The sequence below is a fragment of the Salvia miltiorrhiza genome, chromosome 7, assembly GCF_028751815.1.
Source record: "Salvia miltiorrhiza cultivar Shanhuang (shh) chromosome 7, IMPLAD_Smil_shh, whole genome shotgun sequence".
In the NCBI taxonomy this organism is placed as follows: domain Eukaryota; kingdom Viridiplantae; phylum Streptophyta; class Magnoliopsida; order Lamiales; family Lamiaceae; genus Salvia; species Salvia miltiorrhiza.
The window spans coordinates 18,290,000-18,353,101 of record NC_080393.1 but is presented as its reverse complement, the minus strand read 5'-3'; the positions used below and the strand labels follow the sequence as shown (position 1 = coordinate 18,353,101).

Here is a 63,102-nt window from a genome sequence, read left to right as displayed (position 1 = left end):
CGAGAATCCTTGCCTGGAAGCATTTGATTCGCCGGGGGATGGATTTTGAGGGTGTTCACGCCAATAGTTGCTCCAATCGCCTTCCATTGCTATTTGTTGAAATAATATAAGTAGAAGATGAAGAAGAAAATGAGGAGAATGATGAATGTTTGAGGATGAAGAAGAAAATGAGGTATTTGTTGATATATATATATAGAGGTGCTAAAGAATTAAAAAAAAAAAAAAGAAAAAAAAGCCAACGAAAAAAAAAAAACGGATAGAAAAAATGGCTACTGCCGATTTTTTTTTTTTGAATTTTCCTTTTTTTTTTTGGGTTTGAAAAGGGGCGCGTGTAAACACGCCCCCTCCTTCGCTCCCACAGCAGCCGAGTGCGATCCATCGCCCCCCTTCCTTCGCTCCCGGGTGCAGCAACGGCGCTGGGTGCGATAGGCCGGGTTCGATCCGGCCTTCGCACCCAGCGTTGGCGATGCTCTAAGGGCTCACACTTAAGGGGCCTATCTGCACCTTAACCCTATAACTTATTTATCTTATATAGAGTTGGAGGATTTTTTAGGACAATAACTTATGTTGATTTGGAAATTAGGACAAAAACTTTCGGACTTTTAAAAATAGGACACTAATTTTTTTAGAGTAAAATAGGACACTAATTAATAAGCGTCGTAAAAATAGGACATTTCTCAGCCGATAATTGGCCGAAAAATGTCTTGCAGATGCAACACTTATTAATTAGTGTCCTATTTTACTCTAAAAAGAATTAGTGTCCTATTTTTACAAGTCCGAAAGTCATTGTCCTAATTTCCAATTCAATCTAAGTTACTGTCCTAAAAAACCCTTGAACTCTCTTATATACAAGCATGAACAGAGCTTGGAGACTGATCTCCCCCAGGGTGCAAATAATTATAGCACCTTCCTCCGCCTCCACATGCGCTCAGATGGAACTTTTCTGTCACGGAGGGACGAGAGAATAGATGTAAGTGTTTAAGTTTAATAAAATATTAATACATAGTGAAATGTATTTATTTTTCTAACAATTATGCATTGTTATGTATGAATTAGGCGAAAATTCGTCGCATTGCTATTGAGATAGGAAGAGAGGACCGACTCGATGAGGTATACTTCAAGGTCGTACACCCCGACAGGTCACGGCTCTACGGCACTAAAAGTGCCAGTCGGAGCCAGGTTAGTAGGGGGTCTACTCACAACACTGGCGCTTCTGGGATATCTCAGCAGTTGTATGAGACACGGATCTCCACGCTGGAGGAGCGGCTGCAGAAGGCTGAGGAGGACAGGGCTGCAGAACGAGCGGAACGTCAAGCCCTCCTTGAGCGGATGGCTATGATGGAGCAGTATATGAGGCAGACGGGTCAGCTACCTCTATCCCATACTCATGATGATGATGATGATGATTAGGTCTATGGTCCCTGGTCCATCGTCTTGACTTTTATATATTTATATTTTGTTTAACTAGTTATTTCATGCATGTTTTGAAACAACATTATACTTGACACTTTGTTTTATTCATTTATGTTTTATTGAACTATTTATTTCATGTTTAGAAACAACATTGCATTTAATTAACATATGCAAATGAATTCAAAATACATTCCAATTACCAAATTAAAATACTTATGATGTATAAACTAGATTGATAAAAATAAATATATATTAAAAAATAATAAGTAAATATTTTTTTGACATAAAAATAAGGACTTAAACAAATAAATTCAAAATACATTACAATTATCAAATTAAAATACTTATGGTGTATAAACTAGATTGATTAAAAATAATAATAATAAATTAATAAGTAAATATTTTTTCGACATAAAAATAAGGACGGAAACGAGCCCGATCCGTAATTAACAACATCTCTTGGATATCATCTCGACATATTCTAATGTTATGAATGTATATGATATTGTATATTGAAGTAGACTTTAAATGAATTAATAGGTACTAGATATATCAATAATACGAGTGTTCTGTACTGATGACCACTCGAAAAAGCTTCAAGGTTAAGCGTGCTTGACTTAGAGCACAACTAAGATGGGTAACCGACTGGAAAGTTCGTCTAACTTATGCAATACTGTATAAATACAAAAATAAATTGTGGATATACAATAAAATAAATAAATAAATAAAATTCTAAAATATTACAGACGGCAAAACGCAGCCACTAATTAGCGGCGGCGAATGCCGCCGGTAATAACCCGGCATAGATTAGCGAGATCGCCACCGCCGTCCGGTCAACATTACCGACAGCGTTTACCGCTGGTAATTCTCCGCCTTTTAACGGCAGGATTACCGGCGAAGAAGTTACCGGCGGCAAGTCACCGCCGATAATGTATTTACCGGCTGTCGTGTCCCTATTATCGATGGGAAATGCCGCTGGTAATAGGCCTTTTTTTGTAGTGTAAAGCAAAATTCAAAATATTTAATTCGTCATTCAACCTTCCACGCGTCTCCCATGTTAAAAACCTGAAAATGTTAAATGTGGGATGAGCATACAGAGTACACTCAGTGTGGGAATATGTAATCATTGTCCACGTTAATAAAATGGTAACACATATGATCATAACATTCATAACTGAAAGTCGCACGGTGGCATACCAAGGATCTTTACCATCCTGGACCAATTATGTTGGCCCCTGGTGACTATGAGTGTAATCATAACTTTAACATGTACATCGCATTGTGGCATACCAAGGATCTTTACCATCCTGGACCAATTATGTTGGCCCCTAGAGATATTTAATTTAACTCACATATGGTAAACACATAATATTAAAATGGACAATAATTAACCACAACATGTAAATAAATAAATGATTTTGGGCTATGACATGCATATTACCATTTATATTGAATAGAAAACTATTACCAATTATGCAAATTATTATATACATTTTTAACTAATTAACGATACTATTATGGAATAAAATTTATATTGACAGAGAACCCGGCAGATAGCATAGAAAGTCGCCTCAGAAATGCGGAGGAACTAAAATATAAGCTAAGGAACTTTATTGTTGATCATAACAACAATAGTGCTAGTATGCGTGTTATGAATAATATTGCGAACGGACGTCGGATGAAATGGAGCTGGACGACTTTCTCACCAACACGGGATTTTCTTATTGTTAGATTTTTTCGGTGACGTGATGTTGCTCTCATTTGATTTAGGCTTTCCTGCGCGTTTTGTTTGATCGTTTCGTTTTAGTTTAACGAGCTCTTTCCGAGTCTTGGGCCCTTAGTATGCTCTCTTGTGCCTTCAAGGGGTTTTTTTTTTCTTTCTTTTATATTAAACCTCAATTTCATCATCATAAAATTTATATTAGCGTTCATAATTCAATAAATAAAGATCAAATTTGCTAAAAGAATTAGAGAAGAAGAAAAATCTTTTATTTGTTTATCTATCTTTATTAGTACTAAAATATTTGTAATTTTTTTTATCTATTTTAAAATTAATTTAGATATGAGTTATGGTCAATAGATCTAATTATTTTTTATTTGAAGTATTTATAACTATATATGTCACACCCAAATCCAATTTAATTTTCAATGAAAACGCACGCGGAAAATCATGACTATAAATAAATATTTAATGTGAAAATAAAGAAATAAATATCTTATTTTAAAATTCTTTACTAAACATAACATTTTTAAGTAAAACTAAATTCAAAATATTTGATTCGCCATTCGACCTTCCACGTGCCTCCGACCTTTAAAACCTGAAAATGTTAAGTATGGGATGAGCATACAGGGTACACTCAGTGTGGGAATTGAAACCATGGTTGCAACCATAACTTTAACATGTAAATCGCATTGTGGCATACCAAAGACTGTGACGTCCTGGACCCATTCAACGGGCCCCTAGCGATATATAATTTAATGTAACTCACATATGGTAAACACATAATATTAAAATGGACATGCAATCATTGTCCACGTTAATAAAATGGTAACGCATATGATCAAACATTCGTAACTGAAAGTCGCACTGTGGCATACCAAGGACTGTGACGTCCTGGACCGATTCAGCCGGCCCCTGGCGATATTATATAACTCACATATGGTAAACACATAATATTAAAATGGACAACAATTAACCACGGCATGTATTTAAGTACATCCCACACCTGGAACTTGAGCTTTGAAAATTAACTTGAGTAATTCAAATCAATGTCAACATCTTAGTCGTGCCGCACCTAATCCCATAAAATTAAATATAATTTAATAATAACTAAAAATAATTATTACATAATTTAATAATATATGTATATATAATTTAAAATAAAATAAAGAAGGTAAATATACCTTACTGTATCCAAATGAAAACGCACGCGAAAAATCATGACTATAAATAAATATTTAGAGTGAAAATAAAGAAATAAATATTTTATTTAAAATATTTTACTCAAAATAACATCTTTAGTTAAAGCTAAATACAAAATATTTGATTCGCCATTCGACCTTCCACGCGCTTCCGGCCTTTAAAACCTGAAAATGTTGGATATGGGATGAGCATACAGGGTACACTCAGTGTGGGAACATGCAATCATTGTCCACGTTAATAAAATGGTAACGCATATGATCGTAACATTCATAACTATAAGTCGCACGGTGGCATACCAAGGACCTTTCCGTCCTGGACCGATTCAGCCGGCCCCTGGCGACTGGTTGCAACCATAACTTTAACATGTAAATCGCATTGTGGCATACCAAGGACTGTGACGTCCTGGACCCATTCAACGGGCCCCTAGCGATATATAATTTAATGTAACTCACATATGGTAAACACATAATATTAAAATGGACAAAGATTAACTACAGCATGTACTGAAATAAATCTCACACCTGTAATTTGAACTTTGAAAATTAGCTTGAGTAATTCAAATCAAAGTCAACGTCATAGTCGTGCCGCACCTAATCCCATAAAATTAAACATAATTTAACATAACTATTTAAAACCCATCAACTTCCTAGGTTAAGTACAAATGCTTCAATATAAATGCTTCAATATTTATAGTGTCAAAATATAAATATAAAAATGTATAGGTTTGATGAATGAGCTTTATAGGGTAGCTTATAGGCTTGGTTTCATTAGCTTAGAAATAATCCACGTAGCATGCATGCAATATTTATATATATAACTTTTTGAATAACCATGTACATGTATATATATTATTTAATTCGTGTGGATATACATTAATCAAATATATTATTCACTTATTAGTTTTAAACTCATGTGCAGTACTAAATTTAAATATATACATTTAAGTATGTAGATTTCTTATTATAAATAATTATATAGATAAACATTTATCACTATATAAAAAAAATTGTTTATATATATAAATTTATTTTATTTTATTTTTATAAAATTATTTTCTAATTAGGGGCACGACTAGACTAACATTAATTCAATAAATAAAATATTTTTCAAGCACTTTATAACTTAAAAGTTCACTAATTTTCAAATAAAATTTGTAAAGAAAATAAATGGTTTTGGGCTGTGACAATATAGTTCTATGAAATCCATTATATAGCAAATAAAAGAATGCCTATTACACGTGTAATGTTTAATTTTACTCATATGGATAATATTGATACGTTTTATTTGATTACAAAAAAAAAAAAAAAAAATTGATCGTACAAAAATGTTTATTCAATTTATAAGATATAAAAAGTAATATTCATTTATTTCTTTAATCCGTGGACATACCAATCCAGCAATCCTATTCCACACAAACGCCATGAGATGGCAACAAACGATGGGTCAAGCTAATTTGTACTAGCATAAGGAGGTGTGTGACCGAAGTTATAAACTTTTGATCATATAAGTTTCTAAACAATTATTCCCTCCGTCCCACGAATCTTGACATATTTGGTTTCAACACGAGAATTAATAAATTGTAGATTAGTGTTTTAAGTGTGTAGATAATAAAGTATAAAAGTGATAAAGTAGGAGAGAGAATATAATAAAAGTGATAAAGTATGAGAGAAAAGGTAATAATTATTAGGGAAAATTGCATGTAAATACACAAACTTTGCCAAAAATCCATATTTGACGCGAAGTTAGGATTTTACAATTTAATACACCAAATTAATAAGTTGTCCAATTTTAACACAATTTTAATTTCCGGTGACCGGGAAATCTGACTTGTCGATTACATGTCAACTACTTATCCAACGTGGCATTGAAGAAGAAAAAACGGTGTCGTCTCAGCCCACTGTTTAAGCCCCCTTTATCTCTTTTTTCTCTCTCCATCTCAAATCATGTTTTCTCTCTCTCTCAATATCCTTAAAGAGCGGAAAACCCCACTTATCTGACCTCCTCATCCCCCATCGCAGCCGGCGGAGGAGAGACTGAGGGCGGCGGCGGCGACGCGGTGGCTTGAAATTGGGGATCTTGCTCTATGTGTTATTATGTGTGAGTTCAGGGAGATAGAGGGGAAGGGACAGAGACGTCGGTGGTGGCCGAGGGAGGCGATGCCGCCGAGAATCGATGGTGGACTGCGAATCGATAGGAAGAATGCGAGGTTTCCTGGTCGCAAGGATCCCGACCACTAATTTTCGAGGTATGGAGCTCAAATCTGTTGTGGATGGCACGCGGAGGAGGTCCGATTGATTGTGGCGGAATGGATTCAGAGATTTTCACCGTTTTTTTTACAAAGATGGTAATAGATTTAGGAGAGAGAGAGAGAGAGGCGATCGAGAACTTCAAATTACCCAGATTTTTCCAGATTGGTGGAAGATTCTCGTCGATTTGGAGAGAATGGCCGGTGGTGGAGAGAATGGCTCCCTTTTTTTGCGATGAACAATAGTTGGAGAAGAACAAACTTACCGGCGAACGGAGTGGCGCGTGCCGGAGAGACACGTAGGCGCCACGTCAGATTTTAATTTGGGGGGGGGGGGGAATGAAAAATATGTCAAAATTGAACAACTTCTTAAATTGGTGTATTAAAATGTAAAATTCTAACTTCGCGTCAAATATGGATTTTCGATAAAGTTTGTGTATTTTGGTGCAATTTTCCCTAATTATTACTTTATTTAGAAATGTGTCAAAATTCGTGGGACGGCTCAAAAAGAAATACGTGTCAAGATTCGTGGGACGGAGGGAGTAATAAATTTCCAAAATAAATTTTAATAAATATATTATTCAATTCTAATTATTTTTTTCGTTACTTTATTAAAAATAATCATTTTATAGAAATAATTTTATTATAATTTATTATTTACACCATATACTCTATCAATTTTATGTCTATTTAATTTTCTCTCTCTAACTCACAATTCTTTCTCTAATTTATAAGCTTAATTATTCAAATATTTTAAGTCTTAACAATTATAAATTTTTGAAACATTATATCTTATAAACTCTTAAAATATATTATAAGCTTTTGAATAAGCTTAGCCAATTAAACACATTCTAAATTGAGTTAGCTCTTTGAAACAAATTGTGCTACCAATAAAATTCAAAATTGGTAATATACCCTTTACTCACGCCACCACTAATCTATAATACCGAAGTACCTATTGAACAAGAATAAGAGAAGCACATGCCTCAAAATCTTGATACATTAAATCTTCCACAGTTGAATGGGTCAACAATTAGGTGCTTGGTCAAAGTTTGGCTTTTCTTTCGGTCATAGGCAAACATAGCACACAAAAAAGTCAACTGCAAGCAACTTCTCTACACATACAAATACAATAATAATATTATATTCAGCTAGGCCAACTAATTTAATAATAATAGTACAATAATGAAATAGTGGTCGTAGCATTCCACATTATCCACGCGACTAAAATGCGAAACTGCAGCCATCAATTTGACGCAGAAAAAAGCAGCTGACCGCGAAACTGCGACGAAAGAAGGTACTGTATTAAAAAGAAAAAAATATTAAAACCTAATCCAGTACTGAAAACGTGCTTCTTGCCGTTCCAACCACCAAAGATTCCCCATGAAGATAATTCATGTCCTTTTCTGATATAATAACGTAATTAGCATAAATAATTATGTTTTTTCAACATATTATTTCTTCTCCTTCATTTTTTTTGTCCCACTTCCACAGCTATCTTAGTATGGGGACACCGTAATCAGCCTGCAATCAAATTCAAAACCGCGTTAACATTTGACGCACGTGTTTCACTTATTTTTATAATAATTCAGTACGAATTTAGAGTTGCAATTTTGTGGTATTTTCAGTGATATTAATTTTGTCAAGTTTTATGTAGAAAAATAGAAATCCTTATGCATGTGCCAAAGGTGTTTGTTATTCTCAGAAAAATTAATCAAGAAATAAAGAGAATTATCGACCTTAGTTTTTGCACGATTATGTTATTACGTCTTCATTAATGTCAACCCTGAAAAAATTTAGGGGGGTGTATTCGTTGTGGATTTCCACAGACTTTAAAAAGTCCATGGAATTTAAATTCCATGGAATTCACATAGATTCCAGACGACTTTCAAAGAATTCGTGGTTGGATTTCACCCCGATTTTCACTGATTTTCGAAGAATTTAGGGGATAATTCTGGAATTGAAATCCATGATGCCAACGCCCGCTGAGTCCCAGCACCGCTGGAAACCCAGCGACCGCTGGGAATCCAGCGAGCGCTGGAAACCAAAAAGGCATCATGGAAACCCAGTGTTGAGCAATGCATTGGGCACCAAAACGGCACAGCAGCTGAGAGGTGAGGGGTGCGCCGGGGCGGTCCCGGAGGAGTCGGGGAGAGGAGAGATGGTGCGGCGCTCACACTGCGTTGGGGGACTGTGGGCCTGCGGCGGCGGCAGCGGCAACGGCGTGGCGAGAGACACGGAGCGCGTAGAGAGAGAGAGGCAGAGAATTCAGACTCGCTCGAATCCAACATATGCTGGAATCCAGCATATGCTGGACTCTCTCAACGGTGGCTGAGTTCCAGCGCTCACTGGCTTCTTGGCCGCGGGCGCTGGATCTCAGCGCTCGCTTAAAATTTCATGGATTTCAATTCTCGTGGTTCTTGGCCGGATTTCGTCGTGTGTATTTTTTGGATGAAATCCATGAAAGTCATTCCAGATTTTAAGTCAATGGAATAACGAATACACCTAGATTTGTATGGATTTTAAAAAGTCTGAAACGAATACACCCAGCTTTATATGGACTTTTAAAAGTCTTAAACGAATACACCCAGATTTCTGCAGACTTTTAAAAGTCTGGAACGAATACACCCAGACTTTTAAAATCCATAGAAATCTATTAAAATCCACAACGAATACACCCCCCTTAAATTCAAACTTAAATATCGATTAAAGCTGATCCGAAAGAAAAAAAAGGAATAATAGGCTTAAATAATTGCACATTAATCAGCCAGACAGCGGTAAGTCGGCAACATGAGGGGGAAATAATTTGACTGTTTAAAAATATTTTTGGATAATTGAACAAATAATTTTAAAGATGTGCGATGATGGACTTAAATTAAAGATATTTAACTTTAAAAGTTAATTAACAACTATACCACTAACAATATTGCTCATTTTAGGCAGCATCGTAAAATTTAATGCTGAATTAAATCACATGGCTAATTAATTATAAACCCCTCAAAAAAATAGCGCCCCGAAAAAACAGATCGCGCCTCAAAAAATGGGGTGGCATATAGGTACTCCTTCCCGCCCAACCTACAATATTGCACTTTAATTTTTAATTTTTTCATTTATAATAATATTTTCTAAAAATAGCACGTGATCACTATACACGTGTTGATCCTTATACACTTTACACTCTCAACACAATTTTCTTAATTTTTGTGTCTATTTATATTGTGTCAATGTAAGTGAAACAAAGGAAGTAGTTTCGTATCATTTTTATATTGCATTTATTACAGTAGAAAATTTGGAGACAATTTTATCTTAAATCTCATCAATATCTTATCCTGAAAAATTATTGAAAATGAAACTATATAAGTAAACTTCTTAATATGTCATATTTATTATTTAATGATTAGCAAATTAAAAAGTTAAATAAGAATATATTATTTGTATATAAGTGAAAAACAATAGTACTACTTTTTATAGAAATAAGTCTATATATTTGAGACATACACGGAAAATGAAAACAAGCTATATAAATAGAACGAAAAGAATATAAAATGATTATCTAAAAAAGAAACAAATAAAATCAAATGAAATAATTTAAATAATAATACGATTAGAGTCAAATGTGAAGAGAGGCACTATTTAAAAAAGAGTTACTTAACGAAAAAAAATAATCATCCAATACGAACCTTTCCTTTCGCTTCTCCAGAAACCTTTGCAGAGAATTTTTCCTTGATATGGGTAAATCTACATATATGTATATATCCGAAAATTATTTATTATAACTGAAAAAAAAAAACCTCTAAAAATAAATTGAGTAAAACGAAATATTAAAGCAACCTCCATTGAGAGATTCAAGCAAATTTCTTTCAGTGTGAGAGTTGGATTCCAAGTTTTCGGCCGATTTTGGAGGTAGTATTTCATCAGCAACTTTGAGAATATCTTGTGCCTGTTGAAATATTATTAAATGAATCGATAAATATATATAACTAAAATAAATTTGCAGATTGATTTGCGTGAAGAAGGAAACACGAACCTTGCGTGCAGAGACGTCAAATACAGAAACCACTCCGTTGTAGAAAATGGTCATTGGAGCTGTATTTTCAGCATTCTCATAATCACCCCCACACCGCAGGCTACGTACCAATACACAGTAAATAAAAACCCAAATTAGTTGAGCCAAATTAATGCAAACAAAGTAGGAAGAAAAACGATGAGTACCTAAGTTTCGGATCGCAAAGTGGCGATTGGGGAGAAGGAACTGCAACAGCTGATGATCTCTTCGATCCCAAACCGCCATTCCCAATCACGCTCTTCACCACCTCCGGATTCATCTTCGTTATAACACCTTGCATATCTGCATATACATATAATTAATTTATATACAACACTAGAGAGAGAGATATATATATATATATACACGAACCGCGAAAACTGCGTCTGCGCTGAAAAACGGGGGCCGCAGTCGGAGGAGGGAGGACAGTAGATCCTTTCTCCATGCCGAAAAAATCAAGCTCGAGAGATGAAGATTTGGCCATGGCTTCAATTTTGGGTGTGAGTCACGTTTGATTTAGATGCGATAGAGAGAGGAGATGAGGACAAGGAGAGGTGATGAGATAGTGATTCATTCATATAATGGTGTATGCTTTAGATGTTCATATCCATATTTATATATATAAAGATGTATTGATATTTGAGACGGTCGGCCAGAATATTGAATACTCTCTCTCTACACTATTAAATGAAGGGCACGAGGAAAATGAGATTTCAAACTAAGTACTTTTTGAAGTATTGATAGGACTACTTTTATTTAATTTTATTCTACTCTAGTTGATGGCTTCGTCTCCACCCTTTAATTCTGGGCAACTCCCCTCTTCTTTTTTCCCACTACAATACCAACAACAAAAACCACATGACTTCTTTATTTTTATTGTTATTTGGGGAAAACTGATTCATGTGTTTTATTACGAAATTCGCCCACCGCCGATTTTCCCAACTTGAAATAATAAAACAAAATAATTCTCTTTTCTTTTATGAAAATTGTGGTGTGCTGCACGACCTTGAGAAAATACTTAAAAGATGTATTTTGAGTTGATAAAAAATTTCACCTACAACGTTATATATTAGCTAGGTAACTAAGGATTGAATTTTTTGTAAATACTGCATTTGAATATTTACTACTCTCTCGTCTACAAAGTGTGGCATAATTGCCTTATTGGGCATTTATGATAAGTATATCATTTTTTTTGCGACATAGTATTACTTTAAACTCTATCTTTATAATTAAACCTTACAAGCACTATTTATTTAACAAAAAATACCCATAATTTATATTCAATCACCTATTTATTTATTTATTATTGTATAATATGATGTGACTTTTTCTTTACTAAAAAATATGTATTACTACTTTATAGTATCAATTTTTTTGTGCCCCAGTTATCGTGAATTTTATAGTATAAAGAAGTTGAAAGAAGCATAGTGATTTTGTGGGGTGAGGACTTGACAGTTGTTTGTCGTGTGCCACACTTTGAAGCAATTTCCGATTTTGAAGGAGTCGTCCAAACTCCAAAAACATCTTTTTAATTATTTTCCACATTTTACTTCTTTTTTTAGCTTTAAATATATAGTTCTGTTTCAAAATATCCGCTCTCTCTTCGTACTACTTCCAGCACATCGTGAATTGGGTTATATAGTTCTGTGTCACATACTCCCTCCGTCCTATGAAATATGACACACTTTTTTTCGACATGAAAATTAAGAAATTGGTATTTTGTGTGTTAAGTGTGGTAGGTGAAAAAGTGAAAATGTGAATAAAGAATAAATTTTTTGCCATTTTTAGAAACGTGTCATGCTTCGTGGGACAGACCAAAAAGGAAATTATGTCATGTTTCGTGGGACGGAGGGAGTATATTTTTATTACAAATACTCATGTGCAACCGGTTGCACGTGCAACTGGTTTCCAGAATAACACTACTTTATTCGAGAAATAACACTTAGAGCATCCATATTGGTGTTACATGATAGCTTACTTTATGAGGGGGGACCACATGGTGTAAAGAGGCTGCATTGGGGTTACATGATAGCTTATATGATTTTTTTAGTTTTGATTTTTATGCTTTTCACGTAAATTTAATGGCTCAAATTTAAATAACACATTTTACTAATAATTAAAATTCCATTAAAATAAAAACCTAAAAATTACATAAAAAAATTAAAAACATAATTAAAATTACATAAATTAAAATCCTAGTCTAGATAAGCCTACGACGCTTGAGCATTTCTTGGACCATGTGCTCGTGGGCCATCCTTTGTGCATCGCTCATATGCGATGCATCCAGACTGAGGAGTTGCATATCGAACTCCCTCTTTTTGAGCTCGTTCTTTTTGGCATACTCGGTGGTGATTTTTTAAAGTTCTGGTCGGACCGCTCCTATGCCTCTTTGTACTCCGATGATTGCTCGGAGCTTGACGCCTTCCCCTTCCCCTTCGCTTTCGCTGCCCTCGCCGCCGCCTTTGCCGCCTTGCTCCCAATCGGTCGGGCGGACGAGATCTTCTCGCCGACACTGAGGTGGTGAAGGCGCCTTCCTCTGTAGTCTTTGTCCTCTTGGAGGAATGCACGTCTCCCTCGAGGTACATCGACTTGAACTTGTGATTGTGCCGGAGAATTTTCCACGCGTTCCAGTAGTTGAAGGAGGCCTTATTTGCTGTCCGACTTTTAAAGAGGATTTGGGCCTTGTCCCGGAGCATATCGTCAGAATGGCCGGATGGCCACCGGGTGCGCGTCTCCACCAAAATACTCTCCAAGAACCGCACATCTTGGGCCACTCGCGTCCAGTGCCCTTGAATCTGGCGGTGGTTGAGGTTGGCGTCGATGAGGGGGTAGACACGAGCGACAATCCTCTTCCAATATTTGTGCCCTTTCTGATTTGCCCCACGGATGGCGTCGTTTGTCTCTTCCGTCCAAATTTGGATGATGAGGTCCGTCTCCTCCGGGGTGTAGGTGTGACGGACAGTCTTTCCTCCGTCATCCTCGTCCTCCTCCTTCTCCGCCACCGGCGCCTGCCTGTCATGCTGGATCTTGTGGGCGATTTCCTTCCTTCAGCTATCTTTCTTCGGTTTGGCGGCACTATGGGCTGCCAAAGGCATCTCCTTGCCGGATGGAGGAGCATCCCCCAAGTTACATCCCGACAAATCGGGATGATAGTCGTCGGATAGATCGGGGCGCCAATTTAGGTCATAGTAATTTGGGTTGTGTGCATCCATGGAGGGTGTAGAGAGAGGAAGAAAAGAATAAGTGAGGAAGATGAAGAAGGTGAAGGAAGAAAGTGAGGAAGAAGAAGAAGAAGAAGAAGAAGAAGAGAAAAAAAAAAGAAGAAAAAAAAATAAAATTGAACGGTAAAAAAAAAGCACGAGAATCGAGGCAATCAAATTCAAAATTCAATTTTTTTTAATCGCGCGTGTAGCCCTCGTGTAACTTAGGGCTGCATCGCCTTACACGATGCGAGCCTTACATGACTAGGCCGCTATCGTGTAGGCGATGCAGATACTCTTAAACATTTCCGAATAACACTATTTCAACATACAAATGACACTTGAAGATCTTCAAGTGTCATTTGTATGTTCAAGTAGTGTCATTCAGAAATCAGTTGCACGGGAGAGTGCCTCTATTTTTATTCATTCTTCTATTTTTATAGAGTAACATAAATTCTTTATATACATACATATATCAAAACATCACGTATTGATTTAATTTTTAATTATTGACATACAAATACACCAACTTTGGACCAATTCTGTTTTTTAATATTAATTTTAAAAAGTGTCAAAAAATACATCAACTTATTGATTGTATTAATTTTAACAAGAATTCTATTTTCGGTCAATTTGAAGCTTACTTAACATATTGAAGTGCTAATGTAGATAAATCGGATTGTAGTAATTTTAACATGAATTCGAATTGCCGAATTATATAAGACATTTATTTTGGTTCTTCTCGAATTGTATTTTGGTTCTTCTCGAATCGTGTTCAAATTATTGCAATCAATAAGTTGGTGTATTTTTTTTGACAATTTTTAAAATTCATGTTAAAAATTTGAATTGGTCCAAAGTTAGTATTTATTCGCCAATAATCTTTTTTTTTTTAAATGATAAGATAGATAATTGTATGATGACCAAAATGGTATATGATGTAAATAATAAATTATGTTGAAATATTTGTTATATATTCACTATTTTTGGAGGTGAGCTGTTAAAATTTGAGTGAGTATTAATTAATTACTTTTCCATATTATTGAGACTTTAGATTGCGTGCAATTTGAGCGACATTCTTAAATGAGGGTTCACGACTACTTTAATTGCTGCTCTTTATAGGCACTGTTGCCAATAGAGCTAGAGGGCGTCTCAGGTTCATTATGTCAATTTTCTACATTTATAAAATTTTTCTCTAGCAAAATAACTATTCCTCCAATCCACGATAAATTATGCTAATACGATATGAGAAATTAAAGTAATTAAAACAAGGAAACTAAAAAAATTAAACATATGCTGGCAAGTTTTTTGTTTTCTTCAAGGGTCTCCTTAAGTTTTGAGAATGATGTATAGGTTATTAGGTTATATCTAATTGTATATTTTACACTTCTTTCAATAGTTCAACTGATTTTCATTGATGTTTTATTAATGTTTTAAACATATTCTTTTTGGTAATGTACACATTTTTGTTTGACATTGTAATTTACATAGTAAAATAAGAAGTTATACAAGTGTATTATCTTTGAATTCTCCGAATCATTTAGGGTGTGTTTTATTTGGTTGATAAATTTATCATGAAAAATATGAGATAATAAAAAATTCTTCTTTTAAATGTCTTTTTTTTTTTTTCCCCTCATGTCCTACAAAAGATAATTTTACCCTTTTTCATTCTTCATTTTCACTTCAATTAAGGAGAAATAATATTATCACATCATTTTGCTCCTTCCGTCCACAAAATGTTGTCCTAATTTGTCATTTTGGTCCGTTCACAAAAAATTATCCGAATCTATTTTTAGTAATAAATTGTGGATTTCTTTCTCTACTCACTAACATGTGAACATCATTCTCCACTCACTATTTTTTTTCACTTTTCTTCATTTGTGGGCCCCTTATGACACAATTTTTCTTAAAACTCGTGTCTCCCTCCCTTGGGACAATATTTCGTGGACGGAACGAGTATAAATTTTATTTAAGTTTTTTATATTATTTTATTTTCTTTTTTATCTAAATTTTTATTAATTTATTTACATATATTTTTTTAATTATAATAGTTTTTAGTGGAATTAAGGAGAAAGAAATTATTCATTTTTAATTATAATACTCCCTCCGTCCACCAATTAAAGGCCTATATGAAAAAACACGGGTTTTAAGAAAAAGTGTATTTTTATTAGTTGAGTGGAGAAAGGGTCCCACTTTTTAAGAAAAAGTGTATTTTTATTAGTTAAGTGGAGAAATGGTCCCACTTTTTTGTAAAGAATCTTTGACTTTTTTGATTAAATAATGAATAAAAACTTACCAAAAATAGGTAGGCCTTGTTTTTGTGGACGGACCAAAAAGGCAAGTAGGCCTTGAATTGGTGGACGGAGGGAGTAGTTTTTAATGAATAATTTCTTTCTCCTTAATTCCACTAAAAACTATTATAATTAAAAAAATATATGTAAATAAATTAATAAAAATTTAGATAAAAAAGAAAATAAAATAATATAAAAAACTTAAATAAAATTTATACTCGTTCCGTCCACGAAATATTGTCCCAAGGGAGGGAGACACGAGTTTTAAGAAAAATTGTGTCATAAGGGGCCCACAAATGAAGAAAAGTGGAAAAAAATAGTGAGTGGAGAATGATGTTCACATGTTAGTGAGTAGAGAAAGAAATCCACGGTCGATTGATCAGACCAACAATACACTCCGTAAGTGCTTAACTGGTGCACTACAAACCGAACCGTGTGCTTGCCGGGTGCACACAACCGTTCCACTGAAGATTCCACTCTTCAGTACCAACACGTCACTCGCGCTGGATTTCTCACTCCTAGCACGACCTTGCACTTGGATCTCACGGAGTCAGAGTACCTTCTGGAACTCCTTTACCACTCAAACACTTGATTCTATCTCTCGAAAGAAGGTTTGAAAACTTCCCAACTAAACTTCAAAGAACAAGTTCTTTGGAGCAAGTTTGACCTAGGCTTCTGGGTAAACAGATATTTGCCTAAGGTCTAAGAGAATGTGTGTAATCAGCAGTGACTGATTTTGGCTTTGGAATTCTCTTCTTCGATTCAAGCTTTGGGGAGGTTAAGCTTTGGGCTGAGTAGCAATTTTGGTAGAGCTTCAGCTTATGTCGTTGAATCGGTGAAGATTGAAGTGATCCTTGAGCACTACTTATAGGAGAGATCTTGAATAGATCCGTTGGCGGAGAACGTCTTCAAGATTTCTTCCGTTGGAGAGCTTTTTGAATTTGGGCTGAGGCTTCAATCTTCGAGGTTCCTTGTTTGGTGGGAACGGCTATGTTGAAGAGCAGGAGATGCGACGTCTCTGATAAAGTAGCCACCAAATAGGAATGACCTCTGCAGAGAGGGATGATCCTGAGATCTCTGCATTTAATGCGGCTGTACTATGTGAGTACGTGGCTTCCTTTTGAACGTTGGAAGTTCAATCCGAGGAAGAATGTTTAACTGATACTTGTCTTTAGTATCAGTCCGCTGAGTCCACGTGGCACGCATTAAGTAATCAGTTCCGAACTGATTCTTCAACTGATACTTCAGTTGGTAACTTCAGTCTTCAGTCTTCAGAACCGCAAACTAAACTAGAAACGAACTCTAACACTCGAGTTCAAACTGTTCTAGTCTATTACATATTAAACCTAAGGATTTTGGTATCATCAAAACAAAACAAGATATTCCATGGGGTTCCCAACAGCTACCAATGGAAAATTGTGTCTCATCTTAAATTCAGGTGATTGGATTTGCACCAATGGAAACCATAAACTTTCTACACAATAGAAGGATAGATTTGCTTATTTTTATATAGTAAATGGAGTCCCTTTTTCCATTCTATCCTATTCACTGGTACTGATCATTCATACCGAAAGCGGTTTTCTTGGCTTTTTTGTGTCAGCTCATGATCTAGACGAGTCGCACATACACCCTAGTACATGTTCCTCGACGCTGAGGGCACCCCCGAAGAGTGGGGGATTTCGTGACATTTCAAATGGGCTGTTTTGTATTTCTAATAAGTTGTTTAATAGTTGGCATGTTGAGTCATATACATAATGGGCTGGTTTAGATTGATCCTAATCGGATTTTTTTTATTTAATATTTATATAGTCAACTCATAGATAAAATATCAAATCATTGATTTGCACAAAATCCATTTTTTCATTCAACTGCTACAAGATCAACAATTCCATAAGCTCGGGCTTCTGTTGCTGACATAAAAACATTTCTTTCCATATCTTCAGATACAATCCATAAAGGTTTGCCCATCCTTTGTACATAAACATTTGTGAGGGTTTCACGTAGTTTCAGCAGTTCTTCCGCTTCTAAGATAAATTCTCCCGTTTGTGCTTCGAAAGAGCGGGGTGGCGGGATGAAAGAAAAAGAAAATAAAGGGATCAGGGGGCTTTATGATCGGAGAAAGAGAAGGGGCATGGTTGGTGTGTCACTGGGTCGGTGAGGGAACCTACCTTTGCCTCAATAATTCTCTTTCAATTTAAAATAAATATTTGAATGTAAAAGTGTCAAAAAGGCACTAATAAAGTAAGTGTCAGAATCACTAATAAAGTAGAAATAAGCAGCTGAGAATGAGTTGGACCCACAAAATGTGAATTTGTGGTGAGAAATAATTCAAGGTTATTAGCTCATGGGCTTAAGAAGAGAGCCAAAATTTATTCTCCTATGAATGAAATTATGTTTACTTATTTGATATATGTGGCAGTAATAATGAATTTATATATTCTTTAAAAGACGTTGCGAATGTAAACTTTGTACTAGTCATTGTACGGATATATCTTTTTAAAATTCCTCGAACAACTCAATAATCCTAATAAAATGAAATAAGATTACAATATTGTATTAGAGCACCCACATAGATTGACTCGATGAGGTGACTCTAGTCAGCCGAGTGGATAAGTCGACCGATGCGAAGGCGAAGGACTCGATGGGATGAGTCAAGCTCGTTCTCCCTTATAAATGACATCTGTTATACACGCACCTAAATTATAAAAAAAAGTAATAATAAAAAACTTCACACCTGATACCAACGACATCCATTGAAGAAAAAAAGAGAGAAAAAGAAAAGAGAAAGAAGCGTACCAGTGGATTGAAGAGAAAAATAGATTATAGTTAATAAATGATATATTAATGGGCCTATAGTTAGGGCTATGTTAAATTTTGAAATGATCCATTTTATTCATTATGATTAATTTTTTAAAATTATTTTAATTACTAAAATTTTCAATTTTCTAAATTAGTGTAATTTACGAATTAAAATAAAAATAAAAAATTCTAAATCTCAAAACTAAACTAATTTTATTTAAGTATTGTCTTATTTAAATTTGTGTCATTTAAATTAAATAAAAAATCAGAAACTCAAAACTAATTAATATGAGCCAACATGATGAGTCAAGTCAATCCAGCATTTGACTCATAAGTGGTCTCGGAGCATGAACGAGTCAAGTATTGACTTAACAAATGAAGATGCCCTTATATCAAGTTAGAAATAGTTGAGTGGTACAACCGACTAATTTAAAGTCCTCTTGAAGAGGATATGTAAATTATTTTAGTTCATGCTGAAGGACAAAATTGGAATTGAAAGACCTAGTTAAAATTAAGTATTTTTCTTGATCAGTGGATCGAGTATTTTTTTTGTGAGGTATTTTATATTAAAATTAAGTATTTTTCTTGATCAGTGGATCGAGTATTTTTTTTTGATGAGGTGTTTTATATGAATTGAGGTATTTTATATTAAAATTAAGTATTTTTCTTGATCAGTGGATCGAGTATTTTTTTTTTTTTTTATGAGGTGTTTTATATGAATTAATCGATTTATCCGAAAAAATTTCGAAGAGATTATCCTACACTATTTTCGAAGAGATTATCCTACACTTAAATAGTGTCGCTTGAAATATTATGGCTTAGATCTAAGAAACATTTGGTAAGTTTTGATATCTTATATCCACTTGCAACAAATTAAAGGTGAAAATCTCTGAAAGACCAAGTAAAGGGTGTAAAACATAATTGATAGAAAACACAATTGGCCTCTCTGCTGCATTTGCTATTAGGCAGATGGACATCTTTCAATTTACAGATGACAGATAACATAACTTTTGGGCTGTTAATGTTCATGACAGATGAGATATATAATTAAATACTTTTATTTTTAAATTTTTAATGGAATGTGAATTAAATAAAATTAATTTAAATAATGAAAATTATCAAGAATTTTCAAACAGTTCAAAATTTTAGTCCATTTTAAATTAATTACCGATACTAGTTTTTTTTTAGCTATTTAAACTAATTATTGTAGAAAGTAAATGCCCCTTACTGATTATGAGCATTGAGTCAAATAAATTTGCCACAAAATTACCCAAAATCGTATAGTAGCCTAATGCTACTTCAAGAAAGTAACACAATGACTCTAGAGCCTTTTCCCGATTTAATGCCAGTTGAAATATTAGTCCTTCAACAGTATTCGCCGTATCACAATTTACAAGCAGTAAAATCACTACCAAAATCTTCTGAAACAATTTATTACTCATTTTGACTAGTATAACTTTTCAGTTGCCCGGATGTTATGTTGGACGTATCCATGAATATGATACAATCATCAAAGATCTCTCTTTTGAGAGAATTCTTCATCTCGTACTCCTTTATAATTTTTTTGAGGATGGTGCGCATCGAGCCCATGAATTCCACACACTAGGGTGGAGCCTCGGAGCCTTGCCCTTCGCCTTCCCCGCCATGTTGCCAACCGCCATGTTTCCCATTGGCTGGGAAAACGAAATTTCCTCGCACGAGGCCGAGGTAGTGAAGTCGCTGCTTTCCAACGATTTCGTTCTTATGTAGGAATGCACATCTCTTTCGAGGTACAAGTTCTTGAACTTTTGATTCGTCCAAAAAATCCTCCATGCGTTCCACCACTTGAATGAACGCCCTTGCTACACGATATGTATAACGTTTGGGCCTTTTCCCAAATCATGTCATCAGAGTGTTAGAATGGCCACTTGACGTTGACTTCGACCCACCTAACCTCGCACAGATTCACCTCCGAACTAACACGGAACCAGTGAAAATACCTAACCTTGCACAGATTCACCTTCGAACTAACACGGAACCAATGAGATTTTCACGTAGCCCTCACTTTTATGGTGAATAGCACATTAGCATAGTCTACCAATATAATTGGTATATATTTGCTCCAATTCTAAGATGTGTGGTATATCATCCAAAATATAACGTAGAGTATAAAATTGTCTGGCAAGTGAAAATTTGTCGGATGGGACAAGAGTTAGATTTAAATACCACAAAGTATTTTCTAACTTATAAATACGTCATTACATATGTGTTTATACCTAAATATTTTACATGTCTAGCGAATTTTGATCCATCAAACTATCTTCCACAAACTTTTTGTAAAAGTTATCGAGATAATTAAATTTAAATCTCAAATTTCGGACCTTCTTGCCAACATAAAATCTTCTGTACACTCGAGTGTACGGTACACTCGGATCGTACCCGACCCGAATCATGATCCGAATTTGGCCCAATTGAACTATTCTACCCGAATATCAAGTGTTAGTGCCAATGTGTCATTTCGATATAGTGTTAGTGTCATTTTCGAAACAGTGTCATTTATAAAACAAAATAGCGTTAGTGTCATTCTAAAATTTTGTTAGTGTTAGTGTCATTTAAAAAAAAGAAGTCAAGATAATCCAGTTGGGTCAGAATTCGGATCGGATATAACCTGGGTGTACGATACACTCGGGTGTATAGGAGACCATCTCTTCTGGCCAATTAGATGCAATCTTTAACGTATTTCACTAATATTTTTCATTATTTTGATTTGTTGCATAATTTAGTGATTCGGATTACGAAATTTATACATCCATCCACTTAAAAGAGAGAGAGAGAGAGAAAGAAAATCCTAGTGGTCCAGCATCAGTCGAAGCCCAAATTTCGAAGCCCAATTCTCAACCAGGGATCTTTATTGAGAAATGGGCTCTGCAGTAAGGATTTGTTTTTGAAAATGTTCAATGGGATTAAATGTGGTTGTTCATTGAGAAATGGGCTCGTGCATACTAATAGTAAGGCTTTGTTTTTTTTGTTTTTTTTTACTTGGGGGAGTTGGGGAGGGGGAGCAGTGGATTTGAACCCGGGACCTCACTATTCACATACAGGAGGTCGCACCGCTTGGTGTCCCAAGAGGGACAGTAAGGCTTTGTTTTGGAAAATGTTCAATGGGATTAAATTACTTAAATAAAAAAATATTTATAAATGCATATTATACTCTATAGCCCCAAATTAAAATGATAGTATCATAGATTCAAAAATACGAACACGAATGAACATGCATAACCCCATTAATTTAAAAAAGATATGTATTTTTTCAAATAAAGTCACATTAATTTTTTGGGCGTCTAATCGAAAAGATAAATTAGAAGAATCATTGGAAAAATATTACAGTAAAAAAAAAAAAGCACTATAAATATCAATAATTCCCTCAAAAGAAAATGATTAGATAAGAAGGAATTCATCCATTTTACTTCTTGAAATTTATGAGAATAAGAATGTGTGTTTTTTCCTCCAAATTTTGGGGCTATGAAGAAAAGCTACTCCCTCCGTCACATGAAGCTTGATCAATTTCTTTTCGGCACGAGTTTGAAGGAGTTAGTATTTTGTGTGTTAAGTGTGGTAGGTGAAAAAGTGAAATGGTGAATAAAAGAAAAAAAAATTGCCATATAAAAAAAGTGTTCAAGCTTCGCGAGACAACCCAAAAGGGAATACTGCTCATGCTTTGCGGAACGAAGGGAGTATTATTCTAATGGGAAAGGTTGTTTGGCCATATTATGGCTAGCCATAATATAGCAAAAAATTATAAAATTTATGTATTTAATTTTTTGTGTTTAAAATAAAAATAGTATTTAATTAGTTTTATCTTTTACATGTTTTTGTTTTTATAAATATGTTTTATTTTTTAAAAGAAAAATGAAAAAAAAATGCGAAAAAAAATAAATTACAATGTGTACTAAGTAATAAAATTAGCAACATTGTATTTTTTATTTTAAACAAAATATTTAAATATATTGAGTTTAAAGCTATTTATGGTCACCTATATTATGGCCAAACAGCATTAACTTATTCTATAATTTAGGGGTATAGGATAAAATAGTACATTTGCAAATATTTTTTATTATTTATTGAATAGGAGATTATAATAAAGAGTAAAAAACACTATGAATAGAATCACTCGTTACTTAATTATTATCCATGACAAATTCACAATCATAATGGTCCAATTAAAATTTAATAAAACTCACATGACACATGAATCGAACCAACTACTAACATATAAGATGAGTATTTCTACATGTTTGGTTTTGATACAAAAGACGCGTGAAATATTATAATATCTTCACCATATTGATATTTGCTAGACAAACGTGACATCAACTACTCATAATAAATTCTTTAATATTTCGTTTAGATAGTCCAGAATTGAACTTAATCTGTGAAGTAGTGTTTATACAAAAACTGTTAGGGATTTTTACTCTCAAGATTCGTTGATCATATCAATTGATCTATTTAGAGAATTACACACGTTGATCTAAAATTTAAGTCCACAATAGACTTTGGAGAATTTGCAAGTATCATGAACACGAAAAAAATGGAGCGATGAGTATTGTTTTGTTATTATACTTATAATGAGGTATTTTTGGAAAACGCTTAAATGATGAGCCAAAAAATAATATTTATCCTTTTGATTTTCATACAAAGTTAGACATTGTTGTAATTTTAACACAATTTAGATATGTCCCCAAGGGAATATCAAGCGATGCAAACTCCTGTTTGTGAATAGTGAGGTCTAAGTTCAAACTCACTTCTCTCCCTTCCCCAAATCAGGAAAAAAAAAATTGATATTAATCAAAATTGAATCTGAAATGACAAATGTGACACCACTTCAATCAAAATAATAGTAAATTAAAAACAAAATCAAAATTATATTCTTTTTTTATTATTAGAATTACAAGAGAAATTATATATATTTTTTAATTAGAATTACAAGAGGTATCTAAATATAATTAAATAAGCAATCCACACGCAGGCGGAACCTCTACACCACACAAAGATGAGCAAATAATTCCACGCAGTCAGAACCACTACGCACATAAAGAGATGGGAAAATAATGGCACACTTGCCGTAACCACTGCCCATATAAAGGTGAAAACACTACCCACACAAAAGTGGAAAAACTACACCGCACGCATCAGAATTGAACCCAATACTTCTCAAAAAGGAGAGTGTTTGAGTGCCTAAGTTTTGCCACTTGAGGTAGGTTTCATTATATTCTTAAATCAACATCACTCACTCCACATTTGAGTTCTCTTTAATTTTCGGCGCTGTTCAGATGCCGCCTCATATTGGATCGCTGCTCAACCGTCGCACGACAATGCCGTTGAACCACCTCCTTTCTTTTCACCTTTAAGCACAGACCATAGCAACTGCGGCAAGTTTCGAGCTTTTACTTGCATGTTACCCCAATTACCTTACTTAACTCAACCCCATTAGTAATGGACTTCTTGAAATTGATTACTCTTGAGTCGAAAAGAGTTGATCTTTTCTTCTTCTTTAATCTTGCTAGCGTTAGCATGGAGTGTGGAATCCAGTTTGGTCTCTCACCATTAACGGGTGATCTGTCTATAAATTGGAATTGTTAATATATTCAGTTACCCAAATTTGAGGGTGTTTGGCGTCACACTTCATCAAAATGGAGAGCAGGTTTGTGAGATTGAGATGACTATGAGGGTGGGTTTGTTTTTAGATACAAAGGAAGAGATAAGTTTCATTTTACCATTTTATTGACGTAATAAAAAATTTGAGCAGACGTTATAAATTTTCAGACAACACCTTTTTTTCAAGAGAGTGATATAACTTTAAACCAACTTATAAGGAGTGGATAAAGATATTATCATTCAAACCAAATAAGATATAAAAAATATAATCCCCACTTTAATTGATAAATTTATACTTTATTATATTATCCCTTTATTTAGAGGGATGCAAAGCAAACACACTCAGAGAATAAATTTGTCTCATGCTAAAAATAATCTCAAATACTCCCTCCATCCCGCAAAGCTTGAACAATTTCTTTTTGGCACAGGTTTTAAGGAGTTATTCCCTCCATCTTTATAAAAAGTAACCATGTGTTAATGACACGAGTTTTAATAAAACTAGTGCGCAACCCGTCGAAATTCGACGGGAAATTATTTTAACTTATTATATAAATTATTTTTAAATTTATTTAATTTAAGATAATATAGTTGAAATTATATTAATTTGAATCATATTCCTCAATTAAATGTTAACCTTTTATTAGAATAATAAATATTCTTTTTATGTAGATTTTTATTTAATAATATTTTGAAAAATGTATCGATATTGAAAATTTTATTTCATCTGAGCATCATCTCGTCTGAACCTTGTAGGATCATATCATAATCTAAATTTCGGAAGACGACAACTAACGTTTTAAAAACAGACTTTTGAGTATCATCTCGTCTAGACCTTAAAATAAAAAATAAACTTTTATTTGTCAAGTTTTTTTAACATCACTATCTGGAGCTTTAAAAATCAAAGTTGACTTGTGAGATTGTATGATTTGGAGCTTCTAACATCATAACTAACTTGTAAACATCATTTTGTATGGAACTTGAAAAAATATTGACAAACTTTTATGCATTATTAATTATAAATATTATAATTGGGTTCCAAGAATCATCTTGTTTGGAGTTAAAAAAAATAAATTTAACTTGTGAGTATCATCTCATTTGAACTTTGAATAACCACAATTAAGTTACAAGAATTATCTTGTGTGTAGCTTTAAAGATCATTATCATCTTTAGCTTGTAAGATCATAACTAACTTCTAAACATCATCTTGTATGCAGCTTGAAAAATCTTGACAATTTTTTGTGCATTATTTCATGTGGAGCTTGAAATATCATAATTGAGTTTCGAGCATCATTTCGTTTGAAATTTAAAAGAATAAAATGGACTCGTGAACATTAATTATCTTCAAATCTTGAGTTTCGAGCATCATTCCGTCTGAAAATTGGAAGAATAAAATTGACTCGTGAACATTATCTTGTTTGAAGTTTGAAAGATCATAACTAAGTTTTGAAAATCATCTCGTGTGTAGCTTAAGAATTTAATTGATAAATTTTCATAAAAAATCTATGTTGAATCCAAATTTTATACAAAATATATTATTTTATAATCAAATTAAATTGAAGAAATAATTTACTTAATCAAACCAATTTATTTTTTCAAATTAAATTAATTAGACCATGTATTTAATTAAATAAATTTTGTCAAATTAAATTGATAAAACAATTGAAATTGTATTAGTCTCAATCATTCCGCCAATTAAATGTAAATTTTTAATTTGGAGAGCAAGAGCTTATTCTTGTATAAGTTTTATTTTGGTGAAATCTTATAAAAATACTCAATGTGAAATGAGGTAATTTATATGAATTCTTCACTCGATTGAGATTATTATAAATTTGATACACGATTAAAGATTTCTAATATATTTTAACATCATATCCTCTATTGTTCTTTATCTAAATTCTTCATTTATGCATTACTAATTTCATAATTTATCTATTATTATTATTATTATTATTATTATTATTATTATTATTATTATTATTATTATTATTATTATTATTATTACTATTATTATTATTATTATTATTATTGTTGTTGTTGTTGTTGTTGTTGTTGTAGTAATGGATGAACAGAAACAAATAAAGTTTGCAGAAATGAAAAATATATTTTTCTTCCCTATATAAATAAAATGTATGGATTTATTTTATCAAAAATAAAAAAAAAAATTAATTATTTTGATAGACATAAAATAAGATTTTGTTTTAAAGTAATCAGTTTATAGAATTTGTGTCTTATTATGCAAACATGTAAATCAATGACCGGACCCGTTTATAATTTACATATACGTGCATGTCTCAATTCAAACTTAATTTAAAATTAATTTTATTGAAAATTAAGAATATGAATATTATATATATATATATATTATTCATATATATATATATATATATATATATATATTATTCATATAATATAATGTATTGCAACATACACATATAATATGTACGCTTTAAAAAATATAAAATTAATAACAAATATACATCTAATCACTAACATTCAATTAAAATAATTTATCGTATATAGATTATAATTTTTTTCTTATCAAACATGTAAATCTAATTTTTATCTAGAAAAAATAAATAATAAAATTTATTAATTTAGATTATATGTAATGTTAATATTATATATATATATATATATATATACATTTATTATTAATTATATTTATTATGATTAATGAATCTTTATATAGAATGTAATAGTTAATTAATTAATAAATGATGAAAATTATATATAGTAAATTTTGAAATGGTGAGATTTTAGATATGCCACATAGGTTAAGGCTTAATCCTATTATATAATAGATAGTTGAATGTGTTGTGAATGGAGTAAGGGTCCGACTTTATGGTGAATAGAAAAATTACCAAAAATAGATTAGATATATCTTATGAGGACGGACGAAAATGACAAATTGAATATATTTTATGAGGATGTGGGGAGTAGTATTTTGTGTGTTAAGTGTGGTAGGTGAAAAACTAACTAGGTGAATAAAAAGAAAAACTTTTGCCATATAAAAAAAGTACTCAAATTTCACAGGACAACCCGAAAAGAAATACTGCTCAAACTTTGCGGGACGAAGAAAGTACTATAGACGCAAGATGAAACGGAAATTGGCCTTTCAGGTAACAAGTTTGCGGAACTAGCCTACCAAACAAACAAATAAGCCTTATAATAAACAAGCCCTAAAAGATGCCTTTTTATCTAAAATAACTGACAAGCTAAATATACGATAATTATAGACTATTTAGTCCACGTTTGGTTGGGTGTTTTTAGAGGTTGGAAATGGATTCAATTAATTGAATCCATTACTTGTTGTTTGGTTTGAGTAATGAGTTAACCATTATCATTACTTGAGGGTAACTCAATCATCCAATTTGTTACCACTCAAAATAGAGGGGAAACAAAAGAAAAGGAATCCCTTACTTTTTTTTGATCAGTAAAATTAAATTTTTATTGAGATGAAAAGCAAGGCACAAGAGATGTCAATCAAAACAAGAATGAAAGAATGAAACCCTTTGAGCACCACATGGTGAAAGGGATTCTCAACTCCAAAACTTTATAAACCTCATTCCAATTCCAAAGTCTACCCTTGATCTGTAAAACAAGTCTCTCAATATCCCAAATCTTTCCTTGAAAACGACTCTCGTTTCTTTTTTCCCAAAGCGTCCAAACCGTTCCCACCCATAACGCATTTAGCAATCTTCTTCCTTTCTTATTTTTGGCAGCAGAGATGAAGGAAGTGTAGTGATGAAGAGTACCTCTAGGATTTGCCGTTTTGATGTGTAACCATTGGAAGATTTGTTCCCACACCGCCGCAGTTTTCGGGCAATGAAGAAACAGATGTTCCGTCGACTCCTCTCCAGCGACGCAGGCGTTGCATCCTCTCTCTTCCCAGCTAATTTGAATTTGTCGTCTTCTCAAGTTGTCACAGGTAGCCAAACGATTTCTAAGACATCTCCACGCCGTCACCTTGGCTTTGTGTGATGTTGGAGCCTCCCAAACCATAGCCATCTCAGTCGGTTGAGTTTGTTGCGCCTCTCTGGAAGCCGCCACCAAATCATAAGCCGACTTTGTTGAGAATTTACCGTCCGTAGTTGCCCTCCAAATCCATCCATCAGTTAAACCTGTAGAAGGGACAAAAGCAGCAACAAGTCTCAAAAGTTCCTCCACCTGTCCAGTCTCCCTTTCCCTCAAATCCCTCCTCCAATTCACCGACCACACCCACTCTTCTCCTTCCCAAAACCCACTCTCTCCCTTAATGATTAATTTTCATTGTTTAACCAAATAGTCAATAAAAGTAATGGTTATTGTTACCATTCCACTTCTTTATTTGATTCCATTCCCTTTTTATTCCTCTACTTGAACCAAACGAGCACTTAGTTCTAATGCATTACTTCCGAGTACATATACACGCTCATATGTGTGACCTGCAATAAGATTTTACAAGAATTAAATACGATCGATGCTATGTATAGGAAATATGTGTTATTAATACATTATGTATTGGATATCATACAAAATATGTTATAATATATAAATATTTGGTTAGATGAATTGGGTTAAGATTTAATCTTGTGACAGTGCCATATGAGATAGTTCTTGGTCTATGAGTCTTGGTCTTTCTCTATAACAAAATTTATTTTGAGTAATCTTAAGTTCACTCTATTATGAATAATTAATCTCAGACCAATATAATCTCAAGTAATCGAACGAATAGGCTCCACTTGTGATTAAATTAACCCGATATAGAATTAGTTCAAGTCTATCCAAAATTAATTTTGTGAAAGGCCAAAACTCATGAGTCAATACTAATTAAATGTCATTATCTTAAGACGGAGCATTAAATTGTGCTCAACTAATCTATCATAAGACTAATTCAATTTAATCCATCAAATCGAATGAGTATATTTATGACCAATTATGATAAACTTTCAATTAAGAATAATTATGTTACAGGAAGTAAACATGATCGACATTTTGTGTAACTTATGAATAAAGTACTTAACGGCAAAAGAAGAGATTAATTACCGCTGCTGGAAAAGTGTTCTTAGATTAGAGTGACCTTTCAAATCGATGGATATGAAATGTTTACTGAACTCAATTATTGAATGCGTTAAAATTCAAGATGAAAAGAATCATATTTTTGGATTTTTTGCAGGTAAAATCTGCACAACACTATTCTCATCAATTATTTTAGACGGTTAAACAGCTATATTGTGATCATCTTTATTCTAAAATATAAATTAAATTAAATTAATTAATTATTTAATTAATTTGTGTGTTGTTATAACGTGATTCTCATAGATTTATTAGTTACTCTCTCCATCCCTACAAATTGTAATCAAATAGAGATATCACGGATTTTAAGAAAAAATGTGATAATTGTATTTGAGTGAAGATTGAATCTCACATCCTCCCTCCACAATAAAACTTTTTAGGACACAATAACACTAACTTATTGAGTGTATTGAGAGTGACGAAAAAATGTACTCCCTCCATCCCACTTCACTTGGCCTACTTTTTCTTTTGGATCGTCCCATCTGACTTGGCATGTTTGTTTTCTTTTTTAATAATAAATTTTTAATACAATAGATATGGGACACACATATTTTATAATACATTACACTACAATCTTAACTTCCTTAATAATCGTATCGAAAAGAACTAGGTCAAGTGAGGTGGGACGGAGAGAGTAGTAATTAGTGTTGTTGAATGTATTGGAATGATGCAAATGTGAAAAAGTCTTGTAAATTGAGTATTATTAGCAGTGTATTATATAACAATTTTTTGTGAATGTTAAGAAAAAAGAAATTTAAAAGATTTTATTGTGAACGGAAATTTAATATAAATAAAAATAAAAATAATGAAATGTACTTGATTTGATCCCACCAGAGGTGACAGGAAAACAAAACATTCAAACAATAATCCTCGCAACACGTCACATGAAATTTGAAGTAACTGACATTATAATTGCAGCTTCAATGATGAAGGAATGAGAATGAGTTTCATTAACCACGTCAAATCTAACCTTTTCTGTGTCGGCAAACATCCTACAAATTATTTCTATTTCTTTTAAGTCTGTCATATAATTCTGCGTAATAAGTTTTTGAACTGATCATTTTTCACCGGATAAAGAATTTATCTTTTTCTTAATTTCAGTTTCATTTTCTTAATTTACGGGAAAAGGGGAGAAAACTTAGCTAAAGGAGGGAGCGTATACAAAATATAAATATTTGCATATACTTCCTCCGTCCCTGAAATAAGTTCCTCTTTTTCTTTTTTGGGACGTCCCTCAAATAAGTTCCTCTTTCTTTCTTTCCATTTTTGGACAACTACTCCACCACTAATAATACTTTATTTATTCTTACTTTTCACTTTTTCACTACTCTTAATACTAATTATAACACATTTTCACCTTTTCACCACTCCCAATACTAATTATAACATATTTTTCTCCACTATCAATACACTTTATCACTTTTCCTTAAAACCCGTGCCGTCCTCAAAGAGGAACTTATTTTGGGGACGGAGGGAGTAATATGCTTGAAAGTTAAAACCCATTGCACATAAATTACTCACATCACCAACTCATGGGAATAGGGATGGCAATCTACCCGCAGGTAGCGGATATCCGCGAAAATCCGAACCCATTAGGGTGGGTTTGGATACCATTTGATATCCACGGATAGTTTCGTGGTTCCAATTCACTATCCATTTAGTTCGTGGGTATGAGTTTGGATACTTACTATCCATACCCGCGAAAAATACCCGTCAATTATCCGTCAATTACGCATCAAATATCCACAAAAAATTATATAAAATATGGGCTTTGAATATATATTTTGAGATTATGGGCTAACGTTTTATATCTTAAAATAAGCCTAGACAATAAGGCCCAAAGTCTAATATTCAGCTAAACCTAAACCCTGATTCCCCTACGCCCCTAACACAGCCGTTTTTATCCGATGGATAGCGGGTTCGCGGATACCCGATGGGTAGCGGATATCCGCGGGTAGCGGGTTTGGATACCATTTGATATCCATGGATAGTTTCGTGGTTGGCAACCACTATCCATTTAGTTCGTGGGTATGGGTATGAATAGTCACTATCCGTACCCGTCGTACCCGATTGCCATCCCTACATGGGAACCGTGTCCTTTCTAGGGACATATATAGGTCACCTCTCACTTCTTTTTCCCTTTTATTTTTGATATGCTAATCCCATAATTGTATGTTTTTAATACTAATATTGATGAGTGGTTTGCGTCTAGGGAACGTTTACTTTAACAGATAAATTTATCATGAAAAAAAATAACAAAAAATTATACATTTAAATGACTTCTTTCTTTTCCCACATTTTATACAAAAGAGAATTTCACAATTTTTTCTTCCTTATTTTCACTTCAAGGGGGATAATATTATCTCTCCAAAAATAGAGGGATGATAACACTCATATTTCCATGGTTTTTAGTGTTCATACGATGTCAATTTTATAGGGAATTGAGTGTTGGATGGTTGTTTTGTGCTTATATTGCTTTATCTTATGAAATATGATACTTGCTCGAACTTTGATGGAATTTACAGGAATCTTGAGATCGAATATGAAAAAAATACTCTGAAATAGAAGTTGTAGTTCGTCTCGAGAGGAGTTCGTGAGCGCAAATGGATAACAAATCGGAGTTGGGACGAGGAAGATATGGCCAAAACAAAAACATCGCGCGCAGCAGTCCAGAAACGGCGACCCACTGGTGTAGGTCGCCGAAAACCGGCATTTTGAAGAAGAAAATCTGCGATCGCTGAAGTCCCCGTTTGAGTTTTACACTACGAAGCAAATAATCAGCGGTCGCCGATTTTGATTATTTTGAAGGCATAAAACGGCGACCCACCCGACGGTTGCCGAGTTGGTCGCCGTTACGTCCGATTTTGCAAGATTTTTCATTTTTTAGAGTTCTTTTTGGTTTCAAACTTTGTATTTTACCCTGGCATTATATATAGGTATTTTTTGACCTATTTAGTGTTCCCAACTTTATTTTCTTAGTTTGATAGCTTTTAGTTTTTATTGTTTTCCAGTTTTTAGAGCTTGGATTGGATTTCTGCAAGGATTGAAGATTCAAGATCGTTTTTTCAATTTTATTTAATACAGTTCTTTCAATTGCTTTATTAATTATGTTTATGTTTTCTTTTACTATGCCTGGCTAAGTTTTTAATCTGATTTTAGGGTTTGTAAATAGTAAATTAGATTCATGTGATTAATTTGTTAATGTCTATTGGCCTTCCAGTTTATGATTCATAATTCCTGGTGCTTAATTTCTTGTGGATTATCTGACCTATAATTTGCATGTGTAGCTATTCAGTTTGAGACCTGATGGAGATAACTGTTTAGCGGATTCAGGAATGTATGATATGGTTTTAACCTTGAGACTTGACGGAGATATGTGGATCATATGGAGCTATTCTTAGGAGCTATTGGGAGTTAGTAAATTATCTTGAGACCTGACGGAGATAGATAATTTATTAATCTACGATCTTTGTTGTTCTGACAAGAGTAATTGATTAAATGTGTGATCTCTTATCATAACTGGATTAAACTGATAAATAGGATTAATAGATTGATTGTGTGGATTTAGTTAACGACTTTACTACCCTAGGATCAATTGCTTTATCATTTGTCTGGATACTGTAATGGTTTAGATTAGGAGTACTTAGAGTCATTTTGTTTATCAGTCCCTGAGTATACGATACTCAGTTGCTATTTATTACTACAATTGCGTTGTGTTAGTTGCAGTTTTAATTGCTAATAAATTAGTGATCAGGGGATAATATTATCTCTCCTTAAAGTGAAAATAAGGAAGGAAAATAGTGAACTTTTCTTTTATATAAAATGTGGAAAAAGAAATAAGGCGTTTAAAAATATAATTTTTTGTTATGCCTCTTTTTTCTATAATAAATTTATCCATCAAAGTAAACGCACTCTAATACATCAATTTTGACTGATTTATGTGAACAATGGCATTGGTTATTTTAAGTCTTCAATTTTCATATTAGAGCAATTTCAAGAGGTTCCCAATTTTAGTATAAGAAAAGTATTATATATATGGGGATTGGGGAGTGGTTAGGTAAAAAAATCGCTCTTAAATTATAAATTAGGAATATATTTAGATTATTGATTAATTCATAATTTAACGATTGAAATTTAATATTTGGATAAACGCAATGCAAATGACTAATAGTTGTCTAATTGTTGACTGATAACTTTTTTTTGATCGGAAAAGAAGATTTTATTCAACAACAGAAAGCAAGGCACCAGAAGTGCCGGGAAGATTACAGGACATCAGCGATCAGCCTGCTCGACATCCAAGAGTCGAAACTAGCATCAACGTTACAAAACTTGAAGATTTTGATCCAACACCAAAGTCTAACCTTAACTTCACGGCAAAGACTCTGGATATCCCATTGTTTCCCATCAAACCGACTTTCATTTCGGTTCTTCCAAAGTAACCACACCGTACACATCCACGCTGTAGTGAGGAGCTTCTTGTGCTTCTTCTGTCCCAGGTTTGCAAAGGTCTCGAGATGTCCGACGATGTCCTTCGGTCTAGGTCCGCTGACACCCACCCATTGTTGGATTCTGGACCACACCGCATCAGCTTTCGGGCATTCGATGAAGAGGTGATTGCAAGTTTCGAGATTGGAACAGCACGCGTTGCACCATGCCTCAACTTCATCAATCTGGATGTTCATTTTTCTCAAATTTTCACAAGTTGGTAATCTGTTCCTCACCAATCTCCAAGTCATGACTTTAACTTTATGTGTTGCCGGGGTCTCCCAAACATTCTTGAGCGTCTCAGGAGAGGTTTTGAGGCTGTTGTTCTGCGGCTTTGCTGCTTTGGTAGTAGCATACGCTGACTTTGTGGAGAAATCGCCGTTCTTTGAAGCTTTCCAGATCCAAGCGTCTTCCTTACCTGTAACAGGAAGCAAAGTAGAAATAGTCTCCAAGAGATCTTTAGCAGCCTCCTTTTCTCTTTCAAGGAGTTCACGCCTCCATTTCACCCTCTAAACCCACATACCTCATTCCCATTCCCCTTGCTCACTCACAAGCGCCTCTTTTCTGTCACACAGCCTATATAACCTCGGGAAAATCTCACTTAAAGGTCTAATCCCAGCCCACCGATGTTCCCAAAATTTGGTGTTACGCCCGTTGCCAAGAACTCTTTCAATGTTCTTGGTAAACCAGTTCCCACTCTTTTCCCCGACAGCTGACACAACACTCGGCCACCATCCCCCCTAGCTCTCCCCTGCTTTGACACTCTGCATCATCCGCTGCCCCATTCTAACTCTCCGTAGATTGACCTGACAATCCTAACCCAAAGCTTCCCTTCCCCTCCTGAAAGATACCTCCACATCCACTTTGCCACAAGTGCATGGTTGAAACACTCCAAGTCTCTGAATCCCAACCCGCCCTGTTTGAAATCATCACACAAATCTCCCAATTTGACCCAAGAAATCGACCCCGAATTAACCTTTCCCCCCCAGAGGAACTTACCGAAAAGAGAGTTGAGAGCTTTGATGGTGGTCTTGGGAATACATGTGTATGAGAGCTGGAAAACCGGTATTGCCGCAAGGACTGATTTGATCAAAGTAACACGCCCAGCGAGGGACAAGCTTCTCGTCTTCCACCCTTGAATCTTTTTCTTAACCTTCTCCACTAAATGACTCCAGTTCACCACCTTGTTTAAACCACTTCCAATCTTCAGCCCGAGATAATTAAAAGGATTTGAGCCCACCTTGCACCTAAGTTCAGCCGCCATTCTCTCCACTTTCTCGTTGTCAACTCCAATCCCAATAAGGCTACTCTTTTCGAAGTTAACTGCATGTCCAGAGAGTAACTGAAAAATGCCCAACAAGTACCTCATTGCCTTTGCATTGCTTTCTCTATCGTCCAGGATGAAGACCGTGTCGTCTGCGTATTGCAGGTGCGAGATCCTAATCTCGTCTTGCCCAATGAAGGCCGGGTGAATCAAACTTTTCTCAATTGCCTTTTCCTTGAGCGAGTGAAGACCCTCGGCAGCCACGAGAAAAAGAAAGGGGGAAAGCGGGTCTCCCTGTCTCAATCCCCTCTCAAGGCGAAATTCCCCTGATGGTGAACCATTCACCAGGACATTCGCCGAGGCCGAATGAAGGCATCCTGAAATCCATTTCCTCCACACCGGGTCGAAGTTAAAACGATCCAACATAATGTCAAGATAGTCCCATTCGACAGAGTCGTACGCCTTCGCGAAGTCAATTTTGAACACAATTCTTCCCTTTCTTTTCCTCTTTGCTTCACCAACCACTTCATTGAGGATCACCGCACTGTCCATGATAAATCTGTCAGATATGAATGCACTTTGATTCTCGGAGATGATGGAATTCATGACCTTCCTCATTCTTCCCGCGAGAATTTTAGCGATGATCTTGTAAATACTTCCGATAAGTGAGATAGGACGGTAATCTTCAAGCGCTCCAGAATCCTCCTTCTTTGGAATGAGAACAATAAAGGATGGGTTGCCTCCCCTAGGAATCTTCCCGTGGCGATGAAAATCTTGCATAACTCTAAGAAAATCACCCTTGATAATTTCCCAGGATGATTTCCAGAAGTTGATGTTAAAACCATCCGGGCCAGGGCTTTTGCTGCCATCGCAACTCCAAATGGTCGCCTTAACCTCTTCTTCGCTGAATTCCCGGATCATCCAATTTTTTTCCTCATCTGACAGCTTCTTGGAGAGGAAGTTCTGTGGGACCAGAGGCAAAACACGGTGGCTCTTCTTGTAGAATTCCTCAAAATAACATCTGATCTTTTCTTTAAGAATCGCCGGTTCCTCAATCCAAGCACCATCGAAGACCAAACCTCCGATATCATTCTTCCTCCTTCTTCCTGCAATAACTCTGTGGTAGAAGTTTGAGTTGAAATCACCTTCCTTGATCCATCTCACATTAGCCTTTTGTTTGAGAAGGCTAACTTTGTTTTTTGTTTGTAGGATGATATTGGCTTGGATTTCGTTTCTTCGAACTGCCTCGCTTTCCTCCAAGCCGAAGGTATCATCGAGACGATCCCACATGTACAGTTCATCTTTCAGTAATCCTCTTATCCAAGATGCCGAAGCTGTTCCTGTTCCACTTCTTGAGAGCTTCTTTCAAGGTTTTGAGTTTTTCTTTAAAGACAAAGAAGTTCCAGCCCTCAACTTCTGTCTCATCCCAGACTTTCTTCACCACTTCTTGGAATTCATGGTGGGAGATCCACGCATTAATAAACCTGAACGGTTTTGGTCCCCAATCTTTGACAACAGTGTTGAGCAGGATTGGGCAATGATCCGAGATTGTCCTTTGGAGACCTCTTCCCGTTGTTGATGGCCAACATCTCATCCATTTATCATTCACCAAGAACCGGTCCAGTTTGCTTTTGCTCCCTCCATTAGCTTGATACCAAGTATATTTCCTACCGTGCAAGGCAATATCAATCAAATCGTTTCCCCTAATGAAACCATCGAAAACTCTAGCTTCCACAACACCATAGCTTCCGCCACATCCCACCCTCTCTCCCTGCTCTCTGATTGCATTAAAGTCACCCGCAATACATAGGCATACCTCCTTAGATTGGTCTGCCACTGTACCAATGACTCCCCAAAGCCTCTCTTTCTCTCCCCTGTCGATAGGAGCATAAATGTTGACTAAACAGCACTCCAAGTTTCCTTGTTTCCATTTCCCATTAACAATCACAGCTCCATGAATATCCCAACAGCTCGACGCAACAAACACCTCCTTATTCCACATTGTGATAATCCCCCCCGATCTTCCCTCGGCATTTCGAACCGCAAAATCTGCATTATCTCTACCCCACTAGCTGTATCCCCCATTTGCAGAAAAAGACTCAAGTTTTGATTCTTGGATAAAGCAGAGGTCAACCTTTTCTTTACTAATAATGTCCCCGACGTCACGTTGCTTTGCAATACTCCCCAGCCCTCTCACATTATAGGATAAAAGGATCATAAGTTACCTTGATGTTCGTCTCCGAGCTTCTGGCCTTCCTTCGATTGTCCTCTTTGATTCCGGAGGATACTCGCCATCTCCGCATCCGAAAGAGTGCTTGAGAGTCCCATCTCTTTGCCGAAATTCCACATTTTCACACCGTCGTCCACCCCTTCCTCCGGTATCACCTGTCGTTGTCCAGAGGGGTCCCCTCTTGCATCATCGAGAGAAGCCCTCTGTTCATCAACCCCTTCTCCGATCTGTGCGATGAAACTACTCCAGCTTTCCTTAGCTTTCTTTCTGGCCATAGCCTTTGTCTCTTTTTTGGTTCTTCTAGGTGAATTTGTGATCTTGGTTGTCCCTCCTTTGTCAACGGCTCTCAATTTCTTTTGAGCCTCCTCTCACCCCATCCTCTGAACTGCAGTTTCAATTGTAAAATTTGGGGTGGGAGAGCACTCTCTCGCTTCCCCTGACGAGTTTTGACCAAGGGGAAGGGAACTAAACGATTCTTGGGCCTTATCTTCTGAGAGTTGAATGGGTTCTTCAGAAATAAAAGGCCCAATTTGTTCGTCCACACCGGTTGGGTTTAAAGGAAGTTGTGGGCTCGGCCCAAAATTAGTTGACCCCAAACTTTGATCCGCGGGAGTGAGAATAGGGCTAGAATTTCGGCAGTCCGGCCCTTCTTCGGTTTGACAGCCAAACAACATCAACATCAAAGGGTAAAATAGGTTATTCACTTAAATTTGGGCATAAAATGCTTAAGTTTATAAAGTAGGGTATTTTTAACATATAATTTAAAGAATAGAGCATTTTTACCTATTAACACAAATTTTTACTTGAGTTCGAATTTTGGTATTGAATTGAATTAGTTTAATAGAAAATTTTACTTTTATTTTTGTGAAGTGGGAGGTGTTGAATTGAATTAGTAATCTACCTTTAATAAAATCATCCTCAAAAGTCAAAACTAGAAACCTAACAATTGTGGCAATGTTGTGCAAAACAAATCCTACTTCTGTTAGACATGTTCGAAAGTAATTTATGATAAAATTCAATAATAATAATGAGGAATGAGAATCAAACAAATATATAATACAAAAAGATAAAGAGAAAATATCAATCAAAGTCCAAACTATATGTTTAGTCTCATAAATGTCCTCGATCAAGTATTGATAATTAATTAAATCAATTACATGTTCAAATGAATGAATTTAAATTAGAATGAGAATAAACTCGTGAATGAAATGATGATGAAAATTGAATGAAATATAGAATTTATATGGGTGACATCTGCATGGAATGAAATGGAATAATAATAATAATATTTTTTCCGTCCATGAAATAAGTAGTCATATTTTCTTTTTGGTCCGCCCACCAAATGGGTATTCATTTCATTTTTTTGAAAAGTGTACCACATACAACTCACTTACAACAGAATGAGCCCTTTATTCCACTTACACACACTTAATCAGTTTTTCTTAAAACTCGTATCACTCTCAAATGAATATTCATATCGTGGATGGAGGAAGTATTATTATTATTATTATTATTATTATTATTATTATTATTATTATTATTATTATTATTATTATTATTATTATTATTATTATTATTATTATTATTATTATTATTATTATTATTATTATTATTAAATTTTCTAGAATAGAAATAATTGTGTTATTAGAAATAAAATTTAAATCTAGTTAATTTTATGTTCATAAAAATGACTTATAATTAGGGAAGGGAGGTATGACTAATAACATACATGTTAATGGAAATGAGCATTCCTTTAGAAATGACAATTTCAGCTATAAAAATGGTACCAGGTATAGGATTGAAATGAAAGTAGTAATCATCGTCTCATTCTTACAAATCAGTTATGCTCTTAAGGTTGTAACAAGAATGTATTGGACAATCAATAATATCAATTAAAGGCACAAACTATTAAAGTTGTAGCAAGGTGTTTCCAATTACGATTTTTTATCAACGGAAAGTTAATTAACGTGTATATTCAGTATTTATAATAAATAATGATTTGACAAAATGACGTTTTGCAGTATAATTTTTTTAAAATGACGCGATTAATTCCATAATTTTTAAAACTTGTTTCTAATTTATTTTAATTTTACAAACTTTATAGTTGTTTTTGTTCCACATGTTGTTAATTTGTATAGGGTAGTGGATGGCTAGAAGTTGTTGTACATTTATAGGGATTTTGTCGCTTTTGATTTGGACCAATTCCTAAATTGCAATTACTTATTTACTGGCTCTTTATAATTTTTGGAATTATACTCCATCCGTCCATGATATCGTTTTCATTTTTCTAATATTGATCCGTCCATAATATTGTTTTCACTTTCATTTATAATAGTAGGGTCCACAAACTTTCTCTCACAATAATAGTGAGATCCAAACTCCACTCACACGTGTCGTCCACAAAGTGGAAACGATATCATGGACGAAAGGATAAATCGTTTGTATAAAATATGACATTAGTGTTATGTTAGCAGAAATCGTTATCCATGACATTTTTGTTTCAACCTCAATAATTTGTCATTTTATTGATATCATCGGTAGTTTATGATATTTCTATTATAACCTAAATAGTTTGAGATTTTGATTGATATTATTAATAGTTGAAGATGTTTTTGCAACTAGGTATATAACATTTGATTGATATTTATCAAAAAAGAATAATGTTAAGTTGGACTAAACATGATCGATGCTTATGAAAGGGGCTAACGAAAGGTGAATGACATATCTCTTCTCTCCAGAGACAGAGTTAGGATTTTAAAATGAACGGACGAAAATATAACTTTATATTTTGGGATAAATCTGGATGAATGAAATTATATTTTTGTATAAGTACAATTTGAATATAATAATTATAAGAAAAAAACTTGTGTGAGCGATTGCGGACACTTGAAATCTAGTATACCACACGAGGTGTCCCACTTTCAATTTTCTTACATATTTTTATCTCTAATGCAATTTTAGATGATTTATTTTAATTTTGTGATTATTCACTACAGTTTATTCCATATAATTATTTTAAATTTTTTAATTTCACTTTTTATTAGATAATAATAGGTTGATAAATTCAAAGTAATGGTATATAATTTTTTAAAATTTTAAACTTTTGAAATAAAAATAAGTATAATTTATAATATTATAATAAATTTTGTTTTATAAAAGATATTACTAAATAATAAATATAATAATAAAATACGATAATACACACAAATTTGTTGAACATTTAATCCGGATCACGGCCTGACTTTGCCGCAGCTTCTTTCACTCTCTCTCTATATATATATGGCTAGGGACGGAGCCAGGAATTAAGTTCGGGGGGGGGGGGGGCTGAAATTGTACGGGGGTTCGGGGGCGGTAGCCCCCGTGAATTTTTTTTTGGGCATTCTGTATATTTAAGGTTTTTTTTATTATTAAAATACGAGCATAATACTAATAATAACGAACAATATTTTCATAGATTATATAGTTTCAATATATTACAAAACTTTTTTTGGACATTCCGTATATTTAAGACATTTTTTATTAAAAGGCAAGCATAATAATAATAATAACAAACAACATGTTCATAGATTATATATTTTCTATATATTACAAATTAGTTTCAATACATTATAATTTTTTTTAGCATTTCATACATATTAGGCATTTTTTATTAAAAGCCAAGTATAATAGTAATAATAACAAACAATATTTCATAGATTATATAATTTTAAATAACATAATTATCCTTAAATTAAGTATATGTATGAGAGAATATAATAACCAAATACTCTTTTATAAAACAAAATTATTTTATAATAGGTATAAACATATATCTATATATATTTTAAAATTAAAAAAAAAAAATTGGGAGGGGGCTCTAGCCCCCCTGGCTCCGTCCCTGTTAATATGGCGCATCCAATCTTGTACTCCCTCCGTCCCGCGAAGCGTGACCCACTTTCCTTTTTGGGTTGTCCCACGAAGCTTGACCTGTTTCTAAAAATAGCAAAAAATTTACCCTTTATTCAGCTTTTCACTTTTTCACCTACCACACTTAACACACAAAATATCAATTTCTTAATTTCCGTGCCGAAAAGAAATAGGTCACGCTTCATGGGACGGAGGGAGTATATTTTAAGATTCTTTTTTTCGCATATATAGTTAATTCATAGAGAATAAAATTAATTAATTAGTTATGAGATTAGTGAGAAGTATGTGAGTGGTTGGAGAGAGGTAGGAAGAAAAGGACGAGTAAAGCAATAGGAAGACAGGTAGATTCTCTTCAATTCCAACACTATTGAAAACGATAAAATATGGTGGATCGATGCAAATAGCAAATAGCAAATAGCAAATAGCAAATAGCAAATGCAACAGAAATGCTTCGAACATCGCAACAATCGGCTTCGCCACCAAATTCTCTCCTCCACAATTTACATTCTTCACACAATAATTCTTTTTGTTCGTTTTAATTAAACGTTAAATACCATATTAAATCTCAAATTATATCCGTCATTTTTAAAATTTTCAAATTATTAGATTTATATTAAATATGTCCCGTATTCATTTTCCAGTCCACAAAATTATGATGTGGCTCTCCGAATGCCATCGTGTAATTTATATTATTTTTTTGTGAATAATGTAACACAAAACAACGTCGTTTTTTTTGCAATATTATCTAAGAAAATCAAGTCGACGATGCAATTCGAATCAATTAACGTGACACAAAACGACGTCGCTTTGTGTCATGTCATTTTCAAAAATAAAATATAAATTATACAGTAATATTCAGTGAGCCAAGTCATGATTCCGGGGACCAAAATATGAATGTAGAACATTTTTATATAAATTTAATAGTTTGAGGTTTTTAAAAATACTTCTTATAATTTAGAATATTTTTAATAAATCGAATATAATTTGGAGTTTTATGATATTTTGCCCTTTAATTAAATATACACAAAGCTTGTATATAATCTATACTCTTTTAGGATTCAGTCACAAAGATCGGAAGAATCTTCAAACCAAACAACAAAAGTCATTTAAGAAAATAAAATAATAATACATAATAATTTTACATGGTTCGATTATAAAACCTACGGCTACGAGAAGGCAAAAAATAAATGTATTTGTATCGGCGAAAATTACAACACCACAATCACTTAATAATAATAAAAAAAGAATTTGTAACTCTCAAGCTAAGAATACTCTACTACTTTCTCATTTAATTTTCTCTATATATTCTAATTGCTCATCTTGGTATTCTAAACTGAGTTCAAAGACTTTTCTCTCTTACGTATGATATCGCATCACTTGTATCGCATCAAGAATAATCAACGCTCGAGATTAGCTTTCAAGAACAAACTAACTGAATAATCATTGCATAAACAAACTTAGGGGGTGTATTAGTTCAAGGCTTATATAGATTTGAAAAGTCTGTGGATTTTAAAAGTTTATAGAATTCTCACGGATTCTTCATGATTTTTGAATGAATTCTTGGTCAAATTTTTAATGAATTAGCAAGAATTTGACGTGATTTTTTCGGACTTGAAATCCACAAACCCAGCGAGCGCTGCCCAGCGCTGCACCCAACGAGCTCTGTGCCCCAGCCAGCGCTGCACCCAGCGAGCACTGCGCCCCAGCCAGCGCTGGCATCGTTGACAACGAGCACTGGGTCCAGCGCTCGCTGGCTTCATGGCAGCGGGCGCTGGCACCCAGCGAGCGCTGGCACCCAGCGAGCGCGGGGATTTTGCAAGATTTGTGAATTCTCGTGGTCTGGCTTCGGATTTGTTCGTGCCTATTTTTTCAACGAAATCAATGAAAGTCATTCCAACTTTAAAGTCCATAGATTAAGGAATACACCCAGACTTTAAAAGACTTTTAAAAGTCTTGAACTAATACACCCAGACTTTAAAAGACTTTTAAAAGTCTTGAACTAATACACCCAGATTTTAAAAGTCTGCAGAAATCTATTAAAGTCTTGAACGAATACACCCTCAATCTGTTGACGAAATAATTATTACCTGACCACCTTAGTTTGCTAATAATACTTGAGAGATTTTGATTGTAAATTTTCATTGGAAAACTATGGATAAGAAAAGAAAATGAGAAATAGTATATTTTTCTTCATTTTTATCACATGTTTACTAGAGATGAAAAAAAACTTATCATATACTATATTTATCCTATACACTTGTTTACTTTGTTAGAAAATGACCGGATAAATTACTTTCACACTTGTTTAAAATGTTACAAAATATTTTCACACCATTACTCAAAGATAATATTATCCAACATTTGAGATAAAATGCGTGAAAATGAACTGCTTGAGAAATTATTCCACAATACTCAGATTTTTTTAATCATAATAAACATGTAAAAATAATGATAAAAAAGTGAAAAATATATATTTTTTCCTCCTTTTCTATGAAAATGAACAAACCCTTAATTGAAAATTTTAGTCAACTAATAACTTTTTCTCAACTAACAATTTTCATCGGCTAATAATTTTTCAGCTGCCCTCAACTAATTCTCTTAGCTAACTATCGTAAATAATTAAAAACTTTCTCAATTATCTATAATTAACTAAGTACTCGAATATAACTCTTTACCAAAAAGATTGATTTAGATGAGTTCTTGATATGCCCCTCGATCATCTACACCAATTTATGTCACCATCAAACTCTCTAATATTATAGTGAATCTACTTACAAATACAGTTAAACAAATTCGGCTGTACGTTTTAGGCATAATAAGTCACTGTTTTCTCGAAATTGTTTTACTACAAAATGATTCATCATAAAAACAGCTGTCTATGCGGAGCCACAATCGTTCGATTTTTCAATTTTTAGTAATAGTACTCCCTCTGTCCCACTCCAAATATCTCATTTTTTATTTTGGGTTGTCTCATTTCTTTTTTTGGCAATATACTCTCTCTATATTTAATATTTAAACAATTTTCACCAACCCACTTTATCTACTTTATACATATTTCTTAATCTTCGTACCCAAAAGAAAGGAGACATTTGAAGCGGGACGGAGCGAGTACTATTTAGTAATTACAATAAAAATATATTGTAATATTTTATCTACGTTGGTATATTTATTTTTATGCGAAGCTTGAATTTTATGCGTTGGATGTATAAAGATCATGATTCGGCTTTTGTTACTTTTTAAAATGTATTTATTGTTAAATTTAATGAATCCGAAAAAGAAAAAAAATCGTTTTTTCAGGATTCGAACTTTACATGTGAAGGATGTCATTGGAACCATTTCCTAGGATTAGGTTTTAGTGATATTGCTATTTTTTTGTGAGAAGTGAGAATGATGAATAAGCCCATATGTAATGTTGAATAAACATTATATAGTGTTGAATAACGATATTAAAAAAATTAATAAAATTCTTGCTTCCTCTAGAATTGGAACCTAGGTAAAAAAAAATTGCCTCCAAGTAAATATCAGTCATAGGATACATTAAATCAATACTTACAAATGAATCTAAAATTAATTTAGCTGCACCCCGGCCCCTTGCTCCATGGTGGATTCGCCATTGTATACAATGTGTAGTGCACTATAAAAAAAGCTATATTTAATTAAAATTAAAATTAAAATCATAAAATTTAAACAATTAATTTTTTTTAAAGGGTGCCGAATGCATAGCATGCACCCCACACAAATTTTACGAGCCCAGCTCTATCCCTCCGCACCATTGGAGTGGGGCTCGCTAGAGCGCGGCTCGAGCTTGCCAAGTGAGCCCCGTTACAAGTGCTCTTAACTACTCATCCCAAAATTAAAACAATATTGTTAATTCAAAGAATATTTAATACACATCTAATGTGGAAAGTTCTATCTTCTTTCAGACGAAAAAGAAAAAAACAACAACGAATTATGTATATTATGGGGTGGTTGGAGTGGTATATTAGGTTTTGAAGCATAACAAAATAAATGTACGTAGAAAGGAGATGAAAAAGGGGGGTAAATATATTCTTGCCGAAACTAGGTATGATTTATGAAGGAGAATATGTCACATTTTTCATAGTGACATAGTATGATTTTTAGTGTCACTATGATTTTTAGGACGATCTCACTATTCAAATATTGAAAATTTGCAGAAAGAAAATTATGATTTTTATTAATTTGAGTAAAAAATTTATGTGGATTTTCGATTGGCGATACACCAATTTTGAATTTAGAAATAAAAGTTACTTTATTGGATAACAATTGGCGCCGCATTATCAAAAGTATGTGTTGTCTATGATTTCGTAAGCTTATAATCCAGTTTGTATACTCTGGTGTTGCTGGTGAAGTTGCCAGAGCAGAGAGATCGCGCCGCTGCCTTCGCCAGAGGAATCGATCTTCTGCCAAAGCAGAGAGATCACGATGCTGGCAGAGCAGAGAGATCGCGCTACTGGCAGAGCAGAGAGATCGCGCTGCTGCCAGAGTCAGAGCCGAGGCATATCAGAGTCAGAGTTGCCAAGGCAGAGTCAACACTCCAGAGACAGAGTAAAAGTTTCCTTTGCAGAGCTAACTGTTTTGCATAACGGTTTCTTTGATGGTTGTTTACAGCTCGTTATTTTCAAAGCTTGCTATATAATGAGCAATTGGGTGTCTAATATAAAAGTAACACCAGTAAACACTTGTAACACCTTGTAAAATTCTCAGTTCGCGAATCAATAAAAGAAGCTCCTTTTCTTGGTCCCGTGGATGTAGGGTTTCAGCCCGAACCACGTAAATCTTTTGTGTTCATCGCAATTTCTTCGTCGATTTACTTTACAAGTGGCGCCGTCTGTGGGAATCTTGATCCACAACCAACGCAGGAATGTCGATGCCACGAATTGAGACCGAGAAGTTTACGGGGAAGAATGATTTTGGGTTATGGCGCATCAAGATGCGTGCATTATTGACCCAGCAAGGTTTGGCGGCAGCTCTGAAAGTAGATGATGAATCTTCTTCATCGGCGGTTACAAGGGATTCCGCGGCAGCTGTGGAGGCAGAACTCAAGAAAGCAAAAATGCGTGAGAGGGCCCATAGCCTTATCATCCTATGCCTAGGTGATAAGGTTTTGAGGGAGGTAGCCAGGGAGAAATCTGCAGCGGCGGTGTGGGCAAAGTTGGAGGCGATTTACATGACAAAATCGCTTGCGAATCGGTTGTTCTTGAAGCAAAGGTTGTACTCCTACAGAATCTTGGATGGAAAATCGATTGATGATCAATTGGAGGTATTCAATAAGATCATTGATGATCTTGAAAATATTGATGTGCGAATAAGAGATGAGGATCAACGAATTATCCTACTCAATGCTCTCCCGAGTTCATATGATCAACTCAAGGATGCTATGTTGTATGGGAGAGAAAGTGACATCACTGTGGAGGAGGTTCAGTCTGCTCTGAAATCTAAGGAACTGCAGAAGGCATCATCAACATCATTTCACAAGAAAGAGGCTGTTGGTGAGGGCTTGACTGTAAAACAGAAAGGGGATAAATCTAAGAAATCCAAGAAGGAATTCAAAAAGGGTAAACAGGAGAAGGGAAACAAGAACTCTGACGATGATGTTCAAACTTGCTATCACTGCAAGAAGCCGGGCCATTGGAAGAGGGACTGCCACATTTGGAAGAAAAGCCAAAAGCAGTCCAACACTACCAAGAAGCAAGAGCCCAAGGAGCAAGAGCAGTGTGACACTGCAGAGGCTTTGAAAGTGATGCAAGGTGGTTTGGATAACCAATGGATACTGGATTCAGGATGCTCCTTCCACATGTGTCCAGTTAAAAGTTGGTTTACTGATTTACATTTTCAATCGGAAGGAACAGTGGTTCTTGGAAATAACCAGACCTGTGAAATCAAAGGAAATGGGAGTATAAAGTTCAGACTGCATGATGGCACCATCAGGACTTTGATGGAGGTGAGGTACATCCCTAGTCTGAAAAGGAATCTGATATCCCTTGGATCTCTTGAAACGAGGGGTATGAATGGAGATCTGTAAAGGGTGGAGTTGTTGTCACCAAAGACAACAAGGTCATTTTGAAGGGGATGAGGAGAAATGGTTTGTATTACTTAGAAGCCACAGCCATCACAGGGCAGTCTGACTCCATGAAGAAGGATGATTCAATCTTATGGCATAAAAGATTAGCTCATGTTGGAGAGAAATGGCTCAATCAGTTGCTGAAGCAGAACAAGATCAGCAACCCTATTCCATTCAAGGTGGACATGTGTGAGCAGTGCATCTTAAGCAAAAGCAAGAGACTTCCATTTGATACAGGTAAACATACATCTAAAGCTCCTCTGTATTATGTTTACTCTGATTTGTGGGGACCAACACAAACTGAAAGTCTTGGAAAAGGGAAGTATTACATGTCTATAATGGATGATTACTCTAGGAAGTTGTGGATTTTCATCTTGAAGGATAAAACTGAGGCACTAGAGAAATTCAAAGTGTGGTGTAATGAGGTGGAGACTGAAAATGCAACCAAGGTGAAGTGTTTGAGGACTGATAATAGTTTGGAATTTGTGTCCAAGGAGTTCAATGATTTCTGCTCTGGAAAGGGAATCAAGAGGCACAAGACAGTCCTAGGAACTCCACAGCAGAATGGGGTTGTTGAGAGGATGAATAGGACCATTCTGGAAAGGATAAGGTGTATGTCGTTTGACTCAAGGCTGCCAAAGAAATTCTGGGCAGAGGCTGCTGTCACTGCAGCCTATTTGATCAACAAATCTCCTTCATCCGCTGTTGAATTCAGAATTCCAGATGAGCTCTGGTATGGTTCTACATCCAACTATTCACATTTGAAAACCTTTGGGTGCAGAGCATACATACATGTTAGACAAGAGAAGCTTGAACCAAGGGCCTTAAAATGTGTAATGTTGGGCTACCCCAAGGGTGTGAAGGGGTACAAGTTGTGGTGCACTGAACCAGGAATGTGGAGAGTATACATCAGCAGAGATGTAGTCTTTGATGAAGCTCTCATGCCTTATAAAGTAGGATCTGATCCAGAGAAAGAAAATGCAGATGGTAAAATTCTGTTGGATGAATTGCTTGATAGGAACCATGCTGATAATGAATCAGGTGGAGCAACTGAAGTCCCTCAACAAGCTGCAGATGATGAAGATGTTGGGAGCAGCTCTGACAATCTAAGCTCATATCAACTAGCAAGGGATCGAGCAAGGAGGCAGCCCAAACCACCTCAGAGATATAACCAAGCTGAGATGGTATACTTTGCTCTGAGCATTACAGAGGAGCTGGAGTATCAAGAGCCCAAATCCTATGCAGAAGCTATGAAGGGACCAGAGAGAGAACAATGGCTCTTAGCCATGAAGGAGGAGATGAACTCTCTTGAAAGGAATGGTACCTGGATACTGGTGTCAAAGCCACTGAACAAGAAATTAGTAAGCTGCAAATGGATCTTCAAGAAGAAGATTGAGGTTATTGGGAAGGAGCAGACCAGGTACAAAGCAAGATTGGTGGCAAGAGATTTCACTCAAAAGGAGGGAATTGATTATAATGAAGTATTCTCACCTGTGGTTAAGCATACTTCCATCAGAGTTATGCTGTCAGTTGTAGCTCAGTTTGATATGGAGCTTGAGCAGATGGATGTTATAACCGCATTTCTACATGGAGAGTTGGAGGAGAAGATACATATGGTCCAGCCTGAGGGGTTTGTACTTCCAGAGACAAGCAACAAGGTGTGTTTACTTCAGAAAAGCTTATATGGTCTCAAACAGAGTTCAAGGCAATGGTACAAAAGGTTTGATGAGCATATGGAGTTGATAGGATTCACAAAATCTGCATATGATAGCTGCGTTTATTTGAAGAAAAGGAATGAAATCACTGTTGCATACTTGCTGCTATATGTAGATGACATGTTAATAGCTAGCAAAGATAAGGCTGAAATCAAGGTAATCAAAGATGGTTTGAATCAAGAATTTGAAATGAAAGATCTTGGTGCAGCTAAAAGGATTCTTGGGATGGATATCGTGAGAGATAGGAAGGCTGGAAAGCTATGGTTATGTCAAAAAGATTACATATTGAAGATGTTAAGGAAATTCAATATGCATGAATCAAAGGCTGTTACAGTGCCCCTAGATGTTCATCTGAATGGTACCTGGATACTGGTGTCAAAGCCACTGAACAAGAAATTAGTAAGCTGCAAATGGATCTTCAAGAAGAAGATTGAGGTTATTGGGAAGGAGCAGACCAGGTACAAAGCAAGATTGGTGGCAAGAGGTTTCACTCAAAAGGAGGGAATTGATTATAATGAAGTATTCTCACCTGTGGTTAAGCATACTTCCATCAGAGTTATGCTGTCAGTTGTAGCTCAGTTTGATATGGAGCTTGAGCAGATGGATGTTAAAACCGCATTTCTACATGGAGAGTTGGAGGAGAAAATACATATGGTCCAGCCTGAGGGGTTTGTACTTCCAGAGACAAGCAACAAGGTGTGTTTACTTCAGAAAAGCTTATATGGTCTCAAACAGAGTTCAAGGCAATGGTACAAAAGGTTTGATGAGCATATGGAGTTGATGGGATTCACAAAATCTGCATATGATAGCTGCGTTTATTTGAAGAAAATGAATGAAATCACTGTTGCATACTTGCTGCTATATGTAGATGACATGTTAATAGCTAGCAAAGATAAGGCTGAAATCAAGGTAATCAAAGATGGTTTGAATCAAGAATTTAAAATGAAAGATCTTGGTGCAGCTAAAAGGATTCTTGGGATGGATATCGTGAGAGATAGGAAGGCTGGAAAGCTATGGTTATGTCAAAAAGATTACATATTGAAGATGTTAAGGAAATTCAATATGTATGAATCAAAGGCTGTTACAGTGCCCCTAGCTGTTCATCTGAATGGTACCTGGATACTGGTGTCAAAGCCACTGAACAAGAAATTAGTAAGCTGCAAATGGATCTTCAAGAAGAAGATTGAGGTTATTGGGAAGGAGCAGACCAGGTACAAAGCAAGATTGGTGGCAAGAGGTTTCACTCAAAAGGAGGGAATTGATTATAATGAAGTATTCTCACCTGTGGTTAAGCATACTTCCATCAGAGTTATGCTGTCAGTTGTAGCTCAGTTTGATATGGAGCTTGAGCAGATGGATGTTAAAACCGCATTTCTACATGGAGAGTTGGAGGAGAAAATACATATGGTCCAGCCTGAGGGGTTTGTACTTCCAGAGACAAGCAACAAGGTGTGTTTACTTCAGAAAAGCTTATATGGTCTCAAACAGAGTTCAAGGCAATGGTACAAAAGGTTTGATGAGCATATGGAGTTGATGGGATTCACAAAATCTGCATATGATAGCTGCGTTTATTTGAAGAAAATGAATGAAATCACTGTTGCATACTTGCTGCTATATGTAGATGACATGTTAATAGCTAGCAAAGATAAGGCTGAAATCAAGGTAATCAAAGATGGTTTGAATCAAGAATTTAAAATGAAAGATCTTGGTGCAGCTAAAAGGATTCTTGGGATGGATATCGTGAGAGATAGGAAGGCTGGAAAGCTATGGTTATGTCAAAAAGATTACATATTGAAGATGTTAAGGAAATTCAATATGCATGAATCAAAGGCTGTTACAGTGCCCCTAGCTGTTCATCTGCAACTCTCAGATAAACAAAAGCCAAAGAATGATGCAGAGAGACACCAAATGATAAATATACCTTACTCAAATTTAGGGGGGTGTATTAGTTGTGGAGTTTAATAGATTTCTATGGATTTTAAAAGTCTGGGTGTATTCGTTCCAGACTTTTAAAAGTCTGCAGAAATCTGGGTGTATTCGTTCCCGACTTTTAAAAGTCCATATAAATCTGGGTGTATTCGTTTCAGACTTTTTAAAATCCATACAAATCTAGGTGTATTCGTTATTCCATTGACTTCAAATCCGGAATGACTTTCATGGATTTCATCCAAAAAATACACACGACGAAATCCGGCCAAGAACCACGAGAATTGAAATCCATGGAATTTTGAGCGTGCGCTGAGTTCCAGCGCCCGCGGCTAAGAAGCCAGCGAGCGCCTAAACTCAGCATACGTTGAGAAGGCCAGCGCTCGCTGGGTTTGAGCATGCGCTGGGTTCCCAGCGGCCGCTGGGTTGCAGCGGTCGTTGGGCCCAGGCAGCCCAGCCCAGCAACGCCTTTAAATATCCCTCTTCGATTTTTTTAGCCTCTCACATTCGGACGCCTACCACCCCTTCAAAACTCTCACATTCGGACGCCTACCACCCCTTCAAAGCAGAAGACAAGTTCAGGGTTCTACTTTAGCTTTTAGCCAGGTATTTTTTTCTTAAATTTTATATCTTCATAATATTTTAATTATGCAATTTTTCTATAGCATGAATCTTGTATCTTCATAAATTGTTAGCAACTGTATGCTGTGTTTCTATTGCATGTGAGTTGATTTTAGTTTTTTGTTGATGTTTTTTTTTTATTCATTCATATAGTACTGTTCGGAGTTTAGTAATATTATTATGGGAGTCTCTCAACCACAAGATTCCAAAAAAAGGGCAGTGTATGAAGCATTTACGCAGGAACAAAGTGATGCTTTGTTACGAATTCTGGCTGAATCTGTAATTAGGGGATGGCGCGATAATAGTGGTATATTTAGCAAAGCAACAGTAGAGGAAAGGATATTGCATGTTCTCAATGAAAAACTTAGGTCCAATAAAAATTATAATCACTACCAAAGTCGTATCAAATGGTTTAAGAGCCGTTGGAATGCGTATTCAACACTGTTGAAGTTTAACTCTGGTTTTGGTTATGACAACGACACCAAAAAATTCACGGCCCCAGATGAAGTATGGGATGCGTATATAGAGGTAAATTTGTTATCAATTATTTTTTAAACATAATTTAATTTAAATAATATAGTTAATTAATAATTTTCTTATTTATGTTTTTAGGCTCACCCAAAAGATGCATACTTACGCACTGGGAGTTTTTCGGATTATGATGAATTGAGGCTTGCTGTTGGAAACGGTGTAGCTGTGGGAAGAAACGCAATTGGAGTGGGCAGTGCTACTGATGCTAGGACAATAAGAGTTGATGAAAGTAAAGGTCCGCTCATAGAGGAGTTGAATTACGATACTGCTACTGAGGCGTTTGTAGTACTGGCTGAAGATGATCCACCCTTATCCGCCTCCAAATCACCTTTGGAGCCCACTGAAGTGCCTGTGGAGTCCACTCAGAAAAGAGCTCCCGCCAAAAGAAGCAGAGGCCAGTTTGAGACAAATTCAGGCCACACTGAAAATAGTTCGCATCAGGAGCTCATGGTAGAAATTAAAAAAGTCACTAGCACAATGGATCGAGTTGAAAGCCTCTTCGTGAAACGAGATACTATGATGGAGAAAAGAGAAAAGGAAAAAAGTTTTACAACTTGGGATGCTATTGAAGAAATTTCTGATTTGAGTGAAGAGGACCGTTACACAGCATTTGACTTGCTTGTTACAAAGTCACAAAAAGATGGATTTATGAAAATGATTGTTCCTCAACGCAAAAGATGGATAGAATTCAAGACTAGGAAATAGATGATAGTTTAGTCATGTTTTTTGAACTATGTTTTATGAGTACATTGTTTTGTTGGGTTTATGTTTTAATACTTTATTTTGTTGATTAATGAATGATTTTTTATGAGTATTTTTTAAAGGCTATTTTTTGTGAGTCCCTTTTATTCTTATTTCAATTATTGTTTCATTGTTTTAAATGGCAGCATGAATTATGAAGATAAAATTAACATTGCAATTGAAGAAGACATAGATGAAGAACTTGAGGATGAAATCGAAACAGAGATGGAGATTGAACTTTCTGTTCATGCTAGGCAACTGATGGAAGCACCTAAGGTAGTTATCACTCTATTGGGGAATATGATGACGCATCATCCGACTGCTGACAACGCTCTGATGCGACGACCAAAGACTAGGGAAGGATTCCGTTTTATTACGAGAATGATGGATGGAGATCCGAGCCAGTTTCGACAGTTGTATAGAATGTATCCTGACGTCTTCATCAAATTATGCCAGATCATTAGGGAGAAAGCTCATGTGGATGATACACGATATACAACTGTTGAAGAAATGTTGGCAATATTCCTCATCATTGTAGGGCACAACGATCGTTATTGTAACGTTCGTAATAGGTTTGGTCGTTCGCATTTTGCTACTAGTCAGAACTTCAACAAAATATTGAGAGCATTGAACACCAAAATATTATTTTAGGATTGTATCGGGGCTATAGATGGCACTCATATCCCGTCCACGATAATAGGTAAAGACGTGAGTTGTTATCGTAACCGTCATGGGGTGAATTCGCAAAATGTTTTGGCAGCTTGCAACTTTGATTTGCAGTTCATCTATGTGCTTAGTGGATGGGAAGGCTCAGCCCATGATTCCAAAATTTTAAGTGATGCGTTGTCTAGAACAAATGGACTCCACGTGCCTCAAGGTAAATATTTTCTAGTAGATTGTGGATTTGCTAATCGTCGTCAGTTTTTGGCTCCGTTACGTGGCGTTCGATATCATCTCAAAGATTTCGGTGGTGACGGTCGTAATCCAAGAAATGCAGATGAGTTGTTCAATCTTCGACACGCATCATTGCGAAACGTGATTGAACGCATTTTTGGAATCTTCAAATCACGTTTCACAATTTTCAAAACAGCTCCTCCGTTCCCTTTTCAGACACAAGCAGAGTTAGTTTTGGCTTGTGCTGGATTGCATAAATTTCTCCGAAAGGAGTGTCGTTCTGATGAATTTCCAGTCGAAGTTGAAGAAGGAAATGTTGCAGCAGATGTTGAAAACGATGCGGACATTTTGGATTATCTTTCTCAAAGCCAACTGTCTCAGAGGAATGAAGCTAATGCATGGAGAACAAGTATTGCTAATGCTATGTGGGAAAATAGACAAATAACTGAAACGGATCAAGACACACAGGCGGAGACCGAAGATAATAGTTAGGGAGGTGTTTTGATGGATGTCGTTGAATTAACGCTTGTTTTTTCAATTTGGAATTTTTATGGATGTTGACGTTATTTTGTTTTTTTTTAATGGATATTGATTGATTTTATTGAGCATGAATTATATAATTAGGGGTGTATTAGTTGGGTATTTGATGAATTCCACGGAATTGAGCATGAATCAGGGGGTATTTGTGTGGGATTTGATTAAAATCCGAGAATTGGAGCATTCTGAATTAGGGGTCCAGCGGCCGCTGGACCCCTAATTCACAATGCTCGAATTATGTGGATTTTAATCAAATCCCACACAAATACCCCCTGATTTATGCTCAATTCCGTGGAATTCATATTTTTTTGGGTTGCTTATGTTAATAATTTGTGTGAATTTTTTTTTATTATGATCATAAAAATTCTTTGACATGATTAAAATGTAATGAAAACATGAAACTCATGAATCAAATGCAAACATAATTCATAAAAACAAACATTAATCATTGTTCAAAAGATAAAATTATCCAAACTCATAAAACAATGTCAACATTAATATAAAAATTCAGAAACGTGGTCTCCAAGAATCCCACTGGCGCTGCAGCTCGGCAATCTGCTGGTCTTGTGCATCAAAGTGAGCATTCATATCATTCCTCATTGATGTCATCAATGAGTCAAAATGAGCTCGGAATGCTCCCATGGATGAATCAAAGTGTGCACGGAATGATGTGAGATCATTCTGAACCTGCTGATGGTAGTCTCTCGACATTGAACCACCAGCTGCTCGCTCTCCATTCCCCTCGTCTTCTTCCTCTGCCTCTTCGGCTTCCTCTTCAGCTTCTTCTTCGTTCTCCTCTTCTTCATCATCACCGGCGGTCCCAGATGGACTAGCACCAGGATCAATGCGGGGACGACGGCCTGCTGCAATCTCGGAGTGTATGTAGTTAACTACACAAGTCCTCTTCGCATGAGGAACCAGCGTGTATTGGTCAAAAATCAATTGAGCTGCTCTGAGCTCATTATAATTAATGTACTCCGCATCCAGCTCATCCTGACCATGGATAGGCCCTTCTGTCGCAGCAAGAACTCCATTCTTGTGTGCCAAACCAGTGATAATAGCAGCGAAAGAAGCATGGGCAGTAGGGCGCTTCTTCGCCCGAATCATAGCAGCCCAAATAAACTTTGAGATGCACACTTTTGTGCCATCTAAAGCACACTCCATCAAAAATACCTCAACTGCATTAACCTTATTCGCCTGCTCCTTTCCAGACACATTATATGCAAGAAATTTATGAACAATAGCCAATGCCGGATCCTTAATGTACCCACTAGGCATACCCGAACTATCCCAATTATCACAGTCAGTCAATCGATTCCACGCTTGATTAACATTCCATCCCCGAGTTTTATCAGATAATCCACCAATACTGAAACCAAAAACAGCTTTCATTCTAGCCAAACTAATGCGATACTCTCGCTCATACATCCTAGCTTTAATCTATTTCATATCACCAGCCATTTCCACAGTAGTCATGAACTCATAACATAAAGGATCATACCCAGAAAAATCAATATTTTTAGCATATTCTTTCATCCCTAGATTTTGCAAATACAACTCAACTTGCTCCTCAAGATTCAAATCAGTAATCAACTCCCAATCAAAGTAATGCGGAGGAGTAATATAGTTCTCGTTAAATTTCTTAAATATTTCTCCCTCTAATTCGCTTTGCAATTCAAATGGACATTCATACCTTTGGCTCAAAGTAAGCTCCCCTCTACCGACGTTTACGTTCTTCGTTCGGACCATTATATCGTTGAAGGTGATTTTAGAGGGTAGTGGTATGGAAAAATTGTAGTTGAAGGTGATTTTTTGGGGGGAGGTTGTGGAGCGGCGCTGGAGAGGAGAGGAATGAAATTAGGGCACCAGCGCTCGCTGGCCCTTTATATAGCATTTATTTGGTCCCAGCGCTCGCTGGGTTTCCAGCGGTGCTGGGTTTCAGCGTGCGTTGGCATCATGGATTTCAATTCAAGAATTATCCCCCAAATTCTTCGAAAATCTGTGAAAATCGGGGTGAAATCCAACCACGAATTCTTTGAAAGTCGTCTGGAATCTATGTGAATTCCATGGAATTTAAAATTCATGGACTTTTTAAAGTCTGTGGAAATCCACAACGAATACACCCCCCTTAGTGGGAAGCTTGATGTACACAATGGTCTGCACTAGGCCAGACATTGCACAAGCTATAAGTGTTATGAGCAGGTATATGGTGGATCCTGGTAGAGAGCATTGGGAAGCTCTCAAGAAGGTGCTGAGGTATCTAAAGGGCAGTGCAGACAGAGCTATTTTGTTCCAGAGGAAGGAAGACATCAGCAAGCCTTTCTTGATGGGATACACTGACTCTGACTATGCTGCTAACACAGACAACAGGAGATCTCAGTCAGGTTACATTTTCACATTTTTTGGATCAGCTGTTAGTTGGAAATCTTCACTACAATCTGTAGTTGCATTATCGACCACTGAAGCAGAGTACATGGCTGCAACCGAAGCTGTCAAGGAAGCTGTGTGGCTCAAAGGATTAGTGCACGATTTTGGTATTGAGGAAAGTTCTGTAATTTTGAAATGTGACAGTCAGAGTGCTTTGTATCTTATGAAACATCAAACTTTTCATGAGAGATCTAAGCATATAGATGTCAGAATGCATTTCATAAGAGATATAGTTGATCAAGGATTGGTGAAGATGGAGAAAGCTGGGACAGAGGAGAATGCAGCTGATGCGCTGACTAAGGCTTTGCCTACTGCTAAGTTTGAGCATTGTCTTAAGTTGGTAAATCTGCTGATTTGAAGTTTGATACAGAATTAAAATGTTTCGGATGAAGAACTGGAGCCTTTGTTATTGTTGTCGATTATTAGCTTAATAAATCAGGTGGAGATTTGTTGTCTATGATTTCGTAAGCTTATAATCCAGTTTGTATACTCTGGTGTTGTAAAGTTTACTCTGGTGAAGTTTCCAGAGCAGAGAGATCGCGCCGCTGCCTTCGCTATAGGAATCGATCTTCTGCCAGAGCAGAGAGATCGTGCCGCTGCCTTCGCCAGAGGAATCGGTCTTCTGCCAGAGCAGAGAGATCACGCTGCTGGCAGAGCAGAGAGATCGCGCTACTGGCAGAGCAGAGAGATCATGCTGCTGCCAGAGTTAGAGCCGAGGCATATCAGAGTCAGAGTTGCCAAGGCAGAGTCAACACTCCAGAGACAGAGTCAAAGTTTCCTTTGCAGAGCTAACTGTTTTGCATAACGGTTTCTTTGATGGTTGTTTACAGCTCGTTATTTTCAAAGCTTGCTATATAACGAGCAATTGGGTGTCTAATATAAAAGTAACACCAGTAAACACTTGTAACACCTTGTAAAATTCTCAGTTCGCGAATCAATAAAAGAAGCTCCTTTTCTTGGTCCCGTGGATGTAGGGTTTCAGCCCGAACCACGTAAATCTTTTGTGTTCATCGCAATTTCTTCGTCGATTTACTTTACAGTATAAGATATAATTTGAACTAGACAATAAAATTTAAGCGAAATTAAATAGGAAAACTAATAGTATCAGACAAAATTTATTGAAGATACTATCATAAAGGTTGTAATGTCCTCACCCATCCTCAAATACATATAATGCCAAGAGTCAATGTTCTCACTTTTAGACTGCTTCCATAAGAGTGACTTGCGTGTTGATTAATTAGTTTGAAATCACTGAAATATTTAACGATTCAGATTTTTAATTATTTTAAGTATTGGAAAACAGAGTGTACAATATTCGCAACAAGATGAATTTGTTAATATAATATACACAAATACATATGCGCAGCTGAATTGTTAGTTTGAGTTATTATGTGGATAAAATAGAAAATGATTATTAATGTTGTGAAAATAACAAGTGATGGAGAGAGATGTTGATGGAGTGAGACAATGAGAGGATAAAGAAAGGTCCATCTCATGTTGTGTGTGTGCGCTGTCCATCCATCTCTTTCTATGCTTCTTCCCCTCTGCAAAGTTTGATTGTAGGCCTTTTTCCTTCTGCACAGATTCCTTTATCTTTCTGCCATGCGCAATTCGAATCAAAACTTTGCTACATTCTCTCCAGCTATCATCGTCTCACATTTCCTTCTCAACCCCACCTCCTATTCCACTGGACCATCTGTTTCCACAGTTTTGCCCCTTTCCCTATTTTTCTTCTATCATCAACAAATTAATCATGTTTCTACTAACTTTAATTTTTACTCAATTTTGAATCTAAACTAATCAACGGAATTTTCTTAAGAGGAAAAAAACAACAAATTTACATAGATAGCATGGGTTGTACATAATGTAGCTGAATATATAGGACCAATGGTCCTAGCTAGATAGATAAAACAACAAGGGTACTTAGCTTTTGGTCGAGAATCTTCAACTCCCGAAAGTTATTTGGAGCTTAACGATTAATAGCTCGAGGTTGTCAAGAATGTGAAATTCATGTATCATCATTCAAACTTGCCCAAACAAATTCAGATTCAAATCATTGGTAATACACATAATTTGAAAGTCTTTAGCTCAATAGATTTATAGAGTAATTAAAAAGGTGACGCATATAACCCATCCCTCACGCATATCTTTTAGGTAAAATATACTCTCTTACGAATGAGATCCATTTTTTTGTCCAAAATAATTTCTCAATGATCACTCTGACACTCGAACTAACTTTAAGGTATTAAAATTAGTTGAGTTAGCACCCAAAACTAGTAAAATATGATTAACCCTTTTTATCAATTAACGATGCTTGTTTTTTATCAATGGCGTGAATTTGTCCCCTTAGGGATAGTCTAATTAATAGTGGAATAGGTATATTTAAACTCAGATGCCTTCCTTGTGTTTTAATTTGACCAAAGTCTCTATACGTATGAATCTTTCACTACACATGGACATGGTTTTCCAAATATAGTTTTACCTCTTCTTTGTGATTTTGTTGACTATTGTAGACTTATCCTTTCTCGGTAGTTTTGCAGACTATTGCATGTGTAAAGTGTGACAGCAAATTCAATACATATATATATTAGAAGATCGATCAGCTTAATCAATTAAGCTACGAAGATTAATTAGATCAGCTGATGGAGTTTGTCGATCGATTAATAGCTTAATTCAACATATATGATATATCAGATACTCAGTCAATGGGTCAGCATAGATAATGAGTCAACTCATAAGATGATTAGCTGATGAGAGTAAAGCTAATTGTCCACAGTAAAGCTGCTTGCATCTGAAAATTCTGCCTCAACGACACATCATATGTAAGCACACCCACATTTCATAATTGTATAAGCTCTGCAATCAATGGTTGCAAAAAATCATTCAATTTTTCCTTTGGATTGCGTGGTCCAGGGACCAAGATTGTAAGGAACATAAATTGTTCCTTCATACACATCCAAGGTGGGAGATTGTAAGGTGTAACAATCACTGGCCACGAGGAATATTGTTGGCCCGATTGACCAAAAGATTGAAAACCGTCTGTGGATAAACTTAACCTAACATTCCTCACCTCTGTTGTAAAATCGGGAAAGATATCATTCAAATGCTTCCAAGCAGGTGAGTCTGCAGGATGGCGCATAACCCCGTCATCTATTGATGATGCATGCCAACGCATGTCTGCTGTCGTGGCTTTAGAAGCAAATAATCTTTGCAGACGTGGAGTTAGAGGGAAGTAGAACATTCGCAGCTTCCAACATATTACATAACAATTCTGCTTCCGGATTTGGGGGTTCTTCGATGTTTTGAATGTTATATTGGGATGCAGCAATATCCATAACCATATTCTGATAATTATCTTCATTATCTTCGATATCTTCAAAGTTATGATATTCAGTCGTCGGCATTTCACTTTCCCCATGAAACCTCCAAATATGGTAATCCCGCACAAATCCGTTCTTTGCTATGTGATACTGGACATTGTTTTTAGTATGAAAACGTATATTATCGCATTTCCTACACGGACACCTAATTTTTTCCCTATCCATTAAATCTCGTCTACTGCTAGCGTAGTCAATGAAACCTTGAAGACCTCTTTGAAAATCGGGATTCAAAGCTCCATCAGGGAGAAAACGTCGATACATCCACTCACGATTTTCACTCATTTCTACAATTTTAGTTCATTTAAGTGTGTTAGAAATTTTATATCTACTGACTTTTAGAGTTTTAATAATCTCTAAGTCTATAGAACATCAAAAGAAACTATGATAATTAATATAACACATGTTCAACACAAATTCAATAAATCAAACACAAAAACACATACGCGGCTCCAAGCCATCACCACAGCAACAAAATGGGATGGAACACAGCCATCCCCCAACCTAATCTCCATTTACTACCTAGATACATGCTCATCTAAAATATATATAAAAAAAGAATAAAAACACTTAGATACATGCTCATCTAAACTTTTAAAATCTAACCATGGCTACCATTTGAGCCATACTAACAAAACAAAAGATAATGTAATGAAAACTTACTTGTTTTGTTACTAGCTTTTCTTTTAGTTAACCTTAACTTCTTTTTTTCTTCCTCAAGAAGCAATGGTAGAGTGAAATACTACAAATGAGAATTAATCCAAAAAAAAAAAAGAATTTAATAATTATTCAAGAACCAAAGTATATAAAATTATAATTTAATAAAATAAAAAATCAAGTTTATTTTTCTTGAAAATACTATAATTCAATCAAGTCTATTTTTCTTCATCTCATTAAAGAAAATTTACAGTAAAAAGACATTTTTAATCCAATAAAAAAGACATTTTTGAAGGGAAATTTTACAATACTATAAAATTATTCTGTGTTCTTGAAAATACTATATGTGAGCATATTATAATTATGTGAGTGAGCATATAAAAATTTAATGCAATAAAAATATTATATGTTGAGCATTATATAATTTAATTCAATAAAAAATACATTTTTACAGAATATTAATACAAAATTTAAACTAAAATGTAATATGATTTCAAATGATTAATGGAAATTAAAAAAAAGTTACAAACCTAGACTGGAAGGAATCAGAGGCAGCGGAAGGTTGCCGGTGGAGGCAGACGCCGGCAGGTGGCTGGCGACGCAGGCAGCAGGGGAATCAGCGGCTGGCGGCGCGGGTAGCGGAGGAATCCGGCGCCGGTGAGGCCCTGTGGATCCTGGCAGCAGAGGAAACGGCACCGGCGATGGTGCTGTGGAGGCTGGCGACGCGGGCAACGGAGGAAAAGGCGCCGGCGAGGGCATTGTGGCGGCGGCGGCAGGAAAGCCTTGGCAGTGGTGGATCTTCAAAGCAGCGCCGGAATACAAGGGAGAACTCGGAGGCGGCGGACGGGGATAACGTCGGTGGCGGAGGGGGAGAACGGATGGGGCGAGGTGATGGACCGGACGGGGTTAGTCGCCGACGATTGGACTCAGAGGGGGAATTTTGAAGAAGAAGGCTAATTTCGCGTAAGTGGAGGCGGCGGAAACTGAAATGGGGGCTGCCCAATTAAATCCCGTTTTTAGGGTTCAGCGACGGATTTTGCGTTCCGTCGCTATTACCGACGGAACATAAAATCCGTCCCTATCATTTAATTCAATTTCGAAAAAATTTAAAACAAATGATTACCGACGGAACAAAGTCCGCTATTACCGACGGACATAAAATCCGTCGCTATTTTTTTATTTAAAAATTCAGATAATTTAAAATAAAAAAATGCCGACGGAATTCGGTCCGTCGGTACATGTTCCATCGGCAATCCGTTGTGGATTCCGTCGATAATGTCGCGGGAATTTTTCGCGGGTTTGTATTTTCATTTTTCGTCGGTAAATCCGTTATTATTTCAGCCATAATGTCTAGTTCTGTAATTCCGTCGTTGTTCCGTCGTTAATCCGTCGGTGATCTGTGACGGATATGATTCCGTCGGTAAATCCGTCGGTGTCCGATAACTTTTCTTGTAGTGTTTTCTATTAGTCTTGAAAGAGTTTTTGAAACTTTTAATTAATTTTTATTGATTTGCATTTCACAATATTTTTTTTTAGGCGTTAATTGACTGTAAATCTACAAACTATTAGTGAATTTTGGTATTTTTTCAACTATATAAAGTTTTAATATAAATACATAAACTTTAGTCCATTTCAAAACTTGCCCTGAATTTTAATTTCGTCCAATTCAAAACATATATGAAAAAATTCAAGGATTTTGGCCTATAAATATTCGAACTTTTCTAATTTTCTGATTTTGCACCCCAACTTTAAAATCTAACTTGAAATACCTGAACTTTGAATTCTTTCTGATTTTGTACTCGGCGAATTTTTACCCATAAATCATTGCTGACATGGCAGCCGAATTAAGATGGAAGATTGAAGTGCATGATGAAGCAGATAAGTTTATTGTCAATGTGGGATCTGGAACATGTAATTGTAGAGTTTGTGATGTTAATCTGGCTACTATGTCAGCAGCGATTTGGGGCTAAAAATACGTTAGGTGCAAAATCGGAAAGAATTCAAAGTTTAGGTATTTGTAAACAAATTTTAAAATTGGGGTGCAAAACCAAAAAATGTGTAAAGTTCATGTATTTACAAGTCAATACCCCAAAAACTAAAGATGATA

At 35.4% G+C, this 63,102-nt stretch overlaps 2 protein-coding genes across 3 annotated transcripts; both read right to left on the bottom strand.

Annotated features, from left to right (window-relative positions):
• Positions 1-7,539: 7,539 nt before the first annotated feature.
• On the bottom strand, positions 7,540-11,341 carry LOC130996251 (protein TIFY 9-like). 2 transcript variants are annotated; one of them, XM_057921757.1, is made up of 7 exons: positions 10,999-11,288; positions 10,794-10,929; positions 10,609-10,708; positions 10,413-10,521; positions 10,262-10,319; positions 8,321-8,367; positions 7,540-8,105 (listed from the first exon to the last, which is right to left on the bottom strand). In XM_057921757.1, exons 1-6 carry the CDS (start codon positions 11,108-11,110, stop codon positions 8,337-8,339), a joined length of 546 nt encoding a protein of 181 aa, XP_057777740.1. In that variant the 5' UTR covers positions 11,111-11,288; the 3' UTR covers positions 7,540-8,105; positions 8,321-8,336. The 2 variants fall into 2 exon arrangements, with proteins under 2 accessions (XP_057777740.1, XP_057777741.1); XM_057921758.1 differs by lacking the exon at positions 8,321-8,367 and having other exon boundaries at positions 10,999-11,341.
• A 22,523-nt stretch (positions 11,342-33,864) lies between these two features.
• On the bottom strand, positions 33,865-34,621 carry LOC130993923 (uncharacterized). Its single transcript, XM_057918960.1, has 2 exons — positions 34,594-34,621; positions 33,865-34,505 (listed from the first exon to the last, which is right to left on the bottom strand). The coding sequence occupies exons 1-2, from the start codon at positions 34,619-34,621 to the stop codon at positions 33,865-33,867; spliced, it is 669 nt and encodes a 222-aa protein (XP_057774943.1).
• Between the last annotated feature and the right edge of the window lie 28,481 nt (positions 34,622-63,102).

Coding starts and splice junctions, on each gene's coding strand:
- LOC130996251 (XM_057921757.1), bottom strand. CDS start 11,110: ATGGCCAAATCTTCATCTCTCGAGCTTGATTTTTTCGGCATGGAGAAA. Junction 10,709..10,793: donor CTTTGCGATCCGAAACTTAG/GTACTCATCGTT, acceptor ATTGGTACGTAG/CCTGCGGTGTGGGGGTGATT. Junction 8,368..10,261: donor CTGGAGAAGCGAAAGGAAAG/GTTCGTATTGGA, acceptor AAATTTTTTCAG/GGTTGACATTAATGAAGACG.
- LOC130993923 (XM_057918960.1), bottom strand. CDS start 34,621: ATGGGAATGAGGTATGTGGGTTTAGAGG. Junction 34,506..34,593: donor GAGGTATGTGGGTTTAGAGG/GTGAAATGGAGG, acceptor TTCCTGTTACAG/GTAAGGAAGACGCTTGGATC.